The sequence below is a fragment of the Dermacentor variabilis genome, chromosome 5 (assembly GCF_050947875.1).
Source record: "Dermacentor variabilis isolate Ectoservices chromosome 5, ASM5094787v1, whole genome shotgun sequence".
Taxonomy (NCBI): Eukaryota; Metazoa; Arthropoda; class Arachnida; order Ixodida; family Ixodidae; genus Dermacentor; species Dermacentor variabilis.
In genome coordinates this window covers 119,008,988-119,080,928 of record NC_134572.1, presented here as the reverse complement: position 1 = coordinate 119,080,928, position 71,941 = coordinate 119,008,988, and the positions used below count along the sequence as shown (strand labels likewise).

The window sequence follows — 71,941 nt, the reverse complement described above, 5'->3', positions numbered from 1 at the left end:
GCTATGCAGGTTTTCATCAAAGTGACATGGTTGCTTTATTTTAGCGCAAAGAACACAGCTTCTCAGCTATCCTGAGTTTTGAAGCACTGCAGTGAAGTTTTTATTAGTACTGGGTTAAGGTAACTTTCAGTTTATTCTTTTTCAAAAGATATATTTATATATATCTTTAATTTCCCTATTCTTAAATTAATATTTTAATGGGACTTACGACACTTTCTTTGCGTATACGTTTCTTGGGAGCAAGAAAAAGAATCGGTATATCGGTTCTTTTTTAGAGACTGCTCCGTAGTGGAGCATGTAATGCGTAGCGCAGTTAACCGGTGGACAATTTGAGTTACAGAATGGGTGCCAAGGGAAGGACGGCAGAAAACTTGGTAGGGTGATGAAATTAAGAAATTTGGAGGCACGTTTGGATTCAGCTAATGCAAGATAGGGGTCATTGGAAATCGCTAGGAGATCCCTTCGTCCTGCAGTGTGCATAAGAAATAAGCCTCGGTCACTGAAGCAGAAGAAGACGATGATGAAAGTTAATTATGAAGAGATTGGGACGAATATTGGATTCGAAAGTATTTATTTTTAAAAATTCGTTTTACCCCCTTTAGGAGGCATCGTTCCAAGCACGCATTTTGCAATGGTGATGTGTAACCAAAGTTTAATGTTAGAGGGTTAATTACTGGCATTGCGGATAATTACTCATAACCCCTTTACTCCCTCTTTTCAGGCGTTATACTAAGTGTGTAGAAGGTTTCCCAGGGCCCCGGAGAATAAAAGAAAACTGGCACCTAGGATTAATTATCAGAGAATGCAGGTCATGTAATGTTTAATCTGTGTGCCAAGTTTTAACTGTGGGAATTGATTACGGCCTTTTTAGGGTGTTACTTATACAAGCGCTCCAGAGCTCGTGTTTTACGAACCGCATAGAAGATTTACGCACTGTGGGAGAAATATAGCTGGCGGAGAGTTAAAATCGGTAAAAAGAAAGGAGATATGGTTGACGCGTCTGCAAGATTTCAAGTGCGCGGGTTAATTACTACCTTTGTAGTAATTCACTTATGCAAGAGCTCAAAAGCGTTACATGGCCGTTATGCGCAATGTTGCACAGTGTCCTCGGAAAATTGAATGCGTCGCTGGGTTCACATTTGGTCCAAATGGAGACTATGTTATGTGTCATATGCAGCCACATTTTAAAGTGTGTGGTTTAATTATGAGAAGAAAAGACAGGAAGAATACAGGGAAGTTCACCATAGAGACTTCTAGTTGTCTACCAGAATCTGGGGGAAGGAAAAAGGAAAATAAAAAGAAGAGAGAGAGAAGAAAGTATTCAGCGTGTGCACGTGCGCGGACGGCACCATGCAGTCAAGGACGCTGTCACAAGCCATTCGTTTAAAGAAAGAAAAACAGAAAAATAATTTCACTGCCTTTTGGGCTGATGGTCAGAGGGAAGGTGGTGTTCGGGTGCCGTCAGTACTCTCAATGGACGATCATCTAGTAGCCTCAATGCAATGGACATTGGTTGTCCATTGGACATTGGTCACAGCTGCAGAGAATGAATTACGAGAATTGATAAATGACTAGTAGAGCGACTCGAAAGGCACAGCTTCATTTGAAATTGGGGTGTGATTCTTAAAGGCCGCACGCCCATGTAGCGATTAAGTAGATAGCCAATGGCTCTCATAGTCTTCGTCGACGCGTATTCGCCGACCTGCTGAGCGTTAGTGAGTGAGTGAGTGAGTGAATAAACTTTATTGTAGGTCCGGCGAGGACGCGAACTCGTCGCGCACCCGGCTAGTCCCACGTCGGGACCGGCAGGTCTAGCCCACCGGCCCGGTCGCGGGCACGCTGGACGGCCAGGATTTGCTTTTCTAGAGCGGGGCTACGCAAAAGCGAGTCCCACTCCTCCTTGATGAACTTGGGGTATGTCGACCCACACTCCCACAGCATGTGTGCTAGAGTGGAGGTCTGGCCGCAGGAGGGGCAGGCGTCGTCGCGATACAGGTCCGGGTAAGCCTCGTGGAGAACGGACAGACACGGATACGTACTGGTCTGCAGAAGCCTAAGCGAAACGGCTTGCGCCCTATTCAACTTGGGGTGAGGGGGTGTCCAGGACCCGAATAACGTCAACCCTGGGTATTGCTGAGCGTTCACTCAAGTACTAACTTTGTGATGTTTCTTAGATGAGATCATCATCATCATCATCATCATCAGCAGCAGCAGCAGCAGCAGCAGCATGGTTACGCCCACTGCAGGGCAAAGGCCTCTCCCATACTTCTCCAACTACCCCGGTCATGTACTACCAGGGTGAGATAATGCTCAGAAAAATAGACACTAATCTAAAATAATAAGTTTGCAATGGATCCCAATTGGCCACTGCCGCTTGCATTTTTGTAGGAATGATAAAGGCGATGTTTCGTGACAGAAACGAAAATAATGATATATCACCTGACTGGAGACAGACGGTCAAGGGGGAAGATCCGTTACAGCGTAAGTCGTCTTATACTCGATTTGATTCAGGTCAACCGGGAGCTTCACTTATTTACAAATCACAGCAAATGCTTCGCAAGATTTCTCAGATCTCTGACATAACCAGAAGGAAGCGGGTCGTAAATGTCACCAAAAACCAACCCATCGTATGGCAAGGAAGGAACGCGGCAGACGCCGCTCACCCATAGTCAACACCACGCATACAGCGTGCAGATAACTTTGGCGTCTCGCTCTCTGAATCGCAATGTTTCGCTTGAACTTCGAAACCAGAAGGGATCAAGAGACGTTGAAAGGTTTATGCATAGAAGGAAAGTCTAGAAAATAATACGAAAACTATGCCATCGCATCTTTGCAACCCACATACCCAGAATAATAAAATGGATATCTAAAAAAAACAAAAACAAATTATGCGGATTTATAATTTGAAAACAGGTGCAAAAACACGGAAACGTATGCGGCGAAGAGTAGTAAAATATACACTTGTACAAGAGAACAGCACGTAGCGTGCCGTCTTGTGTTGGTACTTCTGCACCTTCATGGTTATATTGCGCTCAGTTTTACAAACACGATATTAAGGAAGGACAGGACGTGGACGGACGAAGCGCAAACTACCAACTGTTTGAAACTGTTAAAGAACGCGCTTATATACAAGGAGATATGGTGCGGGGGGGGGGGTACATATAAAAAGATATGACAAGGTGACGACATGTGATTATAGTTTGGGTCAGGCATACATCGTGCACACGCGCCCGTTCGCCCTGGCAAACATGACCTCAGCTTTGATAAGCGCGATGGACGGAGTGCTTACGCACGTCTCTTTTTCTTTAGCTATCGCAAGCGCCTCCCATATTTCTCGCTCCGTTTTTGTTTTTGATGTTCCAATGACTGTGGTGCTTTCTATTAGCGGGGAGCATTTGCACTGTTTGCAATGTGCGGCCAAGTTGCTAGGTGCTGTCAGAAGCTGGCACGTGTATTTGTGCTCCCGTAACCTATCGTTTAGACAACGTCCAGTTTGCCCAATGTATACTTATGACAGTTTCCACGCCGTAGAAACTGATGACAGTTTCTACGGCGTAGAAACTGTCATCAGCATGTTCAAAAATGCACATGAAGGTTTAGAGTTCCCGTACGAGACTACTACCGAAGGTCGATTGCAGTACCTTGATATAAACATTAGGATCAGAGGCTCCCACATGTGCTGGTGCTACAAAACTAGAGGAGAAAAAGAAATCCTGAGGTACGACTCTTGCCATTCTAAAATCATTAAAAGAGGCATCGCCAAGGCTTGCATCAGTCAAGCAATCGAAAAATCATGCCACCATGCTGTGAGGGAGAGCATCGATCTGCAAGTAAGCCGCTTAAGAAACAGTGGGTACCCGAACAGCATGGTGGTGCAAATCTGTGAAAACGTGTTGCCCGAAATCAGAGCCAACAGGAAAAGGCAGAAAACACAGAAAAAAATTGTGAAAACGCGTGGTGTTGCCTTACATCCATGGCTTGTCACATCGGATAAAAAAGACAGCCCAACGCCATGACGTTCAAGTTCTGTTCTCCGCCCCGCAAAAACTAAAAGGCATGTGCAAGAAGGTGAACGCAGGATCCAAAGAGGCCAACCCTAGTGCTACGGTCTGTCAGACTAAGCACGCGGAAAAGTACGTGGAATGCGCTACTTCAGTTGTTTACCAAATCCCACTATATTGCGGGAAAGTATACATTGGGCAAACTGGACGTTGTCTAAACGATAGGTTACGGGAGCACAAATACACGTGCCAGCTTCTGACAGCACCTAGCAACTTGGCCGCACATTGCAAACAGTGCAAATGCTCCCCGCTAATAGAAAGCACCACAGTCATTGGAACATCAAAAACAAAAACGGAGCGAGAAATATGGTAGGCGCTTGCGATACCTAAAGAAAAAGAGACGTGCGTAAGCACTTCGTCCATCGCGCTTATCAAAGCTGAGGTCGAGTTTGCCAGGGCGAACGGGTGCGTGTGAAGGATGTATGCCTGACCCAAACTATAATCACATGTCGTCACCTTGTCATATACTTTTATATGTACCCCCCCCCCCCCCGCACCATATCTCCTTGTATATAAGCGCGTTCTTTAACAGTATCAAACAGTTGGTAGTTTGCGCTTCGTCCGGCCACGTCCTGTCCTTCCTTAATATCGTGTTTGTAAAACTGAGCGCAATATAACCATGAACGTTCACCAACTAGCCCCCTTCATTGCTTTACTTCTGCACCTGCTTTTGGAGGAATCATGCACGCAGACTATTCGCTTGAGCTCCACTGTAAATCCCTTTCTCTGTGCCCTGTGTACCGCAAGCTGGCCTGCGCTACAGGGCCACGACCCGCTATGATCAATGGACACATGATAACAGATGTCGCAAAGCAGTGCTCGAATTCATGCATAACACAGGCCTTACAGCACGCATATAAACAACACAATATGCCTTAAGTCAACATCGGTGATAAAAAAAGAAGAAAGAAGTACGGCCGAACTCATCTCACGATGAATGTTGAAAGGGATGCGAATAGCATTCGAGCAGTGTAACACAAACCCTATTCCTAAAGTCATGTTTATTCATTATGTGAAGTAACAATGCTGACATTTTTGTCGCTTCGGCTATATGGCCCATCCTCCGATATCGTCTCATTATTCTAAGGCAGCACTTGACAGAGTCGCCCATGAGCATGGTGACATGACAACGTAGGCTAGGTCGAAGGTGCTCCCCCGAATCTAGCTGTCCGGCGTGCCCGCGACCGGGCCCGTGGGCCAGACTTGCCGGTCGCGACGTGGGAGTAGCCGGCTGCGCGACGGGTTCGCGTCCTCGCGGGACCTCCAAAAAATCATTTCACTTTCTCTGCTAACGAGGCTGCGCGCGACCTCACCGACCGCGCTTCCTCTGTAAGAAGCGCCGACTCCCCTCCCCCCTACGGCCACAGGGACGCTCCCGCTACTAACAACGAGGTTACGAAATTCTTCTGCATGTCTTGTGTCTTTCCAACCATATCACCCCAAGTTGAATAGGGCGCAAGCCGCTTCTCTTAGACTGTTACCGACCAGCACATATCCGTGTCTGGCCGTTCCACACGAAGTTTACCCCGACGTATATTGCGACGACGCCAGCCCGTCCTGCCGGCAGACCACTGTAGCGCACACGCTCTGGGAGTGCGGGTCGAGATGCCCCAAGTTCAGCAAGGAGGAGCGGGACTCGCTTCTGCGTATCTCCCTCTAGACAAGCAGTGAGTGAGTGAGTAAAGGCTTTATTTACAAACAAGGTATTGATGGATGACCTTGTTGTTAGGCAGCCACGAGCCCCTGGGCCCGGGCGGCTTCTTCAGCTCTCTTGATGACCTTGGCCTGCCGGTCAGGGTCGGAGCTGAGCAACACGGCCTCCCACTGCTCAGTATTACTTATTTCGTGATTTGTGTGATTTTCGGCTGGGCACGAGCACATAATATGGAACAGATCCGCTTTTTTCTTACAATGCTTACATGTATTAGGGTATTGGTCCGGGTAGTAGTAGTGATAGGCTACGGGGTTGGGGTAGGTGTTCGTGTGAAGTCGTCTCCAAGCTACTTCTTGTCGCTTGTTAAGCGATTTGTGTGCTGGCGGGTACACTGCCCTGGCTAACCTGTAGTGCTGAGTTATTTCCTGGTAACTGACCACGCGATCCCTCTCTGATCCTAGCGTGAGGCGTCCGGGTGCTCGGTTGACGAGTCCTCGAGCGGAAGTGTGGGCGGCATCGCTGCCAGGTAGGGAGGAGTGTGCTGGTGCCCAAATGATCTGGATTGGTCGTGGGTGTTGGTTGGTGTCTACTATGCGCTTTACGGGAGCCGAGACCCGACCTTTCGCAAAATTGCGTACTGCCGCTCTGTAATCGCTAATAATGTAATGACAATGTGCGGAGGCTATTGCCAGAGTGATAGCCGCCTCTTCCGCTGTTTCGGAGCTTCTGGTGCAAATTGAACCACCAGCGCGGTTTGACCCGAGGAGTCCACCACTGCAAGGGACATACAGTTTCGTTCTATGTATTCTGCTGCGTCGACATAGACTACGTATTTGAAGGCGTGGAATTTCTGATGTAGGGCTTTAGATCACTCGGCCCTCCTTTCCTTGTGGAATTCGGGGTGCATGTTTTTAGGGAGTGTATTAATGTTGATATGGCACCTCTGATCGTGAGGAATGTCTGCTTTAATGCTTTGCACCGACTCGTAGTTGATGCCGAGATTCTGGAGGATGTTTCGGCCGGCGGCACTCTGAGCTAGCCTTTCGTATTGAGATCTAAGGTGCGTTTTCACAAGTTCATCGAGGGTGTTGTGCACACCTAGGGCTAGCAATTTAGCATTGGCCGTTGTTATAGGTAGCCCAAGAGCCTGTTTATAGGCCCTCCGGATAATTCTCTCTATTTTCTCTCAGCCGCTTTGAGGCATAGGTACGGGGTGAAGTAGGTGATGCGGCTGGAACGAAGGCTTGTACCAACTTTATGAGGTTGGCTTCTCTCATGCCAGAGTGTCGGTTGGCAATTCTTGAAATGAGTCGCATCGTCTGCTGAACGCATGCTTCCAGTTTATGAATTGTGTTGTCGTTGCACCCGTGAGCTTGCATGAAGAGGCCTAGTACACGGATGGTGGTCACCACCGGGATCGCGCCTCCTCCGGCTCGCACAGTGATTTCTGGGGGTGGTGCAGTGTCGGATTTGCGTTTTGTAGGGGCTCTGAGTAGGAAGAGTTCTGATTTTTGCGGGGAGTAGGCGAGGCCTTTGTCGGTCACCTACTTTTCAACCGTTTCTACAGCTTGTTGTAGCGTGGTTTCTACATCTCCATCGCTACCTTTAACCACCCACACGGTGATGTCGTCGGCATACAGACTGTGGTGTAGAGCTGGAATCTGATTAAGTTGTTCCGGTAATCCGATCATTGCTAAATTAAAGAGGAAGGGGGATAAGACTGATCCCTGTGGTGTGTCTCGACTTCCAAGAGGGATCTTGTCCGATTGTAGTTCTATTCTTAGTTCCGCGCTGCGGTGGTTGAGGAAATCTTTGATGTAGTTGTAAGTCCTCTGGCCCACACCTAGGTACTGCAGATTCTCTAGTATAGCATGATGCGCTACGTTGTCAAAGGCCTTTGTAAGATCAAGGCCCAGAACAGCCCGGGTACCATTCTTGGATATGTCGTCCAGAACTTGATGTTTAAGCTGAAGCATGATGCCTTGCGTGGAAAGTTTTGGACGAAAGCCAATTATGGAGTTCGGGAATAAGTTGTTGCCCTCCGCAAAATTGTGGAGGCGGTTAAGTATAACGTGCTTTATGAGTTTTCCTACTCATGAGGTCAGAGAGATCGGGCGTAAGTTCTCGAGCTGTAGTCGCTTACCATGTTTAGGTATGAATATTATTTGTGCATGCTTCCATTGCGAGGGGATAGAACCTGCTTCCCAACAGTGGTTGAAGTACTCTGTTAGGGCAGTGATAGATACGTCGTCTAGATTTCGGAGGGTCTTATTTGTTATGCCATCGGGGCCTGGTGCAGATTTAGTTCGGAGTTTCAGCAAGACGGCTCGTACTTCAGCCTCTAGGATGGGTGCGTCTAGGTTAAGATTCTCCGGACCAGTGTATGGCTTCTGGGGGATTTGTGCATTTGTGCCTATGTACCGGTTTCTGAGCTCTGTGAGGAGCTCGTCGTTCGTGCCCTGACTGTCCGGCGTGTCCGCGACCGGGCCAGTGGCTAGGCCTGCCGGTCCCGACGTGGGACTAGCCGGCTGCGCGACGAGTTCGCGTCCTCGCCGGACCTGCAATTTCGCTCACTCGCGCCATGACGATGGAATGACGAAGAAAGAGTGATTTCGATAGAACCACAAAGGCGATATTACGACGACAGCATGACGAAAATAAGACGCCGTGTAACAACGACCGTGGGACGACGACAACATGCGGAAAATGAGATGACGACGACTGTTTGATGACGACGGCGGGACGACGACAGTATGACGGCAACCGGATGAAGAAGCTGAAATGACGGCAGCATGACCACGGCGGTATGACGACGACAGTAGGAAAACAGATGCAAGGTAGCGTCTATCTGACGACGAGACATTGACGACGAGGTCATAAAAACATAGGCATATTCACGAATGAATAATGACAGCGTGATTACAATAGAATGCCGAACAAATAATGAAGTCGCTGCATCGACGAAGGCAGTTTGACGGCGACTTGGTGACGACAATGGGATAACGTTATTGAAGCGATGACGATGGTGAAACGGCAGCCTGACGAGGTTGGCATGATCTCAACGGTATGACAACGACTGTGTGACGACAATGGCACTAGCACAATTGGATGTTGACGTTATAAGGACGACGATCTAACGACCGTGACGGCATCAAGACAGCGGTATGACAACGAACGCAGGACGACTACTGTATGACGACTATACAGTGACGTCGTGACGTGACAACGACATGAAGAAAATGCGATGACGACGAGTGTACGGTTACAATGTCGTGACAACGACTGTATGACGAAGCCTGCGTCACGACGATGGTGTGACAACGATGCAGCCACAATGGAATGACCAGGACAAAATCATGGTGGGGGTGACATCGAACGCGAGGCGACTGTACGACGACGATGGCATGACAACGACGGCTTGATGAGAGTGGCATGAGAAAGCTGTAGTGCTGACGATGCAACGACCACAATGACATCACGACCGCGAGCACATACCTACTGACCGAAGCTATTATAAAACTTGGGCCACTGGCTCGGCATAGACGGCGTGACGACGACAGCGTGACCAGAGTCAGATCATGAAACTGGAATGACGAGATAATACGATCATGACGGCATCACGATGGCGGTGTGACAATGAATGAACGACGATTGTATGACAACAATGGCGTGTTCACGACGGTATGCTAAGAATCAGATGACAAAGCTGGAACTATGACAATACAATGACCACGACGGCATCCCGACCAAGAACACACACTTATAGTGGCCCAAGCTGTTACACTGGGTCAGGGCAGAAGGCACCACGATGATGTTATGGCGAGATTAAGATCAGGAAGCTAGAATGACAACGGTCGAACGACTACGACGGTATCACGACCACGAGCACATACCTAGTAACCCAAGTAAGTACCAACTAGGGTCAGCCTAGATAGATAGATAGCTAGATAGATAGATAGATTCAAAATGGCTGAAGTAGGCTAAGAATGCTATTCGCAGTAAAAGAAGAACCTTTCTAGCCCCTAGCTTGAGTTGGCAATACAGGAGTTCCGAATACCTGGAAGCAAGTATGCATTATTTTGTGGCCTATTTGCATCGACAAGGACTTACTTTTTGTTACGTTGATGAATACTGTGTCTTCACTCGCCTCTCACCAGCAATAAAGCAAAAGAAAAACGTCCTTCTGTGTTGCCGACCAACTTCAACTTGTATGCACGCTAACGGCTACGGTCTGACTGGTCTTTCGTGTATTGTTAAAGCACGAGGCTATTGCGTCACAGGTGCTGCTCTGCACGCAGGACCATTTTAACTGCCCGCTTTTCGTGTACTTAGTGGGGCCTTTCTCGGCGGTTCGTTTATTGAAGGAAATTTTACTACGTCAAAAACCAAAACACGCGCTGTCTATACGTCTACAGTTTTAGGTACATGTATTTAGAATGATCGAAGTGTCTCAATGCGAGGGAAGACGATACGGGTAATTTGCTGCACAGAAATCACAACATCATAAGAAGAGCCTTGAACCTATGGGTTAATTGTACTCTTTGTATTGCTTCTTTTTGTTCTTGTTTTGTCTAACTTTCTACGTGTGCGCTACAGATCATGAGCGCTTAATTCAGCATGACATGACAGTGAAAATAATGGACACTAGAGACAGGGAAAGGTGCCGAGCACCTTTACCTTTTGCGCTTTTGGAAACAGAGCGCGACAGTTCTTTTTTTTTTTAATGAATGTCGAAGACTTCGTTCGTCTTGCATGCAGTCCTAAAACTTTGAAGGTTGCGTCGTTGTTGATGCACATTTGGCAAACGGCAAGCGAATGCTTCCGATTATGTTTTCTACAGCCCAACATTGACCGGAAAACGCTATAAATACAACGCCAATAAGGTTATGCGAAGTAAGGAAGTAAGTTAAAGAGTAATTTTTAAAAAAAATTTGTTGAACTCTTCCAATTTTTTTTAATGCGAAGCCCTCACTGAGTTTCTAGGTAGTGGGCACCGTCTACGTGCCACAACGATGTTCAGTGGCGCGTGCAATGTTTACGCAACGTCGAACGGAAAACTCGATGAAGCATCAGCCTATAGACGAGACAAAAACTTCGCGTCGGGTATCCGTGAGAAGGATCACATCAGCCGCCTTCCAGAATCGTGCGATGTGTGACGCGCTGACTGTCGGTAGAGCGTAGCGCTGCTGCCGTTGGTAACAGCTAATCGCGTCGGGTCCGGGGCTCTTTTTAATCGTGTGTTCTAGAAGTGTTGCCCATATAAGGAGGCGGCACGCCAGCCACACGGTGTCTTCAACACTAACGCGCCGTATTGTCGAATGATTCTCGAGTCGAAGCTCTTACTCCTCTCCATGATGATGATGATGATTCGTTGTCAAATTCTGACATAGCCTGCTTGAGCTAAACAAGTAATTAATAGATATTTATCAGTCTAGCATTTTGCCTATGCTCCTTAGTCTTTTTCTTCTTCATTAAAACTCTATCTAGCTTTTATAGTTAAAAAGGCTGTAACGAATCCGGTCCTATCAATGCCTTCCCTGCTTTTTTTTACCACCGATACACTGAACGTCTCCTGATTATCTCGACTGTCTGAGCCCAGTTATCGCTTCCATCATTTTTTAAATCCCAGCGCTTCTGGAAAGTGGAAATTTCCTGCGGGTCTCGCTGGGCGAATAACTCCGCATTCCGTTAGGATGTGCTGATTTGTCTCCGGGTTTTCGCTGCAGCAGACACATGCCTCATCCTGTGACGAATATTTGCTCCGGCACGTTTTTGTCCTTATGGGCAATCAGCTCGAGGCTCAAATAGCAAGGTACTGCCCGTCGTGTTATCGTAGAGATTCTTCCTTCTAATTTATTTCTTGCCATTCTTGCGAATCTACGTGCTATTTTTTTTATTTTTTTGCTCCCGCCCTTTGCATCTGATTTAGTGCCATGAGCTCTCAATGAAGCCTAGTGACTACTTCCGTCGAGTGGAGACACTGCGATCGCCTTTCTCGAGTCGAGGCGAAGTGTTAAATGGAAGAACGTTCTGCGTGTATAAGTACCTCGCAAGGTGCTTATATATAGGGAAGACATACGGAACACACTTTGCGCAGTAATATCGTCAGTGCAACATCTCGTGGTCATTTAAATGGGGAAAATGTACTCGCACTTCTAATTCGGGACCCGCAGCGGTGACTCAGTGCTTGCGGCATTGCGCTGCTTGTGGGCAGTACTTCCGGTGCACATCACCGGGTGTTCGAAATCAGTCAGACGACTTGCAATGCAGCGTCACTTACAACCAACGGCACCCGTTTCGGGATATTAAACGCCGTAATTTAATTTCGAACACCGACTGGGCGGTGACACGGGGATACTCCTAATCAACCAATGCACTTGCCGTATCCTATTTCCCAACCAATGCTCAGCGTTGTTGCAGCAGTACGTGATTCGGGCATGCAAAACAAATCGGCATGCAACAACCTCAACGGTTACTCTGGGCGACAAAGTTATTCTTGTCGAGATGCTTCTTCAAACCTGATGTAGTCTGAACCTTAAGGACAACCGAATAATTACTTTGACCCCAGCGCGTTTACCTTTCAGGCTCTTGCGACATTTTCTAAAGAACAAAATTTGAACAAAAGAAAGAGAACATAGGTAAGTTATTCCACTGTGCAGCCACTGAGCTCCTGCCCAGGGCACAGCGATGGATAGACTAGATACGAAAACAAAAGGTTTATAACTGCAAAGTCACCGAAGTGAAAGAGAGAGAGAAAGAAATTAAGTGCGGCTACTTCATAGAAGAAAACATTAAGTAGTATCAATGACTCTGGAGAAGCATAACCTCCAAGGGCAATCTCTGAGGCCATGAGAGAGGTATATAGTTTCCTAAAATAACTACTAGAGGAAACTCTGGCGCTGCTATCGCTGCGCTACCATGAGAATGATGGTTAGTACATGAATTTGCCTGATCTTCGTGCTTGTGGCTTCAGCTGTTCTTGTGGATTTGTTTACTACGCTTTATCTTTCGAACTTTCCAAGCACTCATAGCTTTCTAATTTCGAGGACATCCAGTAACATCAAAATCTTGGAAGACAAAAAGCCGTTTGGAGTCAGAAGGATCAAGTTTTGGCAAATTACTACGGTGGCTGAACCTTTATGCTTATGCAGTTCCCGTAGAAACTAATGCCGGAGTTAATTCCAGTTATTTTTAAGGAAACTGCGTGCATCGGTAGCGTTAAGTGGCAGCGACGTGCTTTAAAATGAGCAGAACGCTCGCAGTACGTGCATTACGACACGTGCACACTTCAAGGCACACTAAAATTTCCACGCAGCACTTGCTCTGTGTTCTCGTCCTCCTTCGACCGCTGCTTGTACGCGCTGCATGACATGCCTAATCAAACCCCCAGTGCCCACTTGCCAAAAATTTCCAGTCTGCCCCCGCGAGTCGTGTTCAATACTCTTTGTTGGAAGTTAGCGTCTCTCTCTTTGCTCCTAGAACACGATCTCTACTGATCCATGACCAGAATTTTCCCGGAATCAAGCAAGCAGGGGGGAGCCAGTGACGTCACAGGTGATAAGAGGTAATCGGAAATTTTTGCTCGCAAAAAGTGTTGAGAATAGTAGATTGTATATGCTAACGAAAAAGGTATTTTAAACAAAGTTCTTACAGGCGCGCATTCAGTGGTAATTGTTAGTCAATTCTACAATGCGACACCTGAGACGACGCAGCAAAATACAATGATGTCCAAAATTCTTGGCTCGGTGGGACGTTCGAATAACCACACTAACTCAGAGCGTATCTGGTACACTGCCAACAGCGAACCCGTTCTGGAGAGGCGTCGGTGATATCCGGTACCTAAAGTCTGAAACGTTCAGTGGAGTTGGAGTGTGCGTAAGCGCGAAAATTAAAAAGAGGCGCATATTGCGTTTTGCTCGTGGGCTGTAAAGATTGATCGCGCTAACTAAAAAAATTGCAGTAGAAAGCAGCAGAAAAAGTCGAAAACTTAGTTTAAAAACTAGTAGATTTCGCGGTTGTGTTTATGGAAGACGTCAACAATCTGTACATTCGAGGCTTTAATGTGTTCAGGAGAACACATTTATGAGAGCACTCATGAACGCGTTCAAACCACGAAACGTGAACTGAGTCGTGTCCAAATCGTGGACTTCTTTTGTTGCGCTAGAACGGGGGGCAGCTTCTTATGCATTGCAACACACACAAAGAAGCATCAGTGAAAGCGCTTCGGAAAGAAAATGTGACAATATCTGTGCACTCAGGCCTCAACAGCGCCCTCTCTGCTTGGACTGCCATACTGAGAGGCTACGCGCCTAAATCCTTAAACGTCGTCAAAGCTCCCTTGCGATTAATATAGCACCAACCATAGCACAACTTCCGCATGGCAAAAACCGCACTCAAGTATGTCTTAGCCGGAACCAGCGCAAGTGCTTCGTGAAGCTTACACAAAAGGAAAGTATCGAGCGGACACGCCGGCAGCCGTACAGCATACCAAAGTTGTTTTGACCTGCCAAGAAATTCAACATCTTCAAATAAAACACCGCTCACGGAGCATTGCCACCGCGGTACAGAGTGCCAACGTATAGTTCGTACCTTTGTAATCGTGGAACGGGAAGAAATCCGCATAGCTGGGCGTGGGCGGCCGAAACTCTTAAAAATCGGCGGCAGTTGTCAATGCTGCGGCTTCCCGCGGTTGCTGTGCGACGCGTTGCACGGGTCGCGTGATTAGACTGCGGGCCAATTCTGGCCGACTGTACACTAGCGCATGTGCACTGCGTGACGATCAATGAACTGCGTCGTGATGGACTCATGTTTTTCCCTCGCTCTCTTTTTTTTTCAAATCTATTTTGAGAGCGAATGCTGATATGATTGATAGCTGGAATTAGTCGACCTTTTTCTTTCCCTTCTGTTGTCTTTATACGACTGCTCTTACGGTGCGCGGTGCATACACAAAAAAAAAACTTACAACGTTTACGGCACGCTCACGTATATTGAGAATCACAGCGTGTTTGCCAAGCCAAACTGTATGTTCGCCAATGAAGGGCCGTGACGATAAGTAGCGCATACTATAGGCGAAAAAGAGTGGACGAACGCATTGTTGTTCCCTTTCTTTCCCTTTGCTGATCGCCACGCTAAAAATAATCTCCACCAAATATGCACAATTTGACACCCAAGTAGTCATCTTGTCCTTCGAGTAGAATCACCCAGATAAGTTTGGTGAAAAGCTTTCAATTTCGTATGGAAAAAAAAAATTGTTTAGAATTGTGTGCTGTATACCGAAGGCAGCGTTGCTAAACCTCCTTGACGCCATGTTCTGAAGCAAGCACAAAGCGCCTGCAGATTTAGACAGCTGTAATGTGTGCAACACAAGCAGCAGTACCAGTTCATAGAACTTTCTATTTCGAATTACACAGAAAAGGTGACTCCACAACGATTGACATCGAAGGAAGACAAGGTCTCCAGTGGCGCATTAGTTTACAATCTGGTTAGTTTGGATAGTCCTTCCTTAGGGATCGGCCCACATTTGTACACTGCACTAGATAAGGGATCGGCCCACCTGGGTCATCTGAGTCTAATTTCGGCCTCCTTGCGCCAACCGCGCACTATTACTGCTTCGTGCGTAACTATACGCTAACTCGGTGCATCCTTTTTATTCGAAGCTTAATTTAAGGCTTTTTTTCATTGCGCTACAGCTGCTAGAAGGCCTCAAATTATCTAATTTACGAGACGAAAGTGGCCGGCAACGCAGATACTACGAACACCAAATGAATCTGCAGTCGTCAAAGAAGACCTCGTCTTCAAAAAAGAGCGAGCCGGAAGTAGTTACGACGCCATCACCGCCATCTAAACTTAGCACGTACATGGGCGGCGTGAGGCTAGTCGCATCTACCCGTTGAGCCGTTTTAAATTACGTACGTGCCTGTCTACAAATTATCGACAAAGGTTTGCCTCGAAGGCAGCTGCAGATATGAAGACGGCTCGCCACAACACGTCGGTTATGCGAAAGATTATTACAAACGTGACCATACGAACGCCAACATTGAAAGGATTTGCTGGTCTGATTAACATGGCCAAACGACATTTTAAAAAAAAGATATATACTCACTTCGGTGGCAGCTAGATTCTGAGCAAAGTGCGTTTAGCCGCTGGCGGGAAATTCCGCATCACGTAACATGAATCGTTTTTTGTAGTTCTTCTGGGAAATGGAAGGGGCGAATACAGACAGAAGGAACAGTGTCCTGAAAACACTGCCGCAGAATATTTACAGCAGTATAGCATGACATAAAAATCCCGAAGCTGTGCCTTATATAGCTCTATCTTCAAGGAAGTATCTCGCATCAAGTAGCCGTTCTTGCCTCTTCTAGCCTGCTGGACATTTCTATATGCATATATAAACACCTAGCGTAGAAGAAAGATGCTATAGAAGAAAACAGGAGTTCTTGCCTCACCCAATACCACGAAAAGTAAGTTTTCCTTCTACGTGATGAACATCAGGCATCTTCAGGAGCTTTACAACTCAGTCGTTCCTTGGTCATGAATACGCGCTTAATGCTCACGGGGTGCAAATTAATATATATATATATGTTCTTTAAGTTCATAAGCCCTGCCAAACGATACTGTTGCGCAACTGTCCTAGCTTTTGACCAGAGAAGTTTACACGAGTTATGTGTGTACATATACGAGTGTCACAGATACTGTACTGTAGAAACCTTACAAATAGCCAGGCTTCCCTGTGAAGCTTCTTCAGCGATGTAAACAGAAAGAACTAGCTGTAATCTTCGTACTGATCAACGTAATCGCCGTGCTTCTTTTTTTTTTTACTATCGCGGAATGTACGGCGCAGTGGTCGTATCCACTCAAGATAAGGTATACAAGCGTAATTACAAATAATAAGCGAATGACCCTATGTGTAAACGATAATGCATGAGGCGCCATCAGAAACGGACGGGATCGCAAGAAACGAGAAGACGCATCTGCCTTCCTTGGTTACTTGCATGCGTACTACATCGGTGTGTTCCCGATGGCTTCAACAGTGGCTAGTCGGCACGATATCATTCGGTAAGCGTGCTGGTTTTTGCACTAAAGGCAAATCTAATGGGCCTTTCGCTTTTTGTAAAATAATATTAGCATTCCTAGCCTACTTCAGCATCTATCTATCTATCTATCTATCTATCTATCTATCTATCTATCTATCTATCTATCTATCTATCTATCTATCTATCTATCTATCTATCTATCTATCTATCTATCTATCTATCTATCTATCTATCTATCTATGACTAGGTACGTGCTGGCTGCCGTCTTGCCGAGCAGGCGACATGGGTCACTGAGTATGTGCCAAAACAGATAACATATGCTCTATAAGTACATAACATAAACGTAATCACTAAAATATCTACCAATAACGAATTCCACTTCATAAAATTACATATGCGCCTACACTTCAATGCTAATCGTATTAGCGTCTATAGATAATTATCTCCAAAAGATGCATTTTGCCTGATTTTCTTGCCCCCACAGATTTGGCTCATTTCATTCAAGCTAATGGTGCGTGAGAAGTGCTACAATTAATGTCTTTCTTTTTTCTCTCTCGCGTTCTACTTACTTACGTGGTGCAACTCCGACGCACACACTCACCTCACAACGTGGAAGCTGAGCCGTGAAGTGGAATTCACGAAGCACGATGGTTGCCTTGAGGAGATGGTGAATCGACGCACTCCAGGTTCCCTACGGCAGCTGTTTTTCGCGCGGCAACGGATCCGCTTACCACCAATTCGGTGGGCCATTCAAAAATATCGCGGGCTTTCTCACCCGCTACAACACTAGCGCAATGTTTCACGCGCACTGCGTCAGAGACCAAACGCGTCTTCTTTCACCACGTTAGTTTCTGGGGGAAAAAGAAGGTGTGATATGCCGGGTGCCTTTCATGTGTCAAAGGACGCGCCCAAAAGCAAGAAATACTGGCCGTGACATTATCACTGCAGAATTGTGCCAGCGCGCATGCAAGATCTCGCATTATGATGTCACTTCACGGGTTCGCCAAACTACAAAGAAAAAAGAAAAGGTTTAATAAACGAGGCCAGCACCGCTCGAAGAGACAGACGATTCAGCGGATCAATACTCGTGTGCATATTCTGTCTTTGGGAGCCTCCTCAATTGTACTTTGTCGCAGTGTGGGTGGCCATTGAGAAATTTCTATTTGATTCAGAACAATTTCGTTGCTGAATTCACAGAAGATGACGCTGCTTTGTTGTTGTCAATTTTTTACTGGCGTTACACTTTAGATTTGACTGTCTTTCCAATATCAGTCGGTTCTCGGCTAATCCTCCGTGTTTTGGTAAGCGCCATACTTAGAGTACTTGTTTGTTTGAATACGAATACTTCCGCGCTCTTACCCAAACCTTCCGCCAACGCTCTCCAGAGAGGTAAGTTTAGCTGGAATCTTTGAAGCAGTATCAGGCATTGCCAGAGATGTTATTGGCCTTAGTTAGGTCAGAATAACTGGTGAGGCTTGTAGACTGCTGACTAGCGGCCATGTCCCCTGCTTCTTCCAGATAAGCGAGAATACGGAGTACGATTCCTAATCCATATGGACATTGCGGTAAACATTGATAAATTCTACAGTATTAATGAGAGGGTAGCAGTCGTCGTAATAAAGCTGAATAGGAGGTATGGAATAAAGATAGTACAAGCCCACGCTCCGAAATCCAGTCACGATGATGGAGAAATAGAAGAGTTCATGAAGATGTTGAATTAGCAATGAGGAAGGTGCAAACTCAGTTTACTGTAGTCATGGGTTACCTCAATGTAACATTGTGGGAAAAGCAGGCTGGGGAATAAGCAATTGGCAGCGACAGCATGTATTCTAGGAAATTAGAGGAGAGATGTTAGTAGAATTCGCGAAAAGGAATAGGCTCTGAATAATGAATACCTTATTCAGGAAGTGCAGTAACAGGAAGTAGACCTGGAAAAGCCCTAATGGTGAAAAAAGAAATGAAGTTGATTACATACTTTCTGCCGATCCCAGCATATTGTAGTATGTAGAACTGTTAAGTAGGGTAACGTGCAGTTATCATAGGTTATTGAGGGCTAGGATTCGCCTCAATTCGAAGAGAACGAGTAAAATTAGTCAAGAAGAAACAGGCCAACCTAGACGCTGTAAGGGTAAAATCAGACGAGTTTAGGATCGTGCTCGCAAACAAATATGCAGGCTTATAACAGGAAGATGAAGGTAGCATAGATGTAATTAATAAAATAGTAACAATGCTGATTTCAGAACCAGCAATCGAAGTGAGAGATAAGGCACCAAGGCAATTAGAAGGTAATCCCTCCCAAGTAACAAATGACCTAATAAAGAAACGATAAAGCATGAAAGTTTCCAGCTCAAGAGATCTGATCGAATTCGCTGAACTGTCAAAATAGAACAACAAGAAAATAAGGAATACCAGAAATTATAAAGTTGGAAAGATTGAGGAAGCTGTAAATATGGTCGCAGCATGAAATTAGTGAGAATAAAGCCTAGCGTAAGACAAGGCAAGATATATGCACTGAAAGATAAGCGGGGTAATGCCATCATCAATTTCGATAACATATTAAAAGCATCAGAAGAATTCTATAGTGACATGTACAGTACCCAGAGCAGCCAAGCTATCTTTATTCGAAGTAGTGATGAACAGGATACAGAGGCTCCTTCTATAACTAACGAGGAAGTTAGAAGAGCTTTGCAACATGACCTAGGGAAAATAGGCAGGAGACAGTGGGGTAACAGTCGATTTAGTCAAAGATGGAGGAGATATACCGCTTGAAAAGCGCGCGGCCCTTTATAGGCAATGTTTCACGACTTCGAATGTACCAGAGGGCTGGAAGAATGCCAAGGTTATAGTAATCCATAAGAAGGGAGACGTTATAGAGTATTGAAGAATTATAGGTCCATTAGCTTGCTTTCAGTACTGCATAAGGTATTCACCTAGATAATTTTCAATAAAGTCAGGGCAACTCTTGACTTCAGTCAACAAAGAGAACAGGCTGGCTTCATGAAGAGATATTCTACAATGTATCACATAGATGCTATCCCTCAAGTAATCGAGAAACTTGCGGAGTACAATCAGCATCTCTATATGGCTTTCACAGAATATGAAAAAGCATTTGATTAAGTACAGATACCAGAAGTCATGGAGACATTGCATAATCAAGGAGTACAAAAGGCATACATGAATACCTTGGGAAATATCTACAAATATTCCACAGCTACCTTGGTACTCCACAAAAGAAAAGAAAATTGTCTACAAGGAAAGGCGTCAGGCAAGGAGACACAATCTCTCCAATGCTATTCACTGCATGCTTAGAAGTATTCAAGATATTATACTGGGAAAGCTAAGGAGTGAGAATCAACGGTGATGTCTCAGCAACCTTCGGTTTGTGGATGACGTTGTCCCGTACAGCAATACTAGGGACAAATTACAACATATGATTAAAGACCTTAACCGACAAAGTGTGCAATTAGTAGTAGTCGTAGTAATAGGGATGGTGCTGTTATTATTATTATTATTATTATTATTATTATTATTATTATTATTATTATTATTATTATTATTATTATTATTATTATTATTATTATTATTATTATTATTATTATTATTATTATTATTATTATTATTACAGGCGTCATCGCCTCGTAACTTTTGCCGGCAGCACTCCTGTAACTTTCACTCAAAATAAGTGGACTCCAAAAGAATTCACTGACGATTGCAATACTCCCTAATGTGAAATTTTAGCGCAGCTGTATTCGTATTATTTCGTGATATATTGGCTGGTGTGGACAATCTGCTCGCGCGGCACGTTGCAAACGTAGCGAAGTGTGGCGCGACTGCCTCCGTAATCGGCAGATTGCAAGAGGCGGCGCATGAGTGACGCGTGCGCGTGATTCACAGCAGCCGCCACAAACAGACCTCCACTCATGCACCGCTTTGTTTCTATAAAGACGACGCGTACGTGCTACTCTGACGCCATCTCGTAGCCACCTTCGCCGCAAAGCCCCGTCTTGCGCGGCACTGCGCTCTTCTTCTCATGCTTTCACTATACCCTCCTCCTTCGCTTTCACCCTCATGGTTCCGCTGCGCCCTTCTCCTCCGCTTTCCGCCTCGCGCTCCATTCGCTATCGCAGTCTTTCATCTCCCGCTGCGCTCCGCGTTCACTTTCCTCCTTCGCTGTTTTCGTTCGCTCGGTTACGAGGGACGGTGACGAGGCTCGCTGAAGGAACGGGCGCCTAACAGGTGCGCTCTAAGATAGGACGATGAAGATGATGACTTACGCGCTTCGTCTGCCGGCGCACGAGAACAGGCTGTCAAGGTGGGACATTTCACGTGGTATGCGAGGGTGATGCGCGAGCCGGCTTCTCTGCAGCAGCCCTCGTGACGACAGGACTGCCTTTTCTGCTCGAAATTCAAAAAGGATGCCCGCAAGGTAATAAAGATTCCGGATCTAGCTTTGGAGGGGCGGCCGTGCCAATATTGGTTTGAAAGCGATTGCATCGTAGGTGTACCGCACACAGTTTGCAGGTATTCATCTGACGGAATGGGTGGACCGATCTCGAAGGTAGCGCAGTCTAAAAGAATGTGAGGCGATTCTGGAGGCAGTGCAGTCCAACGTGATGTGACGAAGCGCTGCTTGTCAGGAGAGAAGAACGCGAGAGAATGACACGTGACACACGTGACAGACGTTTCAATGGGCAAGTTTGACGCGAGAGAAGCAAGCGCGAGACCATGACTTTTTGGTTGGAGCATTTAGATGATGTGCGGGAATAGAGAGGTTCGATTACACCATTGCTCGCGCATTGTTTTATAGCATTTTATGCAGACTTCAAGCACTTAGGAGATATCTAAGACAAAGCTCGAGGTGTGTTGAGCGTGCGTGATCACGTCACAGTGTGCACGAAATCGCAAAATATGCATGAGGTACAAGAACGTCAATTCCATAAACGAGAGTGTGCAGGGTTGCCCACGATAAACGTGTGAATAGCTGTCAATACGTCACAATCATCACGCCGTAGCGTACTTAGGGAGTTAGTGGTGCTAAATTCTGGCTTTTTTCCCAACAAATCCCAGTGGTCTATTTTGTTAAAGCATGTAATGTACGACAATGTCATCTGTCTGCATTGTCATTCGCACTTTTTGTTACGAGCATAGAAGGAGAACTGGAAAAGAGTGAATTAGGTTTCGATTTACTTTAATATCGGTAATGGGCGAAAGGTGCAGCAGTAGGGCCATGGGCTTATCCATACTGACTAAATATTCCTACTATCGAACAATGCAAGGAATTTACGGAGACTTGCGAATATATGTGGTGGCGAAGCGACATATCTAGGGCCTAATTATAACACAACATAATCGGAATTTATGATCTTTAATCAGGGGACGTGGTTTACTATTCAACAGCAAGTCATACGTACCCATAGTGAAGCAATATGCATACACAGGCGTGCACGTCTACATAAAGCAAGGAAACATCCACGACCATAATTTGAGGATGTCGGGGAAACGGAATGTAGCAGTAATGAAACATAGAAAACTTTACGGCTACAATTAATACGCGGTGGTGCGAGTAATATGGAAATGGGTACTGGTGCCAGCACTAACGTTCGCAAATGCCGTTCTGTAATTGAAATGAAATATCTTGGCGGGTTGGAAGTGACCCAATGGTCGGTGGGCCAACTGGCATTAGGAGTCCGCGGTAAAACCACAAATGAGGCAGTGCGGGGAGACATAGGTCAAGCTTGTTTTGAAGTCAGAGAAGCGTAAAGCAAAATTAATTTTGAAGACTCAGGAACATGGACGCAAAAAATAAAATAAAATAACATGGGTGCCTAAAGTGCACACCTTTTTTCTGTACCTCAAAAATACAGAGCTACCCTGCACTAAGTACATGGTAAATGGAATTGTAAACAGACCACCATGACTCATCAAAAAGAAAGTGAGGGAAACAGAGACGAAAAAAAAAGAATGGAGACAAAGGAGACCCTGAAGATTTACAATTACGGTACAAAGAAAATCCGGACGGAAAATCTCTACAATAACACAAAGCGCAGTGTCTTCTTATCTGAGGCTCGACCCGACTGCCTGAGGACAAAAACATACCGGAGCAAATATTCGCAGCTGGATGATGGATGCGTCTGCTGCAGCAAGAGTTCGGAAGCGACTCAGCACATCAATACTCAACCAGCAAGACCCGTAGAAAACTTGGATAAAAATTTTGCGCAAGCAGACAGCGACAAAAGGGAGGCGTAAACATCTAGAAGCGCATCGCGGTGTTTACTTCTCCGTTTTGTCCCTGTCTGCTTGCACAAAAATGCTATCCAAGTTCGAATACCAACACGCCAGACACGCAGCACTGCAACGGTAGGGGACTTTCCACAAGCGCTGGGATTCAAAGCGGATGGAAACATTACCTAGTCAGCAGTTGAGACATGTAATGAGACCTTTAGAGAACTGATGGAAAAAAAGGGACGAGACTGAAAGAACCGGATCTTCCCAGGCATAGGTGTCCGGAATGAATATATATATATATATATATATATATATATATATATATATATATATATATATATATATATATATATATATATATATATATATATATATATATATATATATATATATGCGCAGGAAAGAGACGACGAACTTTTTGGGAGACTTCTTTTTCTTACTTAACGTTTTCGGCTGGTGGACCAGCCTTCGTCAGAGTACAGTAACGCATGGACAACACATACACAGCTTAAAGACACATACACAACACATACATAAAGCTGTGTATGTGTTGTCCATGCGTTACTGTACTCTGACGAAGGCTGGTCCACCAGCCGAAAACGTTAAGTAAGAAAAAGAAGTCTCCCAAAAAGTTCGTCGTCTCTTTCCTGCGTATTTTACGTCGGGTCCTGCGTGCTGAACTTTGAAGAAAACCCCTATATATATATATATATATATATATATATATATATATATATATATATATATATATATATATATATATATATATATATATACTAATTAAGGGATAAGTATTACATAGTGAAAGGAAAAGTGCTGGACCGCAATGTATGTGTGGTACGATACTCGATTAGCTGACGCAGACTATGTGACTGTTTGTCGCCGCCCAATTTCGAAAGAGATGCCAACATAAATCACCGTCATCACTGAGCCGAGGTGGATCGTTGAATACAGGAACGCCTAGAACAAGGGGATTAGCGTCGAGCCCCATCACTTGAGAACCCAGGATATTTCAGGGATAGTTGTTATAGGTATTCGGCGGCAGAACTACAGCACCGGCTGTCGATAAATGAATGACACGCACCGAGGCCTAGAAGACAATCTCACGTTGTTCTCGTGGAAGGCGTTTTGTTGTGCGGTTTGTTTGACCAATCACAAAAGAGAAAAAAAATGATATAATAAATGCAAATATTACCTGAAGAATCAAGCATAAACATAGAGCAAGCACTGCAGACAGAATATAGGGCTGTCGGGAACCAAGTAAATACGTAGGCGCACATTAAATCGTGTAGCATGCGAGTGATTTCGCGTGCAGGACGTGTGGCGTCACCGCTATCTTAATGATAGCAACGGTTCACCGGTAGCATAGTAATAGAGACTGTGCTATACTATATATACTGTATTAAACTGTATACTAGAGTATATTTTTATTATAGTATTAAACTAAACACACACACACACACTCTTCACAAGTTGCAAACTTTCAGTCATGAAACAGAGCGGGGTCTTACGATTGACCAGCTCTAAATTATCTACGAACACCAATGCGCTTGCTTTGGAATTTTATGTTCGTGTTACAGAAAAATAAAAATAGAGAGAAAGATCGAAATGTCACACTTTCTTTATGTAGTAATTTCGCATTATTATATTTCAAACATATCGGATTTATTGAACGCATGCGCGGAGGAATGAAGCGAAGCAGAATCTATGGGTTTAAATAAGGCCAAACCGGGCTTCTGTGAACCCCCACAGTTGAGGTGAGCTCGCAACTTGAGAAATTTTGAGCCTGTCGTCCTATACTAGTGTGGGATGTCATGTCTGCCGAAGGACGAATCCCAACATAAAAACGTAACGATTCTTTATTCGACTAACGATGGCAGCGGACGGGCATGCCAACGCTACTTTCGTCCCAGTAGCGGAAGGCAGAAAGCGGTCTTTCTCAGCCAGGCAGCCTGTTTTTATAGCCACCGTCGGTGACGCATACCTCGGGTGACGTGGCGGTGGCGCTATGTTTTATCGACCAAGCAGTCCAGCGTGCAGCTGTGTTATGCTGGGCCAGATGATCAGAACACGGAGGGTGCGCAGAAATATGCGCGGAGTGTGTCGCCACACTAGTATTAAATAGAGAGTACACTTATTGTGATAGCAATTATATCGACACTCCAGGCGCATTCCTGCCATCGGCGTCGCCGTTGTCGTGATGTTCCGTATAAAGTACACGAGCGATAGAATCCTCGCCGCGCGCCCTATGCTGCAAGTGCGAGTGAAAGCTTGCGAGGGTGAGCCGGCGATCGCGCCTCAGCCAAGGTCGATACAAATAGGTCACGAAGCTTCGGGCGAAATGCGGTTCAGTACAAATTTGTCACCGACATCAGCAAGGGGGGTAATGGGAGCAGCGATTGAAGCACGACTATGTTTGGAGGGAACAAACATTGGGAAAGAAAAAAGCGTTTTTTTTTTAATTTCAAGCGAGGCACAGTTAGATTCAATCAACGAAAATAAAATTCCTTGTCAATTTCATATATTCGTAAAGAGTTAAGAAAATACAAGTTTATTTAATTTATTATTATTAAAAATACATTTCTTTTCAGCAACCATTGTTACAGGGGGCGCTGACGCTACTATCACTCGCAATGCAATGCACTTCTTGAAATGGGCAGAAAGGCGCGCTCTTAAAGTTCACCTGTTGAAATACGCATCCCTCACACGTTGTGCTTTTTTGCTAGTCGAAGGTTGTCTGAATTTGGTGACGCGGGTAGCTTCATAGCTTCTTAACCTATTCAGTCAAAAGTAGTGAGTTACGACCGCCAGATAATTGTGTGGTTGTTTTCGTGCAACTGCGCTGGCCGACGGGCTTGGAATCCGACGATAGGATCAGCACCTACACCTAAAGCTTTCGTCGGCTTCCAAAGAAAGTATGTTCTGTGCAGGCGTGAGATTTCGGCAACCGTACGGCTGGCCTTTTCCTGCATCGCTTTCCACGCTGAAAGCTCGAAACGCTCTTCAAGTCGAATGGCGGGGCAATTGAATATATAGCTCCAAAGGCAGGCCAACAAAAGAAATTTCGCGCCTTCGAAAACAAAATGACGTCACTTTTTCTTTTAACGGATATGGCGTCACATTATTTTTTCTTCCGCCGGAAGTGTTCCCACCACATACAGATGGCGCTAGGCCCCTCGAACCACCGATGAGCCGCCATGTTTTGAACGTATGGGCTCCTATGGAAGCTTCGCTACTAGATATATTTACCTTGACTCAGCCTCGCGCACGCAACGGCGGAAAGCGGCGAGCAAGCGCGCCGCCTTCCGTCGCGCGCAAGCGTTCGGGGGAAGGGAAGTGAGGGGGGAGGGCGTTCTACTCCAAGCGGCCTAGGCGGCCGCTCGCGCCCGGCCGGGCCGCGGCAACTTGAAAGCCATCTGCGACGGGTACGGAGTCCGCACTGCGCTGTGTTCGCGTTGATGTGCGAGCGGCTGCACGAAGGTCAAATCGCTCGCTGCTGCTGCCACGTTTCCTCAGTGCAGCGTTTTGAGAGCGATTTTTCCGCGGCCGTCGAGTGAGATGTGTTCATGTTGGCTTGCGCGCGCGTAAAGCCATGCTTGTTAATTTAGGTATACTCGCGGACAACTTTCTGTGGCTCTGAAGAGAAAGCTACGGAGGCAAAGCGCACAGGTGAGAGCGCTTCTGGAAAGAGTCCCACGTTATAGTCCCCGTCCATTTATGGTGAGGAAGACAAAACATAAACACCTTATTAGCAACAGTTAAATAAGACGGAACACACCTATGAGTGTAAGGGTTTACTTATTTTGCGGCTTTTCCCTTCCGCGTACAGGGAAGCCTTCCGCGAAGCAGTCGTGCGTAGAAGCTGCGTCGATTCAGCGTCTGTTCCGAGCAACCGAAAACACTGCCAAACGCTGCAGGACTATTGGCGCGGTAACACATGTGCAGCAGCTGCGCGCCCGTGGTTTTCCCTTTACTGTCACAGAAAGTTGCCCGCGAGTATAGTTTGCCTATGTTTACACGACCGATAAAACTGCTATACTTACTTCGTATAGCTGTCCACTAATTTGCTATCGCAATCAATGCTTCGCCTTTCGAGCGAAGCTGCGACGTTTTTAGGCTGTATTTAAAAACAAACTGATGTGACGGAAGCGACGTGTCCGTTGTACTGTCTTGACGCCCAGGTAAGCGTTTTACAGGTACAAAAGCTGTCGACCACTAAAGACACGAACAAAAATGCTGGTCGAATCTTCGTCTTGTTTGTGAGCAGCGTGAAACGCGGCCAAGAACGAAGAAATAATGAAGGTCTTTACATTATAGAGGAACTACTTCCGCTTTCCTACATACCAGTTGTCCGTAATGACTCTCAACACGTTGCTCACTGCGGCTAGTAAATTGCTCAAACATAACTGGCCACGCTTCTAATTGATCTTCTAATGACATAGGTTTCAAATCGAACGTTGCTGGAGGCTTCAAGTCACATCAAGTGTTTCCAACGAGCTTAACAATACGCAGTTCTTTATTTAAAACGTCAAAAGTACTCAAGCGTCAGAGCGAATTGCAAAATGGTTCAGCCAGGCTGGTTGGTATAACGACATAGTCGATCAGGAATGACTACAAAGCAGGACTAGGCTTATATTAGGGATGAACAGCCATTTTCCAAGCGTGGAGGTCGCACAACGGCCGAGCACCTGGCCGGGATCGCCCTTGTACCCATTTTACTGGTAGGCACACGGCGGCAGCTCTAGTGTGCCCCCTAGACTCACGGCGGATGCTCCTTCAACAAGTCCTGGCCGTGGTTGGACAAGGAGTGCCCAGATACCAACTAAATAATCCCTGTAGGGCCCCCCTTTAGAGATGCGAAACCCCCTACAAGCAGCCGAGCACCAGGCCGATTGACATCTCTACCCAGTAAAAAAAATAAGCGGTGGGTTTCCGGCTGTACCGGGATTTGAATTCAGTGCCTCCCGCTTACGAGGTTCCTGCACTTGCCCTAAAAGAAAGGATTCTACGCAAAAAAGTTAGCTTCTTAAGTGGTATCAGTGCGTGGAAGTGTTTTTAAACTCGCGCTTCGGAGGGAACTGCAGCGAGTACACTTTAATCGAGGCAGAATGCAAAGACGTTGTTTAAGCAATGAACACCTGTAGCTATGTACGCCAGTGCACTTGCGTAAGCGCTTACATCTCGGCGCACATTAAAGAAAGCTGGAAATGGTCAGAACAATTTTTGGTACATCCACTAATGCATTCTTCTTAGCACACTGTGCACCTTCGGCAGGTAACGAGGTATCTTGAATATTAATTTGATTGATTGATTGATTGATTGATTGATTGATTGATTGATTGATTGATTGATTGATTGATTGATTGATTGATTGATTGACAAGCTAGAGGTGCTGAACACAGCGGCTCATTTTCTGCATGTATTTGCGCAAGAATCAGCTCCTCAGAAGCACTTGACCCGACGGTTTCGTTGGCACGCCCACTAATTTGTTTTTTCGATTGACACCGCGGTCGTTAATACACTAATCAATGTTATTCGAATTTAATAATGATTCAGTCTCAATTAAAAGAATGGTCGTCTTTTATGTATGTCATCACTCAGTTTCTTGGTTATATTTTCCTTATTTCATGTTTTGTTTCTCTGCTCTGTATTCCGCTTTATTTTTTATGTAATTCTAATTCAATGGTCCTAGTGCAGTCTCTGACTTTGGGACCCTTGTCTGTATACCATTTCTTGTAACCAATTGTTAAGAACGGATCAAGAACTGAAAACTGAAACTGACAAGACTGACGACAGACAGCTGGTTTCACTTGATATCTGTGATGCTCCGTTGTGCTGCAGCCTGTGTTACGATGCTCTATTACAGGCGACGTGGTTCTTCACAGATAGCCTCGTAGCGCGTGGCGGAGCCAGCCGATGTATCTGGTGACGTCTGTGTAGACTCCCGGCATGCCAGGGGTAGCGCAGCCTACGCCGTACGAGATTATTCCCACCGTGTACCAACGCTCATCGTGCAGAACCATCAGGCCGCCACCTGAGTCGCCCTGCGAAGAGAAGAGATTCATCTGTAAACTAAGAGTCTCATTTCTCTAGCGGGAGCCAGCTACTGCAATAATAATAATAATAATAATAATAATAATAATAATAATAATAATAATAATAATAATAATAATAATAATAATAATAATAATAATAATAATAATAATAATAATAATAATAATAATAATAACAGCTAGCGCAGCAGAACTACTGATGCTCATAATTCAAGGCAGCACAAGTGGCACTCATTACGCGATACATGGGCAAGTACGTCATTTATCGTAAAACCGTGGCAACCTTGAAGACGCCAACGTAGAAAAGTGACACGAAAAAAGAAAGGGGTATTAAGCCGCGTAGTTCACTTAAAGCGGACGGCTGGGCTAGTAGGAATATCGACATTTCATGCATTCTGCCGCGCTTTAAAGAAACATGAAAAATTAAGAGGAGAGGAAAGACGAAAGGACAGTTAGGACGCTGGTACTTGCCCAGTGTCTTACCTGTCCTTTCGTCTCTCCTCTTCTCTCTTAATTTCTCATATTTATTTAAAGCACTGGAAAACGCATGAAATGGCGTTTTTCATTGCCTTTGGCGGGTCGCCAGCTGACGTACCGAGGCTGCCCAACAACCTCGCCTGCATTTAGTCATTTCTTAGCCTCAGTTGCACAGGCTTTGCATGCAGTTATCGCTTTCTTTGCCCAAATGCTGCACATACACTTATATTCACGCGGGGCCCATCTATTCTCGCTGGTCCTCCTTCGTTTACGGAGAGGGCATTGCAATTTATGTTTGCTCCGTTTCAAATCAAACGAGGTAGTATGATTAGACTTTATCCTGCTTAGGCAATCGTCTCACATCGATGTGATATTGCTTGTTCAAATTTCCTTTCAATGTTGCCTTAGCGTACAATTAATCACTAGATACTAAAGGAACTACATGTTTTAGTGGTGCGTTCAAGGTGCGCTTAGTAGCATCCACGCAGGCACTCGCGTGTTGTTGTTTTTTTTTTTTCGTTTTCAGAGTGCTTATTTTTGTGACGTCATGCTAAGTGCGCAGCAGGAACCCATCAACCAGTCAGGTATCTTTGTTTGCTTTATAGTCCTGGAGCTTCTGGACATTTCTACGTCCTGACCTGGACCTAAAAAAAAAAAACGTAGCAATGCCGCGCGAATGTCACCCTACAATGAAGTACTGCTTAACCGTCGTCTCCAAGCTAGCTCTTCCTGGACATGAAAAGTTCAAGATTACAATGACTGAAACCGCGTGTGGCGCTTCTATGTATACCTGGCAAGCGTCGTAGCTGTAACGGTAGGCGCAGAACGCTGTTGACGGACTGTAGTAGTAGCCTTCCATTTTAGCCTTGCAGTATTCCTCCCCCTTGATCACTTGCGTGACGTACAGCAGGTACGGGTTGCGGTGGTGTTGTCCACCTGCAAACATTCATATCAAAGAGATCGTTGCTGCGGTACCTAAACTAACCATGCAGACGGTCCTCCACGGGGCTTCGTCCTTCCGTTTCGTGCGTATAACAATAAATTTTAAGACAATTGTCTACTTGTCGGTGGCATAAATCAGTGTAGCAACGCATGGACTGTAAATGCCTAAAACAGTTTCTTTGAAATAATAATCTGCAAAGTTCACCCATGGTTGTCATGAGCAGGTTTATAAACCTGCAATACTATCACTCATTAATTTTTTTTTGTAATTCCGGGGTGTTACGGGCCAAAACCACGAATTGATTATAAGGCACGCAGTAGTGAAGAACTCCGGAATAATTTCGACCACCAGGGGACGTTTAACGTGCCCCAGTGCACGGAACACTGGCGTTCTTGCATTTCGCTACCACTGAAATGCGGCCGCCACGGCCGAGATTTGATCCCGCGACCTCGTGGGTAGCAGCGCAACGCCATAGCCGCTAAGCCACCACGGCGGGTATTGAGATAGTTTAGTTGCTTATACTGGCTACAACTTCAATTATGCGGCCTCCAGATTTCCCGCGCTTCGAGTTTATTAAACTGGCATCGCACTGTTACCAGCTGGCCCTAGCTCAAACGGTATACAGCGACCGCTCCGGAAAGGCATTGGTCCGGGTTTCAATGCCCCGGACCAACCCCAGATCTTTCTTCTTTTAACCCATCGTAACTTGTTCTTGTCAACTATCCGTATTAATTGTGACACATCAACGTTGCTTTTTTGCCTGAACATCATTTCGTAACAGTTTAAGCACGCATATGAAATATGTAACGTCCGTGTAAGAGAACGTTAAAACATCTTTCTTTAAACGATGACCAATCCCGTCTACCTGTGAGCATTTTTCTGTGTTACCATATTGAACTGTGGTGTTTTGATGCGGTTATATATGCATCTTCTTATTTTGTTATTATTTTTTGCAATTTCACCTTTCTCTTTCGCTTGTTTTCCCTTTGAAAAATTCTCATGCGACGCATATGACACATATCGAATAATCTCGTATTACCAGATGAGAACACATACGATTCATTTATGTCATATGAGAATTTTTTGCTAAGGTTGTTTCTTTTTTCACTTTGCGTACTCATTTCACTCGTATAGGAGGCCCCGCCAACTGTGAGTATAAACCACGGGACCTCCTTCTGTATATGCTCAACTCTGTACTATTCCAGTAAGGCACAATAAATTTGAATTTGAGCTCCCAAATTTTGTGTCTGTGAAACCCGTACGGGTTTTTTTTTTTTTCAGTATAGTGTCTTGCTACTATCGGATGGATGTCAATTTTTTTCGTTTTCGTCTACTGAACAGCAGCGGCGTGGCCGCAGGCTACAGAGATAAAATTTTCTCCAGCGAAATTTGCATGAAACTAGAGCACCTTCTCTCTATAGTGAGCGTCGTTTCACAACACCCAAAAACTCATTTTGCGTGGCAAATCAAAGGAGTTAGACAATGGGCGGATCACGAAGCAAAGGGTATAAGTGGGGCACTGGGCTCAAGGCGTCAGCCAAGTTCACAAAGCAGAATGGGCGTCGCTACAGTTTCAAAATCAAACTGCACTGTGTGACCGCCTCTAAATTTCCTGCGTTGTGTCCTGTTTGTTGTGAGCGATAAAGAGAGAGAGAAGGAAAGCGAAGTTGCATAAACGAAAAGGCGCAACGTCGCATGCTACCGCTTTCTTTGTTTTTAATTATGAGAGTGTTTTATGCCCGGTGTACACCATCAACTTCCTGTAGCGGATGTGACGTCGGCGTGAACGAGTAAAATATGCCATTTCTCTCTTGATAGATGGATGGATGGATGAATTGATGGGTGCTATAAGCGCCCACTTCGGAACGGGGCGGTTGGTCGCGCCACCAAGCTCTTGTTCTTATATTGCCTAATGTCCCACATATGTTTAAAAAGAAAAAAAGAAAGGAAAAGGACATAACCCATAACCAATCTTTATGATAGTCTATTAGGATCTTTGTTTTTGTGCGCCTCCGTTTTTCGTTTGTCTTCCACCAATCTTCCAGTCGCCTCTTGCTAATCTCTATTGCGGACATGTTTATTTTCCCAATGCTCTCGATGAACCCAAGGGCTTCAAGGAGGTCAGAGGTGCCTAACTCGACCACTGGGCAGATATCCTCACATTCTAGTAAAACATGCTTCATCGTTTCCTTAGCTTTACCGCAGCAAGTACATACGTCTTCTTCCTTCTTATATCTCACTTTATAAGTACGTGTTCTAAGGCATCCTGATCTCGCTTCGAAGAGTAATGAGCTTCCCTTGGAGTTATCATACATTGTTTCTTTCCTGATTTCGTTTTTTCTTCTTAAGTAGTTGCTCATAGCAGGTTTCTTTTCCTCTGCTATGAGCAACTACTTTTCCACTCTTTTCCTTGAAAAGAAGAATAAAGTTCACTTCACTTCACTGCCACCACCCATGAGATTATCTCAGCTTCTCTGACTTCCCACTCGACGTTCTTTGTTATGTTGCTCACTATACAGGTCGCATGCTTGCTGGTAAGCTTCCTAGTTCTTTTCCTCCACTGTTAATCAATGTTTTTCTTGCGCAAATACCTGAACACTCTCCCAGCCCATTTACTTTACTCCATAGTCGTTCTTCATAATCGATTTTACTGTGAGATTCCCTCACTTCAAAACTTGTCTAGACCATATTTGTAATCTTCCCGTGAGCGCCCAATGCGAGGCGTCCCACAGACCTTTGGTTGCCATCGGGTTCCGATTGTACCCCTGATTTCAAGAAAACAACCGCGTTTCCAAATGTTAGTACTGCAACCACCTTTCCAAATACCCCGAAACACCTCGTACCTATTGTATCCCCATAGCGCTCTGTGTTTCATTATGACCGCATTTCCCTACCCCTTTAGTGTTTTTTTCCCTGTGTTTCCATATATCGATTGCCTTCGCTAATCCATATACCAAGGTATTTATATTCTTCCGCGCGAGATATTTCCTGCCCCTGTAATGACACTGTCTGTTCACTGTTTTCATTGGATATCTTAACACCTCATTATTTAACGCTAAATTTCAGACCTAAACTCTCGCCTTGCAGTCCACAGATATGAGAGGGACGTTGCATATCACTTATCTCGTAAACTAGAAACACAATGTCGTCCGCATAAAACAAACCTTGAAGCTGCTGCTCTACTGCTGTGCCCGCCTGTTTGTATGAGAGATTAAGCCCGCTATTACTTCCCTCTAGTGCCCTTTCAGTCCTCACCATGTACATCATGTTAGATACGGGACGTTTTCCTGAGCATTCCTTCATTGATCTCTTTCGAGCTTCTTGCCACGGGCCGCAGCGTCCGAGTTGCTGCCGGCCCGTAATGACTCTATTACTGTTAATTTCTTGGTCGTCTCAGTGTAAATAATGTAAATAAACCTCCAGTTTTCATCCCGACGTCCTTCTCAATCCTTACAACTGGTGGCAGCGGTGGGATCGCCTCCAAATGCAACAACTGGTGGCAGCGCTAGGGATGAACCTTCGTCGATAGAAATCCTGAGGAAACCGGAACAGCAAAAAAAGAGCCTTCGTCCAAAAGGAGTCCCGAGGAACATGGAACAGCGAAGAAGAGAGAGCATTCGTCCAAGTAGTCCTGAGGAACTGGGAGTAGCGAAGAAGAGCGAGCCTTCGACCCAGGGAGTCCTGAGGAACCGGGAACAGCGGACCAATGAACGAGATGGCAGGGTGCTGCAAGCGTAAGTGAGCGCGTGGTTTTTTTCCTTTTGATTCGCCAGACTTCAAATGTGTTTATTTTGATAGTTCTAGGAATCGGGAATTTGTTGCATTGTGTGTTTGCACAAATTAATTAAGGAAAACAGTTCTAACCACCAGTCGGGGCAGCTGCCATGGATCTTAGAAGGTTGACGAGGTTAGACTTGTTGTTGGTGTGCGACGATTTGGGAGTTGAGGCGGACGAACAGATGAAAACGCCAGCTATCATAAAGGCGATTCAAGATATTGGCAATGATGATGAAAGCATTAAGATTGCTTGGGAGGTGATACAAGAACCTCGGGAGCGTGAGCGTCGTGAACGTAAGCGTGAGAGTCACGAACGTAAGCAAAAGTACGAGAGAGAGAAGGCAGCATTGATCAAACAGCTACAATATTTTGAGCAGTTAAAGGCACAGAGACAACGGCTGTCTGAAAATTCTGTAGGTGGTACAGAGCAAAAGAATGAGGAAGTATCTGGCGGGTTTTCGCCAAAAGCCGACGAGAAGAGTAGTGCCTGTGAGATTGGCTGCACCTTGACAGGTGAAGGGAAAAGGCTAGCAGTTAACGATGCCTTAGTGGCTGCAGAGGCCGTTAAAGGCCATAGTGAGAGCGACGAGGTGCTGTGCCAACAGAGGACTGTAGAGACAGCTAGGCCAGCTGTGAATGAATTGGCACAGTCACCGCGTGTGTGCGTCGCAGGTAATGTTAACGAGTTAGTTAACGAAGTACAGAGTACCGCTGACCCGACAGACGCGAGCACCCATGTCGAGATAACTGTCGAGTCGGATCTACGTGCCGAAGTGCAGTGCCAGCTGGACGATGCAGTTGAGGGCAGCTCTCAGGAATGCGAGCTACGTAGCTCAAGAGGAGACAACTGCATTGTTCAGGGATCGGTGTAGCTCTCCGCCAGTCTAGGTAGCCAAGAGAGAGTAGATTTAAATGAAAATCACTCAGACTGTGCGGGTAAGAGACCGATCCAGGCCGACAAGATGTGTACCGGCCAGCACGAGGCGCCAGAGGACTGCATAAAAGGGAATTCCAAGAGAAAGCGCCGCAGAAAGAAGCGCCCTACAGATCGGAATGCGGTGGCTGATGTAGCGAAGCCAAAAACGGCGACGGACGCGAAGAAAAGAAGGGTGCGATCGTCGTTGACATGTGCGCATCAAGCACGTTCGGGCCACCGGTCAAAAAGTGACCGAGAAGCAGGTTCTACACGGACGCGGACAAAGGGCACGGGGCAGTTATGTTCCTTGTCGGTCCGTCGTTCTTTTCGAAGTTCAGCGTGAAGTACAAAGAAGCGCAAGGTGGCAAGACGAGACCAGGTGGTGGGGAGTCGCGACGCGGTCAATCGAGTTCGTGATGAAAGAGGGGCGCCAGGACGCAAATTGGCAGGAGACTGTAACGTCTTGGAGGAGCTGATAGTGAGTCAGCCATTTTGTTGTTCCTGCATAGCCAGTGTAGCTTTCGAACCGCGACCACCTCGAGTACGGCTCAAAAGTATGAGTCAGTCGTAATCGTTTGAAACGGGAGGCCAAGAGAGCTTCTGCAGAATTAAAGCGTGTTGTTTTGTTTTATTTTTTGAGCATTTTGAAACTTTTCGCGATTTGAGGCTAGTATTTCTTTCACTAAGTAAGGTATCAGCTTTCTTTATGTTTTCGTTTGAGAAGCTCCGAGGTTTGAAAGATGCGTTTTAAAGGGATACGGACACAAAAGTTGGTGGGTGGTTTTTTGCGTCAGAACAAAACTTGAACTGTTGAAAATGACGAATACAACAAGCTGCTTAGAAAAAAAGAACGAGAAACACCTTTATTTTGCGATTTTCTGTTGCGCCTTGCCTCCAAGCGGCCGCCGGGAGAAGCTGAAATTTGACGTCATGACACCCCCGCGCGCGCGGCCAAGGTCAGCTACAGCCGGCGCAGTCTTTCCGGAGTGTCGGTCCCTTCCAGGGTTTGTTTATCGCCATCGGCTATGTTCGCACGTGGTCCGTCTGAAACATTATCCCCGTCAGCGCTCCATGCAGGTGGTGCGTCTTACACGCGTGCTCGCACGGTCGTCGATCGGTATTGACGCACGCGGCGGAAGAAAATGCCCAAATATTACTGCGCCCATGGCTATTATAACAGCATTATCGGTCGTGACACGCCGTCGCGCACGTTTCCCAGAGACGAGAAGATGCGTAAACTTTGCATACGTGCCTGTCAGCCACCACACCCAGCATGGAGACTTCTAAAAAATGGCGTCATTTGCGCGGACCACTTCATCAACGATCATTATGCGACCAGCCCGGCTGTGCTCAAAAGCCTTGGCATACCGCTCAAAAGGCTCCTGTTGAGGCAATACGATTCAAAGAGCGGGTGCTTAGTGATGCATCCGTAACTCTCAGCGGTCTTCGCCACCTTTTGTTGTTCTGGCAACAGACCCTCTCTCTTTCTGTATGCATGTAGCCGTAGCGGTGACCGCAGGAGCGTTTGTTGAAAGAAGGGAAATTACCCTTTCATTGGCTGTGCAAAAACAGATATTCTCGGGTTGTGACAGAAATTGTTCACCCTGCGGATGCATGTTTTTGTCACAAAACAAAATAGTCATGTTGTATACACTTTCGCTGCGTCTAATATTGAGCGACAGCATACGAGCGCTCTTTTAATTGATCAAATATACAAAACACAGCCAGTGAATGAACGCCAGACAACAGCATGCATGTGTACTAACCTAAAAGGCGCAGCACATTTACCTACATTGCCTTTTCACACGTTGCTTTTCAAGCTCAAGCAAAAAATTACGCATTTTCATAGGTGTCTGCATGATCATGCGTCGCGTTTCATGACTTGGTTGTTCGCGCAGCATTTCCCTAGTAAATGTCACAGCCAAAGGCTTTCCTTTCTCTATGGCCACAGAATCGATGTAGCTATTAAGTGATCTGGTCGACGGGTCCCTAGCGCAGCCGCCCATCTCAGCGAGTTCAACCAGTAAATGGCTTCTAATGGCGTGAATGTGATAGTAGTCGTAAACACAGGGCTATGAAATGGCTGGAAAATTCTACAAATGCCGTGCCTCGTCGCATAAAAACGAAGTGTGCAGCGGTCGAAAGCCGACAGCGTAGGTAAGCACAAAGCGATGAGCTACGCTACCTACGATTCAGCCGTAATAGCTGCCTTTCTGCCTCAACGCGGGTCACGAAACTAGGCATTTTGCATCCTACGTAACATAACTTTACGAACTGCTGCCGCTGCACTTCAAGTTTACTAGAAAAAAAAATTACCATGTTGCTGGCCCGGACTGCCTGACCGGCACGTTCAAGGCCGCCTGCTCTTCGCCGCTTGACGTGGAAGGCTCGTAACCGTAAGCGGTTATATTTCTTGCTAAGTTGGAACGGTCCTCATCTACAGACGTGTACTCAGAGCTGGTAGAGGCACCAGAACCTGAATCCATGCTCGCGATAGCGGTGGCGGCGCGTCTCGAATGACCGCGGCCGGCCGGCTGGCTATCCGTTGAGGGTGCCGTGACGTCACGCCTTCCAACTCGCTTGGGCCGGGCGGCGTTGCGCGCGCTCACAAAAACGCCAAAAATAAAGCCATCCGCTGAAAAATGAGCGAAGTGACTACTTGTTTTCGGTGTACTCGCACACTGAGGACCCATTTTCTGTATTATCGTAAAATGTTCAGATTTTGTGTCCGTATCCCTTTAAGTAAACATGTAGTTTCGCGAGGTGTTAGGTAATGAGTAGATAGTCTTTTTTTTTGTGTGTGTGTGTGCGTGTGAGTAACCTGAGTGTCAAGGTTATCGGTGAGAGGCCTATTGTAACGCGCGTGTGTATTAGTTAACCTTCTTTTATTTATGCGTTTTTTTATTTTCTAAGGTTAACCGCGTAGGTTTTCAGTAAGTGCATCATTTGCACTGAGAAGCGTTCTTAGTTCCATTAGCGCGTTTCCTGTGTGGACGGAAGCAAGCAGATTTATGACTGGGTTGCTCGTGTGTGTTGAGGACAGCCGTATTCTGACTTCTCTAATAAGCATGCGCGTAACGAGTTATTAGGAGACGCATTTTTTTAAAGGGTTCTGCGGAGTGCGTAGGTTACGCAAATTAAGTTCTTGTTTAGGTTACGTGTCCTGTAAGGTCTAAAGGAAGAAACGTGAGTAAGCGTAATGAAAAGTTTGCATACGACACAAGTACGCGTTATGAATAGTGACCACAAGGCTAGCGCGCTTGTGATTACGTACTTGTGAAGATGGCCAGACTGTTCAGTGGCAACAGTACGTGAGATAAGTACGTCACTGCACTAGGGTGAGAACAGGCTGTTCGCGAAATTAGGCCACTTAAGTTATGTTCGGCTGTTTTCATTATTTGTTTGCAACGACAACGACCCTTTGTTTTGCTACAACAATAGCACTCTGGTCTTGTCGGCATTCGGGGAGAAATGGATAGCGGTTTGGAAAGGTGGTTGGAACTGCTTTGTCAAAATTGTGGAAATAAAAGATCAGGGTTCATTTTGACTCAGGAATATCCTGGCGAGTCTGGGGTGGAGAGCCTGCGCTTACACGTGGTGCAGCACTCTGTTGTTTTGTTTGTTTGACGTACGTTCTCCAGGGCCCAGGATCCCGAAGTTCGTCAAACGAGGCTCGACCCCAGTACCCTGCAGGTTCTTTCAGCGTTCCTCATGGCCAGCGAATTGATTTCACCGGCCATTCCGAACTTCCGGGGCGAGGAAGAGCTGTTAGATACGGCGGGACCTTTTCCTGAGCATTCCTTCATTGATCTCTTTCGAGCTTCTTGCCACGGGCCGCAGCGTCCTAGTTGCTGCCGGCCCGTAATGACTCTATGACTGTTAATTTCTTGGTCGTCTCACTGTAAATAAACATCCAGTTTTCATCCCGACGTCCTCCTCAACTCTTACAATCATAAACAGCAGTTTGGATAAGGAGCACCCCTGCCTCAGTCTCTTGGCATGGATGCCGCCGCCATCTAGGAGTGATGAAGCGAAGTACTGCATCATGATACTAACGAGCGCTAAGTCTACACCATCTACACCAGGCTACACGGTGTAGCCTGGTGTAGACGGTGTAGGCCTTCTGCTGAGGTGACGGCGCAGTTTCCGCACATGTCTTGTTCTTCCCATCCGATTAGCCTGTGACGCCTGCTCACTGGCGTGCAGTTTCAACATGCATCAGCAGTGCTTAAACGCTGCCTACTGCTTCGCTTGCGATGGCACCAAATAAGAAAAATACTGCGCTAAGCAGCGCAGAAAGGCAACGACGTCGACGGGCGGTACTCGCTTTAGTCCGGCGAGAGACACGCCAGGGTGAAGCAGAATGCCTTCGCGCGTTTGCAGTGCAGGCTGCGAACTCTGCCACTTGCATTCCTGAAGCTGAGCGCGTCGCAACTCAACTGGCTGCCCAAGACACTGTGGAGCAGGAAGGCGCTCGCCATCAGGACGGCGCGCGCCAAGCAAACCTGCAACACGGTGGCCGACCCGCAAATCGCGCGCCTTTTGCTGCAGCGGACCGTGAGTTCACGAATCAAACATGCAACAGCTTCTGTGAAGACGTTTCACTTTCGTGTTCCAATTCCTATGAAACAGGTATCAACCATATTTCTCTGGCACTCCTTTGACTTCTTTTTTATTCTGTTCATATTAACGCTCCCTACATTCCCTTCGGGAAAGTGTAAGGTTGCAGGTAGCAAACAGTTTTCAATTTGGCTTAACAGGAAGCTTTAGCTGTTGGGGGCGAACTCCGGCTTCTCTATTCAAATCAGCATGAAACAGAGAAATGCTCTTGTTGAACAAGAGTATTGAGATGAAAACTGTTGCATTAAAAACGTAACTTATGAATTATTCCAATCGTAGGAAGCAGAATTTTTATTTAGAGCATTACTTATTTTTCATAGGAGTTACCCACAATTGGTAAAAGAAACTACAAAGCACAATAAGGTGGCCTCTTCTTGACTCCAAACACACACACACACACACACACACACACACACACACACACACACACACACACACACACACACACACACACACACACACACACACACACACACACACGCACACGCACACGCACACACACACACACACACACGCACGCACGCACGCACACACACACACACACACGCACACGCACACGCACACACACACACACACACGCACGCACGCACACATACACGCACGCACACACACACGCACGCACGCACGCACACACACACACACACCGGGCTGCTACTCACTCTCAGATGTGTAGCCCCATCCGGCCACGATGCCGACGGTTCCGGGCAGCGGAGGAAAATCCTCGGTGGGCAGACACACGGGTTGCACGTGATCCGAGAACTTCAGCTTATGCGACAGTTCGAGCACCGCGATGTCGTTCTTGAGCGTCTTGTCCTCGTATCTGGGGTGCAACAACGCCCCGATCACGGAGGTCCGCCTCGACAGCGCCAGAGTCGTGTGGCCGTACAGCACCGAGAGCTGGGACCGCTGGCCGTGGCTGCGGAGAAGCTCGGAGTGATAAAATTCAGTAAGGCATCTCAACTGGTATATGCGCCAGTTCGCTGTTTTACTTCCTGTTTAAAAAAGAAAACGCCCTCAAGCGCATAATTTAATAAAGCGAAGCTTTCTGTCTCATCATAACACGTGAATCCCCTCCCCGGGGATTCGCGTGTCTCAGCAGTTGGTCTCTGGCCGATCATAGATTTAGTGCAGTAATAAACGGCTGATCCCGGAGTTGGCGTAATAACTGAGCCGATCCCGGAGGCAATGTAATCCTTTGTCGCGTGAGCCGCGGGTCTGGCGGATTTGCCTGGCAGGCACATTAGGTTACGTGCTGCAAATCCTGGAGCAGAAGATTCACAACTTTAGCTTTATAGCATTTATATGACATCGTCACGATATTTTCGCTTCCCGTATATTTCATCATTTGCGTTGGATCCGCATTTTTGGTTTTGGTTTTGTAGTGAAGACATCTAGGCACATTTTGCTGACTTATTAATTCCGTATAGAACATACTCGGTCACTGGTAGATCTGAAGGGCTAGCACAAACACCATTGAAAGCAATACTTTACATGCGCGCTGTACTGAGCGTCAGCTATTCACCGAGACAGTAGAATCAACAGCAACCACGGTCTACCAAGTCTGCAAGGATTCGCAAAGGAAGTTTAAAACATTCCTAAGTTGCCATCTGGAGCATAAAAAAAAATTGGCAAAATTATGATAGTGCGATTGTCCACGTCAAACGCTACAGCTGCGGGGTGTTAAACTGTTGAAATGTGTATTTGTTTTGCGTATGATTTGAGCTTGTGGGCCATCCAACGAGCCCACGATGCAGGGAGTTACAACTCCCGCTCCCAACGTGGGAGTAGCCCGCTCTATGGGACCTTGCACCCCGTAGCTCGCAGGACCTTTCATTAAAGTTGTTCCATCCATCCTTAAGCCCAGCGGCAGCGACAACGGAATGACGACGACAGTGTGATGAAGGAGGCATTAATTAGATTATGGGGTTTTACGCGCCAAAAGCACTTTATGATTATGAGGCACGCCGTAGTGGGGGACTCAGGAAGTTTGGGCCACCTGGGCTTCTTGAACGTGCACCTAAATCTAAGTACACGGGTGTTTTCGCATTCCACCCCCATCGAAATGCGGCCGCCGGGGCCGGGATTTGATCCCGCGACCTCGTGCTTAGCAGCCCAACACCATAGCCACTAAGCAACCACGGCGGGTGATGAAGGCGGCATGGCGACAGCGTGGCGACGAAGGCGGTGTGATGATCGCACGACGACAACGGAACGACGCCCACCGTCACGACTACAATGGTGGGACGACGACCAGACGACGACGACGGCACGATGACAGAGGAACGCCTAGGCGAGACGGGCTACGAAGCGGAAATTCCACGGAGGCCAGATACTCCGACAACCAGGAAAATTAATTTATTTATTTATTTACTCGTTAATTTTAGACGATATTACAGATTGCCTGACTGAATTGTGCCACCCGTACAGTAGCAGCAGTACGGTAAAAACCGAAGAAAGACACTCAACAAAGAGCATATGAAACGAAACTTAATATACATGTTTTTACACAGTTCACGTATACATAGTTTACGGAACAAAATTCTGTCTTATCTAGTTTGCTAAGGACATGAAACACAAAAGAACATGTATGAAACATTGTTACACTCGAACGTGAACACTTCCATCAACCTTCTGCTAACAATTCCTTCATCGTCTTTTTTTTTATTTGGTTTTGAAAGTCCCCAATTTAAAAGGCTGTAATGCCAATATTTGATCTCCATAGACTGTTCTTTCTGAACTCGTAGGCAATCATTTTCCCACAGTAATTCTTTCAGGGGAACATTTTCTGCCCAGAATGGCCGTGATGTTTTCAGAAATAATTTGTTCGTTTGAAGTTTTAATATTGTAAGTATTTTATATTTTATTAGTATTGTATGTTTGTAATGTATGGTGTAGTATACTCAGTACGGTCCCAAGTTTTCTATGGCGCGCAGCGCATGGTGTTGAAGCGTTTGAAGAGACCTTAAGTATGATTGTGTACAGTTGTCGAGTGAGCCACCAAGCGGTATAAGTAAATCAAGACTGTGTACAAGTGCATTGTGAATGGTTATCGGTAGCAAATCTTGCAATCAGTTTAACGAGCCTATAACACCACAAGTACCGTTCCAGAAAACATATACGTGCGATGATCAAGACAGCTTCCCATGGAGTGCGGTTACCAAGAATCTAACTAGTGATCCCTCTACGGTGTTAAATTTTTGACGTTGTCAATTTAGTTTCGAGAGGGGTATCGTTCCGTTCTATTTGAATTACAGATATTTCGTTTTGTTTATGTTTACCTGAAGTTTACTGGCGTTCAGCCATAAACTTTATCGCTGTGACGAACGTCGATAAACAACAGATAAACAGACGATATTGCACTGTGTGCGCCCATAGAGCCGCTCTATGCACTTGCTCTATGCTACGTCGTCAAGATCGTCCTTGAAAGCGTGTTCGCCATCGCCTGAGGATCTTCGGCATTTTGACGAACAGCTACCGCACCTCCACGGATTGCTGCTTTCGCTCTTCCGGATAAGGGCTAACGGACCGGCCACGAGTTGGGCCAGTGTAGGGTCGACGGTACGGCGAAAAGTAGCGACCTGGTTGCGGCGTACAAGAAGGTCGTCGAGACCTCCACTGAGTTGCTACCATGGAGGTAGCCGGTAATGTCACGAGGTCGTTCGCCTTGCGCGGTGGACACGGCGCGTTCACGGCGACGCGTAGTGCACTCCCATCTCGCGGTGCGGGCATCGGCGGTAGCGTGGCCCGCTTCACCGGGGCGATAACATAGCGGTCGGCGGTCTGGAGCGGGCGAACGTCCATCTGCCTTGAGAAATTGCGCCGGGGAATAAACGGGCGTACTGGCACCGGTGGCTGCTGACGATTGAATTGCAGAGTTACGGGGCCCCGGCACGGGTGTGGAGTGAGAACGTGACGGCAGGCGATGGTGGCGGTGCAGAAAATCGCTTCTCGCTGTCGCGGCGGTGTCTCGGGCTGCAGTTCTGGAACTCCACGAGGCTGTTGTATCTCTTGGCGGACGACGTCAGAAATCGAAGCAACCCGGAGCTTCGATGCTGGGAACATGCTTCATAGTTGTTCGCGCACAACTGCTCTTGTCGTCTCCCGCTGGCTGTTGAAAGAGAGTGCTTGAACTTTTGAGCAGTCTGGCACCGAACGGTGATAGTATTGTCTAGTGTTCGTTTTTCAGCCTGTTCTCAATCGTCATGGCTTCTGAGAGAACTTCTGCACCGGTCTGGGAAGGTTGCACATTAACCTGGCGAAGAGTTCTTCCTTTACACACGACATAGGGAAACGAACTTTCTTCTCCTCAAACAGTGCTGGGTCCGCGTGGCGGAACAGACGGTTCATCTCTTCCCGCAAAGACGGCGATCTACTGGTTAGACAGCTGTTGGATAGCTGCGCATGCACTCGGGTTTCCTGTAGGACTTCGGCCCTTTCTTTTTGGACCCCGCACGTAAAGGTTCTTAGGAAGCCTTTGCCAAAAAAATTGGAGGCTTATCAAGGTTAAGCCCACTGGATGCGAAGCATCCACTGGGCTTAACCTTAGCGTATCCTTAGCGTTTGGAGGCATCTTGACCGCATACACGCCCAGCGCAAAGACGCTGGCGCGGTTGCGGGCACAGAGACTGACGTGACGGCGGGCGCGCGCCACTTCATCCCTGGCGTGACGTCACATATCACGTGATGCAGCGATGGTGGCGCCGCCGCCGCGTCGCGCGCGACGGCGCTAACCGAAGCGTGGAGGCCTCCGCCGGGCGACGTCCGACGGCGCGATATGAGGCCCCATCTGCAGCCGGTGTGACGTCATCACGTGACGTCACATCATGTGATCTCACTTCAGGGTCAATGGTGGCCACCGCCGGGAGGCGACCGACGGCGCGATATGAGGCCCCATCTGCAGCCGGTGCGACGTCATCACGTGACGTCATGTCACGTGACCTACTTGAAGGTAACTTGAAGGTCAATGGTGGCCACCGCCGGGAGGCGACCGACGGCGCGATATGAGGCCCCATCTGCAGCCTGTGTGACGTCATCACGTGACGTCATGTCACGTGAACCCACTTCAGGGTCAATGGTGGCCACCGCCGGGCGTCGCGCGAAGGCCCGAAACCTACGTTAATATGCTTCGCATAAAAAGTCCTACGTTCTTAGAGTGGACATCCGATTTTCGAATCAAATCACGGCGGTGCTTTCTGAGGAGCAGTATACACGGCGGAACTTTTCCTCGTGGTTCCATTTGTTGAAGATGGCGACCCTTTCAAATATTTCCAGCGAGCTCTTGAGGTCGTCCAACGAAAATCCACCGAAAGTGGGTTGAAGCACAATCAAATGCAGGATTACGGACTTTTGAGCAAGTTATTTTGATACATTTCCTGTGACCACAGCACTTAAGCCACTAAACCACCACGGTGATTTGGCCTGGAAAATAGTTACACGAACGTTCATCAGAATTTCTAGTACGCATCCCTTGCAATGAATTTGAGTTTCTCCTATACCGCATAGCTAGCTACGCCTTCAGTAACTTTCAAAGTGATGCAGAAAAATATCGACGGCAACATAGTAAAGGGACATTTCCTAACGTTTGCTGCTTACATGACGATTTACTTCGTAAACGCTCGTCTTCATGCTATTACTTTGTTAACAATCGTAATAATTACTTCCTCTCACCTTCGGGCAATCCGTCCATCTCGGATTTATCTTCATTGCAACATATTCACAACAAATAACTATGCATTATAACTTCGGACACTGTCACATCATACACCTTTTTCCGCTTCTGGATACCTACATCATATCATCTGTACACAAGCTTCCCGAATACCCGCAACGTATTCGAATATTGATATTCATGAAAAAAATCCATCTCCTAATATCAGACGAAAATTGATTTTAGAATTCCAGGTCAATTAGTTTTACTTTCTGCAGTAGTGTTTGTGCACTGCGCATGTGTACAACTATGACAAACTTTCTATTAACTTGTCTGCTACTTGCACGCAGGATTCGTAATCGTTCAGCTCTCAGAAGCAACGTCGTACTAACATGTTCATGCAGAATCTTGGAGTTTTCTTTCAGCTTCTACAACGACGTGCACATACGTTATTGCAGTGTGACCGGAATGAAAAAGGTGACTTGCAAGTCATGCTTAAGAAGACGAACGGTGTGACGGCGATCTTGGCTTTTGTTAGCTCTGTAGTCTGTACAAAACACTTGCATTACTTTTCCAATAATTGGGATCAGGTGCAGATTACGCTAAAGAATGGTTGAATATTGACTAAAGTTGATAGGCGTGAGCTCCAAGTATCCACGCGCTTGAGTATGCGGGAACACGGCGTCGACACTCACAGAAACAAGCAGTGTCCGGCGGTGAGCACGTGCTTGCTGGTGATGATAGTGCCACCACAGAGGCCCGTCAGCTTTTCCACTTCGTTCCTAGCTTGAACCAGTACCTGACAAACAACGAGATAATGCATCATAGCGCTCAATAACTTAAGGCCTAAAGAGCACACAAAGAGGTTTCAACGCAAGACAACGCAGTACGGCGCCGAACTACAGTTCTGCGCAGGTCCCGAATACGGAATGAAATTGGAGGCGGGTATTAGACAACGCTTAAAGCAGTAATCAAACATTAAGTGCAGCAGCACACTTGTGAATCGATTAGTTAATTTACGGGTTGCTGTGTCCCAATTCTGCAATGAGACGAAGCTTTGACAAAGCCACCGCGGATGAGAGTTATTCGGATTAATTTGGAACACACGGGACCTCTTACCATGCACCTAAATGTCATTTACACCCTGCTGTCATTGTGATGCGGCCGCCAGGACCGGCAGACGCACACACAATCTCGCACACAGCACTCGAACCACCAAGCAAGCACAAATGGCGTGAATCTTGGCGCTTAAAAATAAGTTTGTACGTACGGTTAACTAGTGAGAGATGAACACATCTTCTATAGATAAGAATAGCGTAATGGATGAAGACAAACAAAAGCGACAAGGACGAATATCGCCATTTGAATGTGCGCTGTTCTAATAAAAGTATGGATCGCCAACACGCACAATCGTGCATTCATTTTTTTTTTTAAAGCGAAGCTTTCTTGCCGAGTTCCAGGCACTGTTTCGTACGTATCTGGCCTCTAACGCCGAACGCGTTTAACGGGAAGGCGCCATCTAAGAACGGTTCAGCTAAGTTTCAAGCATAGAGCTTCACACAAAAAAATTCGAGCACACCTAAGCACTTCTTATGAGTCGTGAATGCGAAAGCATTAATGGCCAATTGATCACCGCTGTGCGGTCCTTCGAGTTACGAACTCCTCACTAGCAAGCGAGCGCGTTTTGATTTGGCCTTACCCAAACGCGCTCGCTTGCCTGTGACGTGACGTCGAGAGATGTCAAAACCACGCGATTACGCTGGAATCGATGCCAAGTAATGCACAAATGCCCGACGCGCTTGAAGCGTAGATCAGATTTCGACAATCGCCGACTGCGCATACCATTATCGTTGTGCTTTCAGCATCACTGGCTCACAGTTTGTGCCACTGTTTGGTCCTTCGCCATAACTACAACGTGACAATATCATCTCTAGGTACGTGGTAATCTTGAGGGCTCTGCAGCGGTTTTGCTTCCTAGGTTGTTGTTTCGCATATCTGGTTATCGCCGACAAGTTCAAATCCGTCCTTTATATTTTGCTCTCTTCTATAAAATGTATCGTTCGATAGTCGTGCATGTGTAAAAAAACATGTATCAGCGTGGCCTAGCGTTGCCTTTGTTTACGTTCCGCAGCGCAAGCGCTCAGGCGAGTGCTTGCGCGTACGATGGACGCGCGGATAACACAGGCTTCCGAGAACGAGAGCGGGGTTGATTTGGCGGCACGGCGATGCCCTCTCCCCTTCCGCCTCCTAGTTTCCGCCTCCTAAGTGTCGAGACAAAACCAGTCAGGCGCACTCATTCGCGAGGCAGCTGATAGGTAAACGGGCTTGCTAACCATGCGGGGTGCTTTACTTTTTGGAAATTGCATGCTTTTATTGGGGGGGGGGGGGGGGTGCTGAATTTAGGCATGTAGAGAAAACTTTGCATCACTTTTTATTTTACCCAGAGGATGAGTAAAGCCTTCAGAGTTCAGAGTACAACATTGAACGCTTTAAAGGCCGACTGCAACGAAATTTTGGGCCGTGTGAAAAGCCTAGTCTGTATTAGTGTAGATGTACATGTGAGCCTCCAAAATTTGCGTTTGAAATAGGAACGGAAGCTTCCCGAAAAGCTTTTAAAGTAACCTTTTTTTTTAAAACCGAAACTATAACAGAAAACGCCAACATTACCGCTCGCCAGAAGTGATGCATCACGCAGAACACGCGGCTCTTCAGCATGACCTCCGAGATAAAGCGGCGCCCGCGGCACGCTGAAAACTCTCGGAGGCGGCGTGCTGGCACTTACGACATAACGGCAACCAAGTACACGCGTCGTCTGGTTTAGGTGATGTTTAACGGCTGCTAATCCGAAAATTACGCAGTTACCCACCCTGCCGCTTTGCCAAGAGTATGCTGCAATGGTACATACTAGTCATTTACAACAAATTTATCCGAAGTGGAATTTCATTGCAGTTGGCCTTTAATCATTATATGCGTTGCAACTTACAGATTACTAATATATTTCTTGTTGCCTGTATAAATAATTACTTGCTTTAAAATCTGAAACTTGATACTTCAAGGTCTGAAAAATCGGCAATTTAGGTCAATTTTTTTTAATTATTTGAGGATACATGTGGAAATATTGGTCCCAGGAATCACTGGAACTCGACTTTTTCTTTTAATTAAGTGTAAAATGTTTATTTTAAATCGCTAGACCTTTTTACCCAAAGGGAGCGTTTGTTTAGCATGTCCTTGAATAAAAACATCGACAGTCACTTTAGCATACGCTAAAGAGGATGAAGGCGAAAGCCTGAGCACTCAAGAGACATCTATGAAATTCTTGACATTCTCATTCGAATGCTCTGTTACTTCTTATTACTTATTTTTTTCCCATTAGAGGTCATGGGTTCGAGTGACTTAATTAAAGCTACCTTAATCAACTGGGCGTTAATCAACTTGGCCCTAATTAACACCAAGGGTCGTGGGTTCGAGTGCCTTAAGTAACTCTATTAACTATTAATTAACTGTGCCTTTCTTTTGGCATGATAAGCGGAATCGATGTAGCAGCGATGTGGAAGATGACGAACACGCAAGCAGTCGCACGAGCGCTCCGATTTTTTGTACCTCACAACGCGACCTCGAAACATAGAGATCTAAGGCTTTCGCCTTATAATCTGACTAAAGCTTTAGCAAAAAAAAATACTTTCTGCTTATGAATTATTCGACAAGTCGTTTCAGAGCGTTGCCCGAGCGCTTCGGTCATCGTGTATAGCGACAAGAATGCTGTATTAAGCACACAGATGACTTTGGTAGCGTTTTTCGGGACTTGTAAACACCATAAAACCACGCCTTCTGTTCGATAAAGCTTTGCTACATTGTTAAGTTAGCTGTGACGCTAGACAAGAGCACTCGGAAACGACCAGTCGGGTGTGCCATCAATCTTCAAACAGCGCTGCGAAACGTAAACAAAGGCAACGTTAGGCCGCGCTGATACATGTTTTTTTTTACACATACACGAATATCGAGCGATACATTTTATAGAAGAGAGCAAAATATAAAGGATGCATTTGAACTTGTCCGCGATAGCCAGATATGCGAAACAACAACATAGGAAGCAAAACCGCTGCAGAGCCCTCAAGGTTACCACGTACCAAGAAATGATATTGTCACGTCATAGTTTCGGCGAAGGACCAGACAGTAGCAAAAACTGAGTCCCAAAGCTGACTCTTTAAGACAAGTGATGCTGAAAGCACAACGATAATGGTACGCGCAGTAGGCGATCAACGAAATCTGATCTACGCTTCAAGCGCGTCGGGCATTTGTACATTACTTGGCATCGATTCCAGCGTAATCGCGTGGTTTTGACCTCTCTCGACCTCACGTCCTGTCTCGCTGTTTCGAAGATGAAGCAACACCGATTCGAACAACCTTCAAATTATACTCTTTATAGTGAACTGCCAGCATTTGTTTCTCGGATACTTGGCACTTACGACCCATGGGTATCGGTGCTCTGGAGCGCGAAGACCGTTTATGATGCGGGGTACAAACTGGGTCTGCCCGCATGCTGTCGAGTGTGGAAGAGGGAGAGAGACAAAGAGGAAAAGCAACGTCAGTATAAGCGGTGACTTAGAACTAAGAAAATAAAGAAAGAGAGGAACATATATCACTTACGCTGTTTTGTCCACAGAACGCCACTTCCCGTCGTCGTATTGGCCTGTAAGGATATAACGCAGCAGTTTCTCCGTGAAAGCGGAACAGTAACGGCGATAAAGGCCGATCCAGACGACGGACCAAATTGGTCTTTTGGACCGCGGTCCGCGCATCACGGGAAAGAACGTCACCAGTTCGTGCGGACCGCCGTTGGCCGCGCAAGACCGCAGCCCTCGCGGTCCAACAAATCGCCGAGACTTCTCCCGCTTCAGTTCTGGCGGCGGACCGCATGCAAACCGCAGTGATTTTGGCGTATCCAGCGAATGTTGTCCGGCAACAAAGTGTCTTCAGCCAAATCCAATCTAGTTTTTGGCTCAGCAAAAGCCAGTCGTTTCATGTCCGCCGTTCCGCCTACACATGCGTGCAGCAGATATATCTTTTAAACACCATGTCCTCTAGGAGGGACGAGGAGGTTTTTTTTATTTTGTATCCCTCGTTGAGCACTTCACGGCTTTGTGGGACTATAGCCGCAATGATTACAATGATAACGCGAAAAAGCGTTAGTGTAGCTGGTTGGTCTGCTCTGCCGTCTGCTACGGCGGTCCGCCGTGTGGATGTGCTCTGCGCCGGACCGAACCGTGGCGGGGCGTGACGGCGCATCACGTGACCGATCGGCCCGCAGACTTGGTCCGTCGTGTGGATCGGCTTTAACCAGAGCATTATCTCTTGCAACAAGAAATTTGCACGGCTCACGCATTACCAGATGCCGAAAACATTCTCAGTGGCGAGTCTGCTTTGTGGAACCAGAGAGTTACGCAGCAGGGGTGTTACTTTTATTTTGCTATGGATACTTTTCCATGTGGCCAAAGACTGCTGATGCGAGAGGATTTTCGTGCACCAATCACGATGATGGCTGAGATGAACTTTAAGGTAGCAAAGCAGGTGATCTAACTTAGGTAAAGGGAGAGAAGGAGGAGAGCGGTGGAGGGGGCTTGTCCGGCACGGCTTCTTCAATGTTTGTGTGTTTCGCTGGTACCGCCCACCGAGCCCCTTCTTTGTGTAGTTTGTCTTGAACAGTAGCGTAATTTACAAATTTTATTGTCTGTTCTTTACTTGTTTACTTTCGAAGCAGCGCTCGTGATGACAGTGCTATAACCAAGCGGGTCGGATTTAGTTCATTAACCTTTCGTGCCGCTAGGAGACCTTATAAAACATGTGCTGCCACAGCATACCCGCGATGTTCAGAAAAACGACAATCGCTGTCGCAGTATTTGTCGAGCTTGATAAGCGACCTTTGTCCGAAAAAGTTTACGATGGGACCTTGGCGCATTATTCGAGGTGGTAGGCTAATTGTTAAGGCTACTTATCACAAGGTTTCTGCCCGACAGCGTTGTGTGCTCGAAACATCAAAAGCACTCGCTCTAAGTGCGCATTCAAGACATCATTTCGCTTTCCCACCATCATCCATCTTCTCAATTTATTTATTTCGTCTAATATATCTGTTTTTCTTGGATGAATAGCTGGCCGGAACTCTATATTAGTCAGGATACCCTCCCAAAAATGAGTCAGGACAATCTATGTAAAGTGTACAAGAGCTTTTCTGTAACTCTATTAAATAGAGACCGTTATAAGCAGACCCCGCTCATTATCTTAAAGTTTTTGTTGTCCATATTACATACTTTCTGAATACAAAGGTCTACAAATCGCAGACTACAAAGGACGAAAGGTATTGTACTTGAAAACTGCTTTTTTTTTCTAGAACAGCACATGGAATTTACATAGCCATCAAAGCAGCTAGACCTACACGAAAACAAAGTGGTCACCAAGTTGTCTATGAAAGGCAATCCACGGTCTGCCTTAATTAAACAGAAGCATCTTTGCTTACCCCTCCGTGATTTGGCGTGTCGTCGTCGACGCGGTCGTCGTCTGTCTCGCCAAGAAGTTGTCGCTGCTCTATACTCGCGGACAACTTTCTGTGGCAATAAATGAAAAACTGCGGGGGCAAAGTGGCACAACCGAGAGCACTTCTGGAAAAAGTGCCCCATTTTCATCTGCTTAAGTTAAACACCTTATTTACCAACAGCTAAATAACACAAAGCACACCACCAAGTGCTTTGACTTATTTTGCGGCCTTTAACTTCCACGTCTGCGGCAAACGCGAAACCGGCGCACGAGAAAACTGCCAGTATACTTGGCGTTATAACACGTGCTGAAGCTCTACACCCGCATCTTTCCTTTCGTTGCCGCAGAGAGTTGTCCGCGAGTGCAGCCGGCACAGCCACCACACTGTCGCTATCGGAGATCTGATAACTTAGGCGCGGTTTCACGTGACTCGGAACCGGACGCGTCGGCGCATACGGCTGACAGTGTTTCTGGCGCTGCGCCAAGCTCGTTTTCTTGGCACAGTGACAGAACAGCTATCGGCCGTCAACTTTGACGCGACCAAGGTCCACGTCACGTAATATCTCGCAAAATGATAGCATCGCCTAAAATGATCGCTCGAGAATATCGCTCCTGAATAAGACTTAGCAAGGTACACCACAGCGGCTGCTGACCGTTACGGGCAGGTTCCGTTTCGTCTTGTCGGCTCAACAAAGTTTCGCCTACACCGACTCTCACAGTGCGTGGGTCTGCGCTGTTTTTTTTTTTTTTTTTTGAGGGCGTGTCAACTTTTCTAGTCGATGTTTTGAGGGAAAGCCGTTTGGCCAGATGAACCCATCATTAAATCTTTTCATTGACCAAGCAACGACAAGATCGATGTTTCGGTGTCCATATAGGCAGCTTGCAACGGCCGGAGGGCGCTACAATTCTCTTATTTGTCACACCAGCATCACCGACACCGCATGCTGGGGATGCGAAGAGAAATGACACGACATTCCAAGTGACAGCGGCCCACGCTTCGTCGCTCGTCTAAGCGTCAGGCACCGAGGGTCTTGTCCAGCTGGAGTTCAGCAGTGGCTACGTCTACATGAACCTGACGCGATCGGGTCGAGTCTGAAATCGGGCTGACCAAACCCGACGCGACCGCATTTACATAAACTCGCTTATGACGAGTCTGGACAGCGACCGCAAACAACGTTGATCCGCGATATCAACGCGTTAGAACTGGGCTTCCGGTTCCTGCTGCCGTCTGCAGCAGCTCCATTTCATGGCTCTTATCGCTACCATGAGGCTGCACCGCGCAGTGCTTCTCTTTGCCTCCTCCCGATACTATTCCTGCTGCCAGCGTACAAATGGTGACGTCACGATGGTCCCGCGCAAGTATCGGCACTGGCGGGCCCGACCTGTCCGCGTTTACATGCGTGCTGCAATCGGGTCGGGCTGGGACAACCTACCCCATGCAGTCGGACTGACTCAGCCTGACTGGTTAGAGTTTACACGAACTCGACAGGCATATTCAAGATCGACAAGTCGACTCGACCCGCTTCTGTCGGGTTCATGTAAACCTCCTGAACGGTCGCTCCTCTGATCTCGATCGCATGCCCAAGTCGTTCGGAGCATGTGCGTTTCGACGTGTTCGGGCTTCGAAGGCTCTTGTCTCTTGACGAGTGATTAGGAGCTGTCGCAAGAGCGAACGTGCGATAAGCTGTGTGTTCTAAAGCACTGCTGTCAGTTGCGGAAATGTACAGCGCAAGGTGCCTATGTGTGGAACCAGCGCACAGGAAGCGCTGCGGCAGTTTCAGTGCGTAACTGAAACACGATGACACCGTCCGATAGGGAGATCACGAAAGTGGCAAAACATTTTGGATTTCAATGGACGCGCGCCTGCGACAAGCGTTTGGTTTTTATAGCTCTATGCGTCCAGCCAAGCCCTGGCCATACCCAAGCGCGTTGAGAAGCACACGCACAGCTACGCCCGCCTAGCACGCCAGTTCCCAGTCTGGTCAAGAGCTGGACGTAACCCATGGACACACGTATGCCTCAAGATGAGCGGGGAAGTTTCTGACGTGGAAATCGCAGCATGTGCTACTGAAAACTGTTTTCACCATACGCTGTGTATTATACAGCGCTGCTGTCCACCAGCGCTTGTCTACAGTAAAGTAACAGCTCAGTTGGATTCTGAGGTTTTACGTGTGAAAACCACGATATGAGTGTGTGACACTGCTCGACTCCTCATTAATTTTGACCACCTGGTGTTCTTTAACGCACACCTAAATCCAATTACACGAGCGTTTTATTTTGTTTTTCTTCTTTGTTCTTTTTTTTTTCATTTCGCACCCATCGGGTCACCGCTCGGGTCACCCTTGAAAATGACACGAAGCAATTTCGCATAGGCGGGGGGAAGACTACCATGTATTTTCTTAAAGAATGTTGTCAGTGACGTGAATGATGAGCGATTTCAGATTAAGCTCTCTCTTAGTGTTACGTTTCTTCGCGCTGATAGCGTGAGCATTAGAAACGTCTGCCAGAATCTTTAACCCGAATATTCAAGCAGCTTGGCGCTTCCACTGTAGGCAAACAAAAAATGCTGCGGGGTGTGGAAAAGAGGTCTAGATAGAAAGTACATCGGCAATGACTCACCGAACTCGCGGCACACACTGAAACGAACCAAAGGACTCGAAAGGCGCCGTGCCGTCGCCCCGATTGTTTGCGCAGGGGGACTTGGTAAGCAAATTTCGATGCCTCGTTTCGCATCCTACGAGTGCTAGGATGATTTCTACGTCACATGTGGGATGCGGACTCGGGTGTGTGGGTCAGTCCTTCGTATCTAAGCGCAGAGGCGCCATGCGAGTATCCATCGGAAGCAATAGAACGAACGATACGTGCGGCACTAGGCAACCCTAGATCATCACTCCTTTTCTTTTTTTTCGTTATAAAGAAAAGCAGCTGTTTCGTGCAGCGAAGCTAAGACCATCTGCTTAGAACACGGTCTGCGCCCCTTTTGCTGCAGACATAAAATTTGCACGCTATCCATCCATCCATCCCACGCAAAACATATGCTGGCTTGTCTGACTAGATACCCTTGATGCGAGTAAAAGGAGCTATTATACAGCTGACCGAGCGGGGCATGAATGTGCCTGACCTTGACACGTGGCTTGTTTCTTTTGCTGTAGGGAAAGAAGCAGACCGTTTGAAGAACTTCATGCTTGACTTCAAAAGGCTGAACATGTGTCTGCAGATAATAGAGCGAATGGAGAAATCCGGTTAACTACAGGAAATAAGACGTTCGTTCTTCATTACCCACCGCGGTGGCTTAGCCGCCATAGCATTGAGCTGCTAAGCATGAGGTCGCGTGATCACATTCTGGCCGTGGTGTTCGCATTTCGATGGAGGCGAAGTGCAAAAAGAAAAAAAAGAAAACGCACGTGTCCTTTGCACTGGGGGCACGCATCCGGCGCACTGGGCCCGTGCATAGGCACACCGTGGTGCCGGTCTCCTAATTTTTCAGCTCCTATGGTTCCTCAGCGCGAACGAAAGCGCGGTATACGCGAGCTTTGTGCATTACGTCCCTATCCGATTGTGACCACCGCGGTGAGGAATCGAACCCGCGACCTCCTGTTTAGCATGCAGAACGTCAGAGCCACTGAGTCGCGGCAGCGAATGTAATGCATTAAACGTGGGAAACGAAGGTTGTAGAAGATTTGGATTTTTGAGAACCGATTGAAAAATGAAGCGATACTTAACCGGTGAGAGCAAGGAGGGCTCGCTATGATATGCGCAAGTATGTGCTCGCGCTTGGTTATAAGCCCAAAAAGTGCATGTAGACGCAATGAAAGTTCGGGGAGCTTGTATGACCTGCTTTGGGGAGCACAGCGCTTGGGTGACGCGGACAAGGTGACTCTTAGGTGACGTGTCGTCTAGGCTTTATGATTACAATAACTGTATCATGAACAAACTAGCCTAAAAAGGCTGTGCTCCTGTATTACGTAATAGTTGTCGAAACAGAGCGAAAACAAAAAAAAAACGCTTAAACGAAGAATAGGACGGACTAGCATACGCGTCAATTCTACGGAATGTTCGCAGCGTCGTCGTAGTATATCATTATTTGATATATACGAACAAAGTGAGTCAGCACCCTTTTCTCCTGTCCGATTATTCTGAGGTGCTCCATCTATCTCATAGCTTTCTTTTTTTCTAGGAATGCAACGAAAAAGCTCCAGTTTGCAATACAACGGAACGTTTTCGATGCAAAACCAGCGTCTAATCTTTAAAAAACTTATACGATAAAGGACATAAGCGGCGACGGTGCTTTATGGAAAAAGCGTAAACAGCATAGTGGCTTCACTTCGCGAGAATTTTCCAATGTAAATACAAGAATTCACGGAGCTACGTCGTTTGTCCCTCTATAGTGGAATCGGCGAGGTTTCACAGGATTTCGCTTTTAGGAACCCCTCCGCGATCACAGCTAGATGTGCTTGAACATCCGCTGCAGGTTAGTATCGGGGAAGCCTACGAAGAAATCAGCAACTCTTACCGATATTCAGAAAAATAATCACAAAACGCAGCGAGCGTCAATATACGAAAGCTTAATGACGAAATCCTGTGCATAGCTCACTTTTAGAGTTTAAACACAACTTCAAGCAGTCTGCAAACAAACAGGCCCTCTGAAGCCTATATATATATATATATATATATATATATATATATATATATATATATATATATATATATATATATATATATATATATGAGAAACTTGTCAACCACAGATGCATGATGATACAAAATGTACCAAGTATTGTCCGTAACAACAAGCGTAAGTAGTCGCATTCTAGGCGCATCTGCTGCGATGCAGTTTTACTATTACTCAGCCAATCCCAGATAACTATACAGTTCGATATTTTCATAATGGTAACCGCGCGATCAAAACGACGACGGAGTGAAAGGACATAGGACGAGCGCTGACTCACAACTAAGTTTACTGAAACACACATCAGGAATATAAGCGACACGGGCGATCACATGGCCGTCGAGGAACGCACAACCATGTCACGTGGATACAGGGCATCTGTTATCGTATCGAGCTATCTAGGTAAATAAAGACCTGCTGAGAAAGCGCGATCGAAGGCCGGCTAATGCACCACGCGCCCTTTCGGTCAATGTGACCTGCTTTGCTCATGTGTCTGCCCATTGCCGGCAATGTAAGTGTAAGCCTCTGCTCAAAAAGCGAAAAATTTTGTTTAAGAACACTGATGCATCCACCACATTAGTCGTGGAAGCAGCCCGCATTGAGCGAATGGGCAGGTGGTGCATTAGCCAGCCTTCGATCGCGCTTTCCCAGAAGGAATTAATTTACCTAGATAGCTCGATACGATAACAGATGCCTTGTAACCACGTGACCCGGTTGTGCGTTCCTCGATTGACCATGTGATCGCCCGTGTCGCTTGCGTTCCTGATGTGTGTTTCAGTAAACAACTTAGTTGTGAGTCAGCGCTCGTCCTGTGTCCTTTCACTTCGTCGTCGTTTTGATCGCACTGTTGCCATTATGAATGTATATATACCAACTTGCCCAACTATCCACTTTAATACAGTTCGATATATGCGCTAATTATGAGCAGTCATCATATCATCGTTTATTTGCCAGCTCCACCCTGAGAAGCCAGTGGATTATTCCCATAAGGTTGCTTTGTGAGGGGCTATACTTTAAACAGTGCGTTCGGCTGCAAAAATTCACGCGACACGGGTCCCACGACAAATGTGAATTTCTGCTCTGTTAAAGGCATGAGACTTCTAAATTATAATGAATAACCGCACCACCTCACGAAAACTACTAAAGATTGAAGGTTTTAATTCGGGTTAGCGTGCCCACGCTGCGGCGGCAAGAATCCAAATTTTTCGACGATCCCGTGTTCCGTAAACATTTTTTTGGACACGAGCTGCACGGATATATGTTTATGTGCTATGCCAGCACATGTATGTCATCAACAACTGCGTCTCCTGAAATAATGACCAAAAATTTAATCAAAATTTACAGCCACTCAAGTATCCTTACGGGATCTGAATGCGAAAGCATTGCGACTTAATTGGTGACGTCCATGATACGTTACGTCATACAGTGTCACGTGTCTTTTACAACTTTACCTTAATCCACTTTAATTCACCTTCATTTACTTTACTCCACCTCAAGTCACCTTACCTTTAACTTGCTCTAATTTTGTATCACTGCTGACGTCATACAAGACGGCGATGACGTCAGTGATTATGATGCTTGCGGTACCACTGTTTGTCTGCAACGCCGGCCTTTCTGCTTCATGGGACACATAATGATCTCACATTAATAAAATAGCTTTAACGAGAAGTTCGCGTGTAGTTTGGTGCAGCTCAGAGATGAAGCGAAACTTTTTCAATGCGCATAGTTGTGGGACACCTCGCGGGTGTTTTGACGAGGCGCCCAGCTCGGGTTGCGATTACGCACTGCTAAACGCTTAAGCGCCTGCCTCTTCTCGAGTGCCGGATATAATACACTCGCAAGAAGTTAGAAATACTCCCGCGTGATGTAGAGCAACTCAATTACAATGCGCGGCCTCGTGTGTTCGATAAACACAAACAAAACGTGTTTTTTTAATAAATATAATTTATAAATACTGATTGATTAACAATAACGAAGACGTCGATGAACTTCGGAACGCGAATTTGTCAAGCGTGCGGTCTATAGACGCGCGCAACCACAAGTCTCGGACGCCCAAGCCGAGATCGCGTCCTCCGGTTTGTCGGGATCGAGGTCGTAGAAGTCCGGGAACAGCCGGGGCGCGTCGCCAACCACTTCCCTGAGAACGGGAAGGAGCACAGCGGTGAGCTTGTGCGAGCCGGCCGGCGACAGGTTGACGCCGTCGGACAGCAGCCGGCTCCAGTGCTGACGAGGCCATGCGCAGGACGATGAAACGTAAGGCATACAAGTACAGTCGACGAAGACTGACGTGGTACGCTGAATTATTAATGCGGTTTATTAAAACAATTATTTTTTATTGCACGCACAGGACCATTCCCCAGAGCCATTGATGTTGGTATGTAGGAAAGGGCGGCCTAGAAAATGCGCTTAATAAAATTTTGAAATTTTGTAAGTAGTAATATTTGGTAGGACTTAGCTTATATATGTACACTACCGAACAAGTTGCAATTGAATAAGAGGGCATGTCTTCACATAAGTATGAACATACCATGTGCGTGTGCGTTAAATTAATTAATTTTTTACGGTACATATACTGCAATTTACGCATTGAAGCCGGTGCGTTCGCAAAGCGTATCCACTTGGAACGAATTCTCAGGATGACACCAGTTTCTGGATATTCATTCCAAGAGCAGGCGACGAAATACTTAGATTGGCGTTCCAGTCACATTCGTGGTACAATGCAGAAAACGACGTTTTAAATTACGGGGTTTTACGCTCCAAAACCACTTTCTGATTATGAGGCACGCCGTAGTGGAGGACTCCGGAAATTTTGACCACCTGGGGTTCTTTAAAGTGCACCTAAATCTAAGTACACGGGTGTTTTCGTATTTCGCCCCCATAGAAATGCGGCCGCTGTGGCCGGGATTCGATCCCGCGACCTCGTGCTCAGCAGCCCAACACCATAGCCACTGAGCAACCACGGCAGTTATAAACGACGTTTTGTTAAAGAGGTAAGTGGAACAACAGTAGATTTTTTTCACTGCACATCTCAAAACCGGTGCGATCCTTAGGACTCGTTCAAGTCGGTATGCTTTGTAGGCTCACCAGATACAATTAGTAAATTGCAATATGTACCGTAAAGTAACTGGTGAAAAGTTATTCAATGAAAGTCTGTTAATTAGTCAACTACGCGTTTTGATTCTTATTGTAAGTAATATCCGGCTCTTCGAGCAATCCAGTTCAACAATTAGGATTGTGCTATCCTACCACAGGTGATATAAAGAAAGTTCGGTGTACCAAAAAAGAAAATCCCGCATAATATATCATAGGGTGTATGCGTCTGTTGCGATCAAAAAATTGAAAATCCATAGTGTTGCGTGTAGCGCCATGTTAACCTCCTTCGGATAACCCTTTACTGGCAAGATGAGAAAGGCCTGACCTAGAATGTTTTTATTGCTTCATTTCATCTTGATATTATTCAAATACAACCAAATGAAATATGAAAAGGTTTCTCTGCAAACTAAGTGAGATACAGGGGGTCGAAAACATTGTTGACCAGCTGGTTAGAGGCAAATGTATGGTCCAAGAGTGGTGTTTGGTACTTGCTTTGACAAGGTAAATGTGTGTTCTTGAGGTGCACTTCAGTGCAGAAAAAGATAATAGCTTTCTTAAACAATGGAAAAAATTTTTCGCATTAGCGATAATATGACCACCACGTCCGCTAAGACGATACCGACGAGGTCTTCGAGTTTTGTCACCGAAACATCTACTGCTGCTCACGGTTGACGTTTTTGTGACTACCACTGTTGAGCAGATACATAAATTAAGGTAAGTTTAAAGACACAGATTAATAGTCGGTTTTGTATAGTGTTTGCAGATATTTTTGTAAGGTCAGCAATATCGTTGAGCTACCACTTAAAGGGCTAAACAACTGAGTCGTTCGCCGTCAAATTTCGCGTGGCATAAATCCACGTCTTTGTCGGCCAGACTTTCGGCGCCATCGTCAGAACGCCGAAACAATCTTTCTCATAGTTTCCGCCCGCACAAAAGGTGCACCTTCTGAAGGAGATCGACGGATTCGTACCACTGAAAGTTGACGAGTGCAGGGCGAGATGTGACGTCACTTACTGCGTCATTGAGAAACTCTGAATGCGCATCGACGACCTTGACGCCTCTTCCCAACCCGACCATGGCGCAAGCCTTCGCGTACTTGGTGACAGCCGCAGATGTTCGGATTGAGTTTCTGCCTGCAAGGAAAAGTCAAGAAGGAAAAAAAAAACATTGTGCAGGCAATTGGTCAGAAAAAAAAACATGTAGAAAAAAAAATTAAGGAAAAACAGGAAGAAACTTGTGCAGAAACTATTGATGATGATACTCAATGCCATGGAATAGCCGACAGTTTCCAAAAAGCTATTTCGCTATATTCGAGCCACTTTTCTACTCTTCGAATCCATTAAAAACCTGCTATTGAGTACAGATTTTGACGCGCTCAACACACCTCCAGTTTCTTTCTTTCTCTTTTTTTTGGTAGATACCTTTCTAATTAAGTGAAGTCCTCCTATAATGCTGTAAAGAAATGCGTGAAAGTTAGTGGGATCAAACCTGTCTTCCAGCACAGCAGCACGATGCCCTAACCATTAGTCGACGGTCACACGCATGCTCCTACCATGCCAAAGTAACTCTTCGAAACGGCTAGGCGTATACGTAGTGTGCCGGTTTCTCACATTTGTACCTCGTGATGGCTATCTAGGGCTTTGAGAGGCTGTGTTAGACTGCACTGACTTCGGAATCGGCCAAAGGAAACGGTTAGATAAAAAAACGGTCTGATGAGACGAAGAAAGCTATTTGCTTCTAAAGGTTCCACAGAAACCATTGAAAATCGATTGTTGAAGCAGGCGAACGTTCTAGTTGCTCGACTCTCTTGAAAGCCTCTTGACCACTGTGGAACTTTCTCGTACTTTGGCTGAAAGCAGCTTCCCGTGCTGCGCGTCACTCTTCACTGATCGATGGCGGGTGGCTCGATCCATCCGAGGCCATATTTGTGTAGTGTAACGCGACGCGCAAACCCAGATGGCATGGCTTACACGCGCTACTGAGCTGGGGGATGGCGTCGTCACTGACGCAACCAACCGATAGGTTCCTTCACCACTAGTGCTTCCGGATTTCTTTCCGCCGCATTCCCTCTTCACGTCCCCGCCTCCTCATAGAGTGGCTCGTCGCCTCAAACCAATCATCGCAGCTTAATTACAATCCTGCCCAGTACAAAATTCATTCATTCATTCATTCATTCATTCATTCATTCATAGCTCAAATACCCCATTTGGAGTTTTACATAAGAGGTGAGTCCATCTAGGTCATATCTTCAATGAATGCCTTGAGTTATGAATGCCAGGAGTGGTGCACCGCTTCAGCAGGTAGATGACTCCAGTCTTTCGCTGCTTGAACGAATAAAGAGAAGATGAGCGGTGGTTCGACCTGGATGGGGATAAGCAGCTTCTGAATGGCTATGACGAGATGAAGTGCGATGCGCAGGCGTGATGTGGGTCTGGTGAAGCAGCGAGTGATAAAACTTGTAAAAGAGACACAGTCTTGCTGTTTTGCGGTGGTCATCGAGGGCTGGAAGGTTCAGAGAGGTTGTTTAGTGGAAGGCTGTTACTGGAAGGTTGTATAGTGACGCTAGTGTAGTAAGCGTAGTCAGAGTAAATGAACCTTGCTGCACGATCCTGTATGGATTCCAGTGCTGTTGCCAGGTTACACCCCTGTCAAGCGGGCAAGTTAAGTGCACTTACGGGAGTGCACTTCGGGACCTTGAGTGACACTTAAGGCTACGCGGCGCTATACGGGAAAGCAGAGCGCACCCCCAGTAAAAAAAAAATGCCGACAGACTAAAATCGTGTTATTATTTTGGCGAGGAATCATTGCATGCCACCAGCGCTAGTAATTCCTTTTCTTTCTTCAGCTTCCACGCGGGATAATTACTGCCCGACATGCAGGGTGTTGCAGCGAACACTTGCCTGTGGCAGAGAGCACAGTCCTACTCTATAAGCTGGTCTAGTCGAAGAGGTGGACATTACTTATGCAACAAAACTGATATGCATAATATACTGAATGACGAAAATGCACTAATTAAGTTTTTACCTGATTACTTTTTTGGGACATGTTGCAATTTACAAATTCTAGCTTGTGAGAGTGCAAGGTATATCCATATGAAAAGATTTGTGTGAATGACACCATTTATGAGATGCGCATCGTCAATCTATCGGTAAAAATGCACCGTTGCTCCACCTACTGTCTTAACAAAGCGTCGTTTTGTGCATTGAAGTGCAAAAGTAGTGGGAACGCCGTTGCATTTCTCTGCAAAGTATGGGAATTAATATCTGGAAACTGGTGTCATCCTGAGAATTCGCTCCAAATGAATCCATCTCGCGATCTCCCCGACTAGAACTTGTAAATTGCAATGTGCGTCATAAGGTAATTAGTTAAAACTGAATTAGTTAATTTTTCTTAATTAGTCTATTAGGGATTTCAATTTCTTGTGCAAGCAATATTAGTCTGCCTCTTCGAGTAGACCAGCTCATGAACTGGAACTGTGCTATCTGCCACAGCCAATACCTAAAAAATTTTGAAAGTTCCATTTTGTTCCATTTTGTTTCATTGTTCCATTCCATTGTTCCATTTTGTTCCATTGTTCCATTTTGAAAGTGTTTGTTGAAACACCTGGTATTTCTTGCCATGGGCGGTATATACTGAGGGTGTTTGGTGAGCGCCCAAAATATGTGTGCTTAGTACTATAAAACCTTCAGGAACTTTTCAGACATGATTAACTACAAAGCGAGCCGCAACGTGAGTATGGGCGTTCAGCAGGTGCCCTTTTCAATGACCGCACAGCCGTAGGCAACGATTGAAAACGTGCCATTCCTTACAGAAATATGCAGGTAGCTTCGTCTTGTACTATTTAACAGCGATTGGAAACAAATGACTTGTTCATCAATTTTGGACACTTCCTTTTTCGTTAGCTGTCGAGATTCACCGCAGTGCACCAGCGTAATTCAATCGGCAGCGTATTCACATTTATATATATATATATATATATATATATATATATATATATATATATATATATATATATATATATATATATATATATATATATATATATATATTTCAGAAGGCTGCCTGAATTTCAGCAACTTTCTGTTTGCAACGCCGAGACATTACGTCCTTTTATCAAAATGTCTATTTAGGACACTTAGTCGTAACATCTTTGTTTCATTATAGCAGAATTTTGGTCACGAATACAACACTGTTATAACACAGCTGGAAAGTTACGAGTTACACTAGTGAATTGAGGTGAAGTACGGCAGATGGCAGCAGGGACACTGTGCGAAATTCCTGTGCGTGCATGTGCGTGCGCGCGCGTGTGTGTTGTGTGCGTGTGTGTTGCGTGTGTTGTGTGTGTGTGTATGCGTGTGTTGTGTCTGTGCGTGTGTGTGTGCGTGTGTGTGCGTTTGTGTGCGGGTGCGCGTGTTGTGTGTGTGCGTGTGCGTCGTGTGTGTGTGCGTGTATATATATATATATATATATATATATATATATATATATATATATATATATATATATATATGTATGTATGTGTGTGTGTGTGTGTGTGTGTGTGTGTTGTGCGTGTGTGTGTGTTTTGTGTGCGTGTGTTGTGTGTGCGTGTGTGTTGTGTGTGTGTTGTGTGTATTTAGTTTCGCGTTGAAAGAACAACAACGAATTGGCCAACAGTCCCGAAGACCTTGCACACTACCAAGATCGAGATAGCTGCTCCGCTAGTGCGAGCAATCCAGTGAACCCACTAAGCAAACAGCTGGAGAATGATATATACCTCGTCTCTTGCTATGGGCCAACCACAGCTGCTCGTCAATCGGGGGAGGTGTCACGAGGATTATCTTGCCGTAGGAAATGCCGCAGGCCTGCAGAAGAAATATAGAAAGTTGCGTAAGGCTCTTAATGGGACACTCAAGAAGAAGAAAGGTTGAGCTGGATTAGTAAAACACCCTTCTTAAATACTAGAAATACCATTACTACCGAGAGAGGAGGCATAATGAGTCATAATGATTCGATAATAAAAGACGGCGAGCGACGCCGCCTTGAAGTTCCCGCACCCGCATGCCGCGATGTCACAAATTTCGACGGCATCTATTCGGGCCTAGTTATTTTATTTTCTATTGATAACCAACATAGATAAATATGAACGACATTGTTTCTTAAGTAAGCCGAACACTGTGCTTAATTAGCAAGTTTCGAGAACTTTCACTACGAAAAAGAAATACGGAGGTTGAAAAAAAAATGACCTGCCACGGTAGGTGGCAGGTCATGACTATGGTGGTGACTATAGTATAGTGGTGGTGACTATGGTGCTGCACTGCTGAGCACAAGGTCGCGGGTTCGATCAAGGCCGCGTTGGTCGCATTCCGAGTAGGGGTGGAATGCAAAAATATATAATAATAATAATAATAATAATAATAATAATAAATAAAATTCTTCGTGTACCATAAACTAGAGGCTCGTTAAGGAACCTAAATTGGTCAAAATTGTCTCCACTACAGCGTGCCTCATGATTCGACCTTTGTTTTGGCACGTAAAACTTCAGTTTAATTTGAGAATGGGAAAGATACTTTGAAATAGGTGACGTCAAACTGACGATCAGGCGCGAAAAGAAAATAAGGAAGAAAGGAAGGAGAATCTTGACCTTCAGTTACTCTATTAGGAATGAAAAACTTATTGCGAAGTTAACCATACTATAGTTTGGAGAAGACTAGCTTAATCAGTTTGTACTAATTTAGCGTTTCCCTTTACTGTCCCTTTAAAGTAATCATCCTTTGATAAAATTTCGCTGTCAGTAAGGCTAGGATTACAATGAACCTAAGCGGGACTGTTACGGAAGCTTTATTTGGCGCGCAGTCAATTGCTATGATCATAAAGGTACATGTACGCATCTTTGAAATTCTCGCGCAAGAAGTAGACGTCGTACCGACGTCTCGCGTTCACTCGATGTTTTACCCATCGCGCTTGGTTTTTTTTTGTATTTTTACATTCAAACGACTCAGCGAAATAGTGCACAGCCCAGAGTGATTGCCAAACAGTAGCGAACGAATGTCACTGATTTTGCACAAGTCATACGAATACGAGACGCCCTCGAGTGACTATGCGGCAACCGCAGGCATATCCAGCTGCAGCACAGAGGCGTAGAATTACTTGAGTACAAAGTTAAACCGTTTTTGCGGAATTCAGTATCATACCTTCTAGATTTGGAGTAGGTAGCGCACGAAAATCGATGTGAAAAAGAAAATAAAAAGCCCACAATAAAAGGAGGACAAAAAGAAGGGGACACATGTAGTCCCGTGTGTCCCTCCTTTTTTGTCCTCCTGTTATCGTGGTCTCCATACACCAAATCACACAGCTCCAATTCACCCAAACTGCCAGGCCTTTAAATATTATCGGCATCCTTATGGCACTGCTGCGATGTCTGATGCCCACAGAGTGGGGAAATTAACATTTTGCAGCTGTCGAGGGCCGAAAGGTAACAATTTCAAAGGTGCAAAACCTGGAAGTCCATCACGTCACCAGTGGCTTGATCGATTGGCTGATTGATTGACTGACTTGATGGTATTTAACGAGTCAAAGTAACACGGGAGCTATGGGAGAAACTACAGCGAAGGGCTGTGCATTTATTTCGGCCACGTGGGGCCTTCTAACACACACGTCCAAAGCTCGTTGGACGAGCGTCACCGTAATGCGGCCGTCGTGTAGCCAGGTATCGAACCTGCGACCTCGGGTTCAGCAGAGTGACGCCGTAGCACTGAGTCACCGCGACCAGTCCGAGCACTGAAATATATCACGTTAATTACACCACCGGCGCATCTCCGCGAGCGCCACTCCTATATGCCATATGTGTCCCAGCTTAGGTTAGCGATTCTGTTAAAGAGACGATTTAAAAATCACGATGCATGACACTATTATATGACCTACGGTGTTCCCTCGTCAGAGGTCGCATAAGTCTTAAAACCGTATTTTGCGCCGTAATTTTTTCAATCTTTTCTTTGAACACTTTCGATAACGTCATCTGGGACGCCCTGCGTATACCTTGATGTAGTCGAGCATGTGGGCCACGTTGTCGGCGTACTCGTCCAGTGGGACATGCGTTGCCTCGGGGTCGCGCGGGTCGGCGCTGTCGCTGGTGCCCAGCATCAGGACGAGCGCGGCCACGCTGCGGGCGTCGTCGGGACCCAGCACGAGGGGCAGCGCGTGCCTCCACGCCCGAGTGTTGTAGCCGCACAGGCCGCGGGCCAGCACATCGCACCGCCTGCGGGACGTTGCGGTACAGTAACTCAGGGGCGGCGCACTGATGTGCGCGCCGTGTGAGCATCAAAACGGTGGAGAGAACGTTTCGACTGAGCCACGACTTCCCAGACATATGGCTACTACGAGACCAATGCCGGTGTCCCGCAAAGGCAGACTGCGCAGTCTAAGAAAAATTCTGGGATGGGATAGCGCAGGACGAACATGGTTCGTTGAACACTGCGCACATGTCAAGTTTTCGCTGACAATTCGATCTGGCGATTCTTAACTGTTACGATGCGAGCGACCAGGGTAGTCCAGAGCAGTTGCTGTTCGTCACAGTGAAGAAAAAGTCAATTGTAAGACTAAAAAGTAAGGCTAGTTGATTTTGTTTCAAGTTAGGCATTGTGCACTAGGGCGAAAAGAGACGCGAGTGAGCTACGAGAGGGAGTGCATTTCCGTTTCCTCTAGCACAAAGTTCTGTCGCTTGTCCCATGATATGCAAGGAGGAGCAGAGGGTCCTACGTGTTGGTCATAATCGCAGTGACTGAGGAAGACTAAAGGGTAAAAGAAAGGTCCCATAGAAAGGCAGGGATGTTATTGACCAAGGTACTTCTGGCTGGCCGCACTACGCGAAAGAAACGGGGAAGGAGGAAATTAGAAGAGAGGAGGGGAGCACAAGTGATGTAAGGCGCGTACGCATTCTGGTGGCAGCGTTCTCAAATTCTGTTATATAAGCCTGTAGACCTCGGGAAGTTTAGAACTCGGAGTTTTGGAAGAGAAGGTGGCAGCATGCGGCGAGCCGCGCGGGGTTATTCGAGAGAGTTCTTAAAATCTTGTCTGCGGGTGCGTCGTTCGTTGGGTGGATCTCGTGAACGTTGGCAGAAAAAGAATATCCCTATGGCCTGGAGATGAACTGGGGAACAAGACAAGGCATTTTTGAGGGCCGCCTAATCAGCCCGGTCAATTTTGGAGGGACTAGTTTTGTTCGTTCAGATGATTGATTGATTGATTGATTGATTGATTGATTGATACTGCACCGGTAACCAACACAAAGCAACACTTCAAAGTTCCACAACAATTAAATGGCACCTAAAGAAAAAGCATGTCGTGTCCAGAAAAGTCATTACTCCCGAAAATGTTGCGACACATTAAACTGGCGCTCTAGTCAACGCAGAAACCAACACGAATCGCGCAACTCACTGTTGTATTTTTTACGCACCTCCGTATCGTGTCAGTTCTTGCACAAGCCAACGTGTACTGCTAGACGAAAGTGTCAGCATTCCTTGGCTTACTTTTGTCTGGTAGAGTTCTTATCGGCGCAACAAAAAAATGCCGACGCACCTCCTCGCAATATTTTCCCAGATAACGCAGCCAGCACTGATAAGAAAGCCAAAGGAAGGCTACGTGAACGCTTCAGCTCTACTTTGTCTCTAACTGCCGAGCATTGATGGCGGTGCTAGACAGCTGGTATTACGCAAGAGCAATAGGTAAAAGAACGACGGAAAAGCGAAACTGACACAAACGAAACAAATTCCTGTGTAATTTAATTTCCGTCTTTCTTTTGATCTTATTACTAAAGAGAAAATGAGGCATCCATCCAATCGTAGCAATTACTGCAAAGGAAACCCTTACGGTTTCCTCGGTAAAAAAGCCTCGCAGCTGAAGGATAATTCGTCCCAAATCATGGCGAATTTTTCTTCAGCTGCGAGGTTTTTCTTTCGAGGAGCCCGCATGGGTTTGATTTGTAGCAATTACCACGGTTAGGGGACTGTCTCATTTTTCCTTTATTCATTACTTCTCTCCACCTTGCGGATTTCCGCAGAACTATTACGTCAAAATCTTTTGAACTTGAAGCATAAAGTGTAAACTCACCTCGAAAAGCACTCTGCGATAACTGATCCCCAACCACCGATGTTGAAAGCAGACTGAAAATATCAAACACCTTGTCAGCATTCAACATGCAAACAATGGCCTTTAGAAATCTGTTCAAAAAGTACTACGCATAGCTCGTTGAGGTTAGTGCTGTATAAATACGACGCGCAGGACATATCGGCTCCAAATTTACACATTTATGTCGTTATGCATTCAAAGTAAAGGGCACCCGTATGCAGTGCAGGCAATCATTTTTCACAGGTGAACTAATTACGGTTGACATGGCGTCGTTTTTCTTTTTAGTCGAAATTTTTATTACCCTTAGGTAATGGCAAAGTTCTGAAAAAATAAGTTCGACAGCCTTGCCCAATTTTTTGGAAACTGTAACACTGCAATAGTGAATAGTTCTTTCACAACAATGTCTTTGTAAATTTTTACCACCTTTTATATAAACTCTTACATAAAACATTTTTATGAAAAATTTAACATTTCTCAATGGTTGCTTTTTAACTTTTACATCAAACGACTCTACTGACATTCAGCCATCTATCAACCTTTTTCTTCTCTCTTCACGTTTCAAAGTTCCCCAAATCGTCTTTAGCATCGATGAAGAAATTCCCGAGATTGACGTAGCACGCATGATGTTCACCAATGAATGCCAATCGTGCCTTGCGATCTGTAAATCTGGAAAGTCTATACTCGAGATAAGAGTAGCCGTGATCTAATGGAACAATTAGGGCCTACATAGAGGCTACTGGCGTCCGATAGAGGCTCTGGTTGTTCGTGGCTAGAATAACGAACGCTAAACAAGAAGGATGTAAGATTGGGCGTGTTGGTAAAGCATGCTTTAAAGTTCTGTCAGCGCTCTGTTCTCTCATCTGTCCCCCCTGGTGTCCTTGCACTATTTAAAGAACTTTATAGAACGCTATAAAAGCTGACATACACGCCAGTGCTACGTCAAAACTGTTATGAAATCTTAAAATATATATAAACATTCAGTTCTAGGTTATTACGTGCCAAAAGGACGATTTGATTATGAGGCCCCCCCATTGTCAAGTAACAATAAATAAATTTCGGATTTTTACGTGCGAGAAGCACGATATGATAATAAGACACGCCATAGTGGGGGACTCCTTATGAACTTTGACCAGCTGAGCTTGATTAACGTGCACCTAAATCAAACTGTACAGACACTGTACAGTTCTTGCATTCAGCCCTCTTCGAAAAACGACTTCCGCTGCCGGGACCGAACCTGCAACCTGAACGAGCTCAGTAGCGCAACAGGCCATAGCCACTGCCATATCGTGGCGGGCGAAATCCTAATAAAGTGCCCGTTTTACCGTTCATGCATAAGACAGAGTATAGGCATTGACTGCTGTTAGGCTACGTTACGTCAGAGTGGTGCATGTAGCATACTGCATACGTGTTAACACGTCTTAAAGGGGTGCTAAAGGATAAGTTATTCTAGCTGTATTAGTAACTTTCAAAGCAAAACAATAAAGAAAGGCGCAAGAATGAAAGACTGGTAGCGGCGCCGCCTTGAAGTTCTCACACTAGCACGCCATCCTAGATATTAACGGCGTCTTCTGAGGTTTACATGGTTGATTACTTACCAGTAAAGATTGACTCAACCCGCCGTGGTGGCGTAGCAGCTAAGGCGTTGCGCTGCTGTTCATATAGATGCAAGATGACGGGATCAAATCCCGGCCGCAGCGGAAGCATTTCGACGAGGCCGAAACGGAGAGACGCCCGTGTACCGTGCATAGAGTGCACGTTAAATTACCCCAGGTGGTCGAAATTATTCCGGAGTCTCGCACTGCGGCGTACGTCGTAATCATATTGCGGTTCTGACACGTAAGAACTCCAGAATTTGTTTCGAGATTGACTGCGCTGTGCCCTAAAAGAGCCAAAGACTGAACTTAGAAAAAAGAATTCAGGAAATTTTACTGGGCCACGATGGCCCAGGTACGAGAAAATGCTTTGCAAAATCTGCGACGTCGCACTGATGTATACCGGCGCCGGCGTTTCGCGGGACATTGAAGAAAGAAAGGACAAGGGAACCTTCACCTTCACTTTAACGCTCTTCTAATAATCAACCTATTACAGCATGCTCAAATAAACCGGATATTTGAAGTACATCTTATCGGTATAAACTAATTTAGTGTTTCTCTTTATTGTCCCTTTAGCATACATGTTAAGTTATGCTATGTTATACGGCTTCTAGACCCACCGCAGTATACCCTATAGTGGCTATGGCGTTGGAGACGAGGCCTCGGCCGCCGCATTGCGACGGAGACGCGGTGCACAATTAAACGGGCTCCTGTACACCGTACACCGTGCGCGTTGAAGTACCCAACGTGGTGGAGAGATTCATTCGCACAGGCCCCCACTATAGAGCGCCCCAAAGCTATTCAGTTTCGGGACGTAAAATCCCGGAATTTCCTCTCTTTTTTTTTTTTTGGGGGGGGGGGGGGCTGCTCTTACGCTCCTCGAGAAAAGCCTGCAAATTAAGCCGACACGTGGTTCGAGAAAAACGGCTCCGATCCTTCCTCACCTGCGTCAGTGTGTCTCCAAACAGGTAGATCCTGGGCCACGCAACGCGAGAGGAACCCGCGGTCGCGTTCGACATCCTCGGCAATTCGTTCGCACTCGTCTTACAATTATGCCGCTGCGACACGCACTGATCGGACGTGCCTACTCACGGCTGCGCTATCTGCGCATTATAATTGCCGGAAGTAGTTATCTTTTGTCGAACTAATGACTTTCTTTTTTTGTTCCCGCAGGATGTATTGCGCTGACCACTCAACTATCGGTCTGCTGTCGGCCGTATTGATCACACAGCCGCGCACCGTATCACTCCGGGCCCAGGCGAAAGTCCGCCGCGTCAGTAATTATTAGAGTGGGAAACGATAGCGCGCGATACTACCAAAGGATGCCCCAGCGACATCACTCGTTAGACCATTGTTGATCGCTCTGTTTATTTGGTGGCACAAGATGAACGCGCGATACGGGATTATTCGGCATTGGGGTTGAAGTTTTATATTTTCGCGATAAGAGAAGGCGTTCCGATGGTATCAGCTTTTAAAAGCAATTCTTTATTCATTTACCTTCATCGTGAAATAAACGGGACTATACTCTGCGAGGAACGGCGCTGAAAG

At 46.2% G+C, this 71,941-nt stretch overlaps 3 protein-coding genes across 4 annotated transcripts in view; all 3 read right to left on the bottom strand.

The window, feature by feature from the left end:
- LOC142581956 (uncharacterized) overlaps window positions 1-14,428 on the bottom strand; it is a 68,829-nt gene extending 54,401 nt beyond the window's left edge. The window contains exon 1 of the mRNA XM_075691390.1: window positions 14,305-14,428. Coding sequence (XP_075547505.1) covers window positions 14,305-14,337 — 33 coding nt within the window. The 5' untranslated portion in view covers window positions 14,338-14,428. The remainder of the gene's footprint in view (window positions 1-14,304) is intronic.
- Window positions 14,429-27,471: 13,043 nt separating this feature from the next.
- On the bottom strand, window positions 27,472-54,808 carry LOC142583121 (serine protease 33-like). Of its 2 annotated transcripts, none has more exons than XM_075693449.1 (7): window positions 54,554-54,808; window positions 50,054-50,096; window positions 49,873-49,946; window positions 46,102-46,205; window positions 40,419-40,675; window positions 30,294-30,439; window positions 27,472-29,017 (listed from the first exon to the last, which is right to left on the bottom strand). In XM_075693449.1, the coding sequence occupies exons 1-7, from the start codon at window positions 54,665-54,667 to the stop codon at window positions 28,853-28,855; spliced, it is 903 nt and encodes a 300-aa protein (XP_075549564.1). In that variant the 5' UTR covers window positions 54,668-54,808; the 3' UTR covers window positions 27,472-28,852. The 2 variants fall into 2 exon arrangements, with proteins under 2 accessions (XP_075549564.1, XP_075549565.1); XM_075693450.1 differs by having other exon boundaries at window positions 40,419-40,579.
- A 3,741-nt stretch (window positions 54,809-58,549) lies between these two features.
- LOC142581955 (isoamyl acetate-hydrolyzing esterase 1 homolog) lies at window positions 58,550-71,450 on the bottom strand. The gene is made up of 6 exons (XM_075691389.1): window positions 71,338-71,450; window positions 68,784-68,836; window positions 66,714-66,933; window positions 64,453-64,540; window positions 60,711-60,829; window positions 58,550-58,826 (listed from the first exon to the last, which is right to left on the bottom strand). Exons 1-6 carry the CDS (start codon window positions 71,410-71,412, stop codon window positions 58,623-58,625), a joined length of 759 nt encoding a protein of 252 aa, XP_075547504.1. The 5' UTR covers window positions 71,413-71,450; the 3' UTR covers window positions 58,550-58,622.
- Window positions 71,451-71,941: the final 491 nt, after the last annotated feature.

Coding starts and splice junctions, on each gene's coding strand:
- LOC142583121 (XM_075693449.1), bottom strand. CDS start 54,667: ATGCGAAACGAGGCATCGAAATTTGCTTACCAAGTCCCCCTGCGCAAA. Junction 40,676..46,101: donor GCCGGACACTGCTTGTTTCT/GTGAGTGTCGAC, acceptor GCTTCTCCGCAG/CCACGGCCAGCGGTCCCAGC. Junction 30,440..40,418: donor ATGGGGCTACACATCTGAGA/GTGAGTAGCAGC, acceptor GAATGTTTGCAG/GTGGACAACACCACCGCAAC.
- LOC142581955 (XM_075691389.1), bottom strand. CDS start 71,412: ATGTCGAACGCGACCGCGGGTTCCTCTCGCGTTGCGTGGCCCAGGATC. Junction 64,541..66,713: donor ACATGCTCGACTACATCAAG/GTATACGCAGGG, acceptor TTTCTTCTGCAG/GCCTGCGGCATTTCCTACGG. Junction 58,827..60,710: donor CAGAGTTTCTCAATGACGCA/GTAAGTGACGTC, acceptor TGGCCTCGTCAG/CACTGGAGCCGGCTGCTGTC.